The 64435-nt window shown below is 48.0% G+C and overlaps 4 protein-coding genes across 15 annotated transcripts in view; 3 read left to right on the top strand and 1 right to left on the bottom strand.

Moving 5' to 3' along the window:
* Positions 1–5105, top strand: part of PHC1 (polyhomeotic homolog 1) — a 13184-nt gene extending 8079 nt beyond the window's left edge. For 9 of the 12 annotated variants that reach the window (XM_059817131.1, XM_059817132.1, XM_059817133.1 and 6 more), the window contains 7 exons: positions 1051–1198; positions 1308–1516; positions 2108–2222; positions 2796–2904; positions 3583–3733; positions 4359–4590; positions 4902–5105. In XM_059817131.1, the coding sequence (XP_059673114.1) occupies positions 1051–1198; positions 1308–1516; positions 2108–2222; positions 2796–2904; positions 3583–3733; positions 4359–4590; positions 4902–5056 (1119 nt within the window). In that variant the 3' untranslated portion in view covers positions 5057–5105. Of the gene's footprint in view, positions 1–1045; positions 1199–1307; positions 1517–2107; positions 2223–2795; positions 2905–3582; positions 3734–4358; positions 4591–4901 lie in introns of all 12 variants that reach the window. The other 3 variants (XM_059817139.1, XM_059817138.1, XM_059817137.1) reach the window with 1 other exon arrangement.
* Positions 5106–7481: 2376 nt separating this feature from the next.
* On the bottom strand, positions 7482–12999 carry M6PR (mannose-6-phosphate receptor, cation dependent). The gene is made up of 7 exons (XM_059817140.1): positions 12974–12999; positions 11398–11571; positions 11038–11210; positions 10838–10947; positions 10518–10648; positions 9852–9978; positions 7482–9276 (listed from the first exon to the last, which is right to left on the bottom strand). Exons 2-7 carry the CDS (start codon positions 11568–11570, stop codon positions 9154–9156), a joined length of 837 nt encoding a protein of 278 aa, XP_059673123.1. The 5' UTR covers position 11571; positions 12974–12999; the 3' UTR covers positions 7482–9153.
* A 4282-nt stretch (positions 13000–17281) lies between these two features.
* On the top strand, positions 17282–27040 carry LOC104263546 (killer cell lectin-like receptor subfamily G member 1). The gene is made up of 5 exons (XM_009820313.1): positions 17282–17399; positions 22921–23013; positions 23767–23918; positions 25844–25947; positions 26929–27040. Exons 1-5 carry the CDS (start codon positions 17282–17284, stop codon positions 27038–27040), a joined length of 579 nt encoding a protein of 192 aa, XP_009818615.1.
* Positions 27041–32740: 5700 nt separating this feature from the next.
* On the top strand, positions 32741–63957 carry LOC104263469 (alpha-2-macroglobulin). Its single transcript, XM_059817123.1, has 36 exons — positions 32741–32829; positions 34511–34694; positions 35760–35919; positions 36792–36844; positions 37383–37403; positions 37755–37923; positions 39387–39471; positions 40343–40466; positions 41710–41824; positions 42064–42173; positions 42691–42849; positions 44245–44472; positions 44801–44864; positions 45360–45502; positions 47368–47517; positions 48176–48346; positions 48966–49107; positions 50864–50972; positions 51313–51541; positions 51810–51936; positions 52591–52712; positions 54051–54102; positions 54626–54709; positions 55106–55282; positions 55791–55875; positions 57040–57196; positions 57541–57615; positions 57903–58068; positions 59051–59274; positions 59864–60082; positions 60390–60517; positions 60866–60956; positions 61690–61758; positions 62176–62278; positions 62984–63025; positions 63821–63957. Exons 1-36 carry the CDS (start codon positions 32741–32743, stop codon positions 63844–63846), a joined length of 4452 nt encoding a protein of 1483 aa, XP_059673106.1. The 3' UTR covers positions 63847–63957.
* Positions 63958–64435: the final 478 nt, after the last annotated feature.

The raw sequence follows: 64435 nt of genomic DNA, 5'->3' as shown, positions 1-64435 counted from the left end.
CCAGCACCTGGACCTTGGTGTCTGCAGAGCTGTTTCTCTCACATATTCTCAGTCCTCTCTTCTCCGTCTGCCACTGTGCAGTTGTTTGGGGCTTTTTTGCCCTTTCTTATACATGTTGTCGCAGAGGTGCTACCAGTGTCACTGATGGGCTCAGCTTTGGCCAGAGGCAGGTCCATCTTGAGTTGGCTGGAACTGGCTCTGTCGGACTTGGGGGCAGCTTCTGGCGTCTTCTCACAGAATTCACCCCTGCAGCCCCCTGCTACCAAAACTATGCCACATAAACCAAATACAGACAATAACAGGCCTCTTTGTTGTCTTTCTCAAGAGAGAGATGAGATCTGAGTGGGCCATGAAGACTGAACTCCCTTCTCCTTACTAGGTGTGGGTACTTCCAGTTCAGAGACCCCTTGGTGTGTGGTACCAGCCACTGACTCGAGGCCTCAGTGGATCCCCTAGCAATAGGCTATGCAGAGGAAAACATAGATGGCTTATGTTCCACAGGCCTTGTCCATGCTGCTCTGAATTGTCCAGCCAGGGCCTGCCTAACTCCCTGGGACAACAGCACTTTGCCAGCTCAGATAGCCTTAGCCAGTTGCTGAGACTGTTTCTAAACTCTGGCTGCTTCTTCAGAAAGTGTCACAGGATTTGATTGCTAGAGTGGGGGGACAATTCTGCTCTCATCCTACATGTTTCCCTTCCTGTTGTGACTCTCCTTTCTGATCTAGCCAAAAGCCTGTTTGGAAACTGCTGGGTGACTGCCATTCCATTTCTTTCTTTCTGGAATAATCCCTTGAGGTTCACACAGTGTCTTGGTATTATATCAATGGCCCAGTTTATGTTGATACATGAAGTTTTTATGCTCCCTGCTAGGCAAATGCTCCTAAGTAGAGGTGTGTACTGTGAGGGAGCTAGAGGCATTGCCAGGAGAAAGAGCCAGGCTGGAGATGAAGTATGATGGAGCAGGATGCATCTTCCTTTTGCCTTCAGTCTGTCTTGTTCTTTGCTTTGGGGCTCCTCTCTCTGTTTACGTGTTCCTTTTTATTCACACAGGGCAAGTCTCAGACCTTAGCTGTTAAGCGCAAGGCAGAGTCAGAGGAGGAGAAGGAGGAATCACCCAGTGTCACTGCACTCCTGCCTGCCAGGTCCTCTCCTGTGACAGACAGCCCCAAAAACATGGAGGAGAAGAGTGGCCTTGGAGGTGAGGTACAAAGGAGAGCTCTGCTTGTGTGTGCTAATGCTCTGATCTCGTATTCCATTTGACGTAGATGGAGCAAAGGTAACTGACTCTTGTGCTGTTAACTTTCCAGATAAATCTGATCCTGCTGCCATTGCAACCCCAAACACCACCTCAAGTGAAGGAGCATCAGTCACCCCCACCTCTGCTCCCACCCCAAACCTGGCAATGGTGTCACGTCAGATGGGAGACTCCAAACCCCCACAAGCCATCGTCAAGCCCCAGATCCTCACGCACATCATTGAGGGCTTTGTCATCCAGGAAGGAGCAGAGCCCTTTCCAGTAAGGATTCTCTGCTGTGGGGGAAGGAGGTGTAGTGCTCTCTTGGGAGGGTGGTGGGCTTCAATCTTTGAACAGGAGTTTCTTTCCTCGTGTTCCAAGTCAGCATTTTTAGCCTGAGACACACACAGTGAAGAGGAAGGGAAAGGAGGAGGTGTCATGCATGTAGCAAGGCATTAAGTGGTGGCATGAAAGAGAATGGGTTGGAAGGAGTAAAACAAATGTGATGGGAGCTGTCCCCAAAGCAATAATTTATGCAGGAATTGTAAGAAGGTTCTTCTCTCTGATTTTTGGTGAGGGAAAGATGCACTGCATTTTGAACAAGCAGCAAGTAAAGTTAAAGCAAATAAGAGGAAATGCAGTTACATGCAATTGCAGGATATTCAAGGCAGATAGTACTCGGTGATCTTTGAATGAACTGCCAAGCCTGTGAGTCAGGAAGGAGTAATAATTTTGTTCAGCATCTCTCCTTCCCTAGTAGGCAGAGAGATTCTTCTGAGCTGTGATAAGGTATGAGTGGCATATACCTCGCAGAGGCTGGTGGCTACAGAGAATCCTTTACTGATGGGCCCAACTCTTTCTCTTCCTGTCCAGGTGGGTTGTTCTCAGCTGCTGAAAGAATCTGAGAAACCGCTGCAGGGAGAGGCTCCTTCTGGCCAGAGTGAAAACCTGTCCAGCAATTCTCCGGGAGGGGACAGCGCTTCTATGGGTGAGTTTCAGCACCTGGAGGCCTAGCTGGTGTAACTGAACGTTTCTGTTCTCTGATACTTTATTAGTAACTTTATACATTATGGACTTGTATCCCTTCCTGCTAACTCCTTAGAGACTCAAGCTATGGACCTAGGATCTCCTTTTCTTGAGTGCCAGAATACAATATGTTTTTGTTGTTCGTAGTATGATCTAACATGCCCTGTGTCAGTAGTAAGCAGGAGAATCTGAACTGTACCTGTCTGTAATGACTCTGAAGGATGTGTGAACATAGCAGAGTGCAGTGATGGAGATTTCCTCCACAGCCCTGTAGGATATGAAGGATATGCCATTTTTCGCTTGTTCAGCGAAATGGTACTGACAAGGAGAAATAAACTGCTCTGTTCAATATCCTGGGGTCCTCATTAGTGGAGCTTCTGCCTCTTTTTTCCCCAGCTGCTTCCCCAAGCTAACTGCCTAGTAGATTCAGTGCTTGGAATCCATCTGCTCAGAAGAATAGTGGAGTGGGGAATCATTGTGTGTGATCAGCTTCAGTTCAGATCATCAGCTGGTGTGTGTCTCTCTATCTCACTAGAGCTTGATAAGAAGGCAAACTTACTGAAGTGTGAATACTGTGGGAAGTATGCCCCAGCAACCCAGTTCCGTGGCTCCAAGAGGTTTTGTTCCATGACCTGTGCTAAAAGGTAATAGCAAGACATAATCTTCCTGTTTTCTGACTATACATTCTCTATGTAGGGGGCACAGGCACATGCCCCTTCTCCAGGTAGTGTACAACTCTTGAGCACATCTGGTCCTCCCTCCATGGGATGCGCTGACCACAGAGATGCTTTAGGACTCTTAAATGCTTTGTGAATGCTTCTACATCTGGAGAGGTGGATGTGGTGTTGAGTGTAAAGAGGATTTCTGACTTGCTCAGAAAATGAAATGGGAAAGGGGAAGTTCTTGGGCTCCAAAGAACCTCTCTTCAGTCAAATGTACATTTGACTGTACGAATGCATACTCTCAGCTGTCTGCTGCGTTTGTACTAAACAAAAACACAAGGGAGCATTGGGGAAAAAAACTTGGGGAGAAGTTAGACTAGTCATTGCTGCCTCCTATTGATAGCAGAGTGCTTGTTATGGGTCTTTTTTCCCTTAGGGGAATGACTTAATTGACCCTTCAGATGTTAGATCGAGACTCTGGTGTCCAAATATTGCTTGTGTCAGAAGTCTGGACTGGTTCCTTCCAAGGGGAAGTCTTAGGAGGAGGAGGAACAGAACTTGATGGTAAAGAGGAGTTTTATCCCCATCCAGAGCAAGGAGAAGCAGTATGTTTAGATAGTTGCTGTTTCCTAACTGCTGCTCTGCTTCTACTTATTTGAGGTACAACGTCAGCTGCAGCCATCAGTTTCGGCTGCAGAGAAAGAAGATGAAGGAATTCCAGGAAGCTAACTATGCTCGTGTGCGCCGACGGGGACCACGGCGCAGCAGCTCTGAAATTGCTCGAACAAAGATCCAGGGCAAGCGCCACAGGGTAAGGACATAGTCCTGTCTGCCTCTGCAGAGGCAGATCTCGGTGTAGAAGTTGTCACTGCTGGGTGTACCGCTTTCTCGCAGTGGACGTAGTCGTACAGGACGTGCCAAGTGCACATTGACACAGTTGTTACACAAGGCACAGTGAGCTGTTCTAATTGCTCATTGACTGCAAAAAGTGGATTCACATTTGTACTTGCTCTGTTCACTCTGTGTTTGCTCCTGCGTGTGTCTCGGAGGTCTCAGTCGGTGAGATCAGCTGACAGCCTTGGTAGAAAACAATTCACTTTTCCTGTTTGATTAGCATTCTTCCACGTGAATGATTTGAATCAGATTATAGAAGAATCAAATGCGTTTCAGAGCTGACATGAGGAAGAGGAATGGACTGGGAGAGGATGGGGAGAAGGAAGAGGAAGGGAGGCGAGAGTAAAGTCTCCCCTTTCTGGCATCAGGGAGCTCTTGTGTCAGCTGCCCCTGGACCAACAGCCTGAGACAGTTGTCCCAGACTGTTGGGACAACTTGTACTGTTCCCAATGTCTTGTTTTGCACCTAGTAATTGTGAATTTCTTACAAAACACCTTTCTTTTTCTTTTTTTTTTTTTCCTTTCTTTCCTCTGGGCTCATAGGGCCAGGAAGACTCAAGTCGAGGCTCTGATAACTCCAGCTATGATGAAGCTTTGTCCCCTACGTCTCCAGGACCCCTGTCAGTAAGGGCCAGCCATGGAGAGAGGGACCTGGCAAACTCTAGCATGGCCCCACCTACCCCAGATCTACACGGCATCAACCCAGTCTTCCTGTCCACCAATCCCAGTCGCTGGAGTGTGGAGGAAGTGTACGAGTTCATTGCGTCACTGCAAGGTGAAGTTAAGATCCTCTCCTGCAGTCCTGTGATCCAGTAGCACCGGGAGATTTGTTGTCTGTCTTTCTGGAAAGAAAGTGGTGTCAGTGGTGCCTGGTGCTTTTACTGTACATGTTTTATTTGTACATGTTTCTGATTTGGAGTAGGCCATACAGACGGATGAGTTGTACTCCTCGGGCAGCACGTGGAGTAAAGGGGGTTGGTTAGATTCCTAGTTTGCTTCCTGTATCTGCCAGAGGTCCAAAGAGTGGGAACAAGAGGAGTGCCCAGGTCACATCTGTTTCTCAGTGCTCTTTTTTTGGTTTCACAGGGTGCCAGGAGATTGCTGAGGAGTTTCGGTCACAGGAAATTGATGGCCAGGCCCTGTTGCTTCTGAAGGAGGAACACCTCATGAGTGCCATGAACATCAAGCTGGGACCAGCTCTCAAGATCTGTGCCAAGATCAATGTCCTCAAGGAGACCTAACAGCACTGAAGCCGGAGGTCTCACTTTTGCTCTGACCCCGGGGCAGCTGCCAGCTTTGGAGCATCCTGCTGGGGCGGGGAAGAACGGGACAGTCCCCTGCGGTCTTGCATTCAAGAAGAATGAGAAGGAATTTAACTGATTGAAACTGCCATGCGCAAGCCCATGTCTCAGTCTCTTAATGGTGCTACATGGGGGAGGAAAACTCCCACCTGGGGCCTTGAAACATCTTTCCTTCTTCCTGATTTTGAATATGCCTCTCCCGTATACTAAGTAAAGATGGGAAGGGGACCTCTTTCTGTCTTAGCAGACTTCTGAAAGGGAACTGCCCTCACCCCTTTTTGCTACAGCAGGTCTGCTAGGTCTTAGTTTTGAATCTTGCTGTGCCAGAACTTGAGGCATAGGAAGAGCTGGGCCCACACGGACATTGGGAGCAGCTATGCTTGGGGCATTTAGGAAGGGGAACTAGGAAATTCCAAGTGACAGAGGTGGACAAACAAGGATTTGAGCAAAAGGGACTGCTGCTGTTCCACTCTTAAAAAAAAATATATATATACCTAGGCTGTTCATGAACTGGGTTTAATAGCCATTCCAGCATGCATACCAAACTTGAAGGCCCGTGGCAATAGGAGCTGCCTTAGCTTTACTGTCTCCTGTAGAGAGGCAGAGTGAGGACAAAGTGCTGCGGCAGCTATTTGCTCCAGATGCTCCTCTCTGAACCAGAGGAGGATTTAACCTGAGTACTTACGACAAGGTGATGGGAAAATCGAAGGGGAGGGGGATTGTCTTACATTAGGGAACCCTGCAGCACTAGGTTTGTCTCCCCATTGTGCTAGGGCATAATTTACAGATCCAAAGCAGTCTCAAGAAGCGCCAAGGCTCTTCATAAAATGGCCTGGGGTTTTGGTTTTGGGTTTTTTTTGTGTTCTCTTATCAGTTTGTATTATTTTTGTGTCTGTCTTCATTATCCTCAGGAGAGCTTATGGGACAAAGTTTAAGCTGGCAGGATTGTATTGCCTGCCTCAGGCTTTTTTTTTTTTTCTGTTGGTGTTGTAGAACAAACACTTTTCTTTCTCAGTTAAAAAAACAAAACAAAAACACACCCTCCAACCACTGAGTACTAATCCTTCAATGCTATTTCTCCTTTCTAAGGGGTAGAATTATGTTATAGGCTGAGTCTCTCCCTTTCAGCCCTTCCAGAAATTTTTGTTTTTAAGGACCAAAGTGGTATTCTGAAGTTTTGCAACCAGATTGCCAAAGGTGAAAACCTGGGCAGAGTTCTTCTCTTCCAGAAGCACCTCTGTTTCAAACAAACAGGCAAAAAAACCCTGAAAAAATTACACAAAGCATAAAGAGGTAAGTACCCCCTAGAGCCAAATACCTGAAAGCAAGGTGATTTTATAAACCATGTGTCTCAGCTTTTCAGTTTTTGAAAGTTTCATATGAATATATGTGAAACATAAGACTGTTCTGTGTGGAAAGCACCTACTGTTGCAGGAAAGCTGTAGTGGCAAGGGAGGAGGCCTAATAGCATAGGTAGGAAAACATTAGAGATCTTTGGAATGGGCTCTTTGTTGACTCATGTTAGAAAAAGAGAGGAGGGAAAGTGCTTAGAAGATGGATAAGATGTGGCAGCAGCTTCTTAGTCTTAACTGTACTGTTGAATCTCACTTTAATGACATCCTGGTTAATGTGAGAAAAGCATTCTGAGACTTCTTGAATCAAAACAGGCCCAAAGGAAGCTGCCCATGCTTGCACCCTGATAACATTATTCAGTCTGATGTAATCTGGGGGCAGGGAAGAGGGAGGTTAGAATCTCTAACCGCAATCAGCAGAAGGCGGCTGCCCTTAAACCATTTTATCCTTAGAGGCTGGGTGTGATAAAAGTCCTGTTTGGTTTGACCCTTGGCAGGGTAGGCAGGCAGCTAGCCTGCCTGTGTTACTAGCTACTTCTGAGGACCAGATTTTATTTCAGTCACATGGGAAGGCTTCAACTTCTTCATTTCATGTTCAATGTTCTTAATAAAAAATGCTTGTTCAGGCTTTGCAGATGTGGCTGCTTTTTAATCCCCCCCACCTGAACATTAACCTAGTGTTTGAGAAGTACAACCTTCATCAAAAAGTTACTTTACATTTTTCTGCAGCAATAAAAATCAAGAGCATTGGCAACTTTTCCCATCTGTAACTACACAAGCTTTTAAAAAGTTTCAGTTATTAAAGAAGTGTATACCCCTCCCTTTTGAGCCCTAAGGGAACTGGAGTGATACAAGGTGGCAGCGGAAAACCATGTACAAACAAGAAGAGATCCATTCCTGGCAAAAGAAGTTCAGGTACAAGGCACCACCCACTAAGGACCCTTCAGCCTTGGATAAGTAAGATGCTCTTGCACCAAAGAAAGCTCCTGTTACATCAGCACAACACTTCACCAGGTTTTTTGGTCATTTTATTTTTGAAAGTTGTGTTTTGTACAAAAAAAATTACCTTAAACACCACCATGAAAAACAGTAACAACAGACTTAGTGACTTCCTATTTTTCCCATGTTATGAGAAAGATTGAGACTGTAACAAAAAATCAAAGAAAGCAGGAATTGTTCACCCACTCTAAACCCAGCAAGAAAGCAGGGCCACCCCTTTTCCCCTCAATGTCACTGCTCAGACTGCTTTGGTAGTATTAAAAATACAGGAACCTTGTCTGTACTCTGCCATTAGCAGTAGCAGCTTGCTTATTCACAGTCTCTGCCCTCAAGACTGAGGGCAGTTCTCTGCCAGTCTACAACAGGGCAGAATGGGATTGCTCTGAGTCTAGCCCCTTACATAAAAAGCAATTAGGAATCAAGGTGCCAAGTTTCTGAAGGTTCCACTTAAGTCTTACAACTCAGCTGTACCTGCTTTTCACCAGGGCCCCAGGAGAAGGTGTCTGTCACTCCCAGCCAGCAGCAGTATGCAAGTACCATCTGCACAGGGCAAGTATCTTAAGACTGGTCTGCACCATGCTTAAGGGGAGAGCGATTTATGAAAGCTGACCTTGTCAGCATGGGAGTCCCTTACACAGTTTTTAATGTGTTAGCATTCTTCTCCTTGGCTTCTACGATTCCTTTTTTATAAAAAAAAAAAATAAATTCTGGTAGCTTCACAGGAAAACCCCCTGCCAAACAAGGAACTTTTGGAGAGCATGAAATCACACTGCTGACAGTGACTGAGCTGTGTGGGCAGTCACCTCAGGAAGCTTGTAACAGAACTCAAGTGACAGCTACCTGTCTCATTTCACCTTGATGAGAGTTTCAGTTTCAGCAAATGTTCCCTTTACTTAGCAGCACGTCATTTCCTTTTGCTTCTCAATGATGAGAAGACTGAGACAATATTTTGACAGAACTGGAAAGTCAAGAGACTGTATTTAACTCCTATAGTTCTTTAGCATTGCCCCTCTCCAGTCTGAGAGGATGGCATGCATCCCTTTACATCTGTTGAAAGAAACTGGTGTGTACTCTTCAACATATTGCCATGAGGAAAAGAAGACTGCAGCGGTGCTAATGCCTCTTCCACCCTCACGGAGCCTGGCATACAGCACTCTGCAGGTTATGCTGGCAGAAACAGTGCAGAAGCTAGAAAAGCTGAAAATGCATTCAAAGAAAAATAATTCCAGTGTCTAACAGATCCTGTAAACCCTAGGGAGGAAAAAAAAAAAAGACAAAAAGATCCCTCCAACAGTCTCAGCTGTTTTACCCACTGCCTCCTTTCCCTTCCCCTTTTGCACCTATCCATGGCCCTTTTTTCCTCTCAGTGATTCACCTCCTGCTCAGTGCTGAACACTCATATTGCTTTCTTGCCATCTTCTACTCAACTCTCAGCACTTTCCCCCCAGGCCCAGCTCTGCTGCATTTTTAAAAACCTAAAAACTGCATTATATTCATAAAGACATGCCATCAGGGACCAGTGCTGTTCACACCCAGAGGCATCCATGGGACTTGACACACCGGAGACAGCGGAAGCAAACAAGTGTAAAGAAAATCAGAAGTGAGAGAAGGAGAATTGGCTGGGAGGCACCCAGCTAAACAAGCGCTGGGGAGATGGGGAGAAAAGCACTCAGTGTTGAAAGCCTATCACATTGGTAGCAAGTGGTCATCCCGTTCTTCTGACTCCTCACCCAGCTGGTCATCACCCACACCACGGTACGCAGCTGGCGCATTTCGAGGCTTAGATCGGCAGACAAAGTCACAGCCATCCTACAAGCACAGGATATTGCACCGGAATCAGACTGTACACAATGCAAAGCAAAGCAGCTTCTGTGATTTCTCTTTTGCTAAGGGATTATGCCTATCCCTGTGCTATCTGGGACCTAAAACTTGTCTTGACAGGAGAAGCACACACAAATACCCTACTCGGTCTTGAAAGCTCTGGGGTACAATGTGGTACTGATTAACAGTATGCAGCAACACCATGCTGAGACAAGCATGGAGGATAAACAGCACTGCCTATGGTGACTAAGCAGGGGTTTCGGGGAGTTGGACATGAACATTTCACAGTCCCCAGCTTAACACTCCTACCTGGAAAGCGTTAATTACTAACAAGCATGTGTTCTAGTTTGTTACGTAGCAATCACAGGATATCAGCGGGGAATCAGACTCAGCAAGGATTCAAAAATGGAGTACTCAAAAAAAAAACCAAAACCGATACCCTCTTCTTCTGCCTCAACGTACGCTACCCTGCTGGTAGGTCTACCACAAAGATATGGCAGATGCTATTTTCTCCTGTCCTAACATATGGGCCAGGCTGGGAATATACAGGGATTTTCACTCACCGCCACCAAATTGCCCAGATCTTGCCAGAAGGCAAAGTGAGGAAACTGCTCCATGCCCTTCGCTCCCACTACGAGACGCTGGTAGAGGAACCCACCAATGATGTAGACTGCAATCAGTGAAGCAAACCTGGAGGGCAGAATTAAAAATCAGAGCCTGAGGAAATCTTAGACAATCTCTTCTGAGCCAGCTACCCGCCTCAGATTGGTATTGGAGCAAGTAGCTGAGCACCACTCAAGAAGAGAACTATAAACAGAGATCAGACCAGGAAAGGTCCCCAAAATATTGATCTGCTAGTATAAATCTTTCAGCAGTATTATGTGAAGTAGTGCCTCTAAGCACAAACACAGAAAATGAGTCAAGACTCCTGGTCTGAATTCCCAGCTCTGGCAAAGAGCTGTTGTACAATTTTAGGAAGTCACATCTTCCATGTTTCAGTGCACTTGTCTGTAAACTCTGAAGGAGGATGTCTACAGGGAACAGAGCAGCTCTGCAGCATCATGCCTTAAGCAAGAGCTTTTGTCCAAAAAGCTCAGAGGCACAGTAACATCTAACAGCGGCTGTGGATAGGTACACCACAATTATCTAGTCTAGTATAGCATTTGCTATGTTTCTGAGTGGCACTGGAGATTACGGCCCAGACACGAACAGCTCTTCCAATGACTCACGTGATCAGTAGAATGGAGCCAACACTGAGGCGGGAATCCTCAGCTGGACAAGCCACACTGCTGTCCATCTCAAAGAGGTAGAAACACTCCTGCTCCTTTTCCCGCTCTTCCGTAATAATGCTGAATGAACTCTGCAATTTGGGAAAAGTTAAGTCATGTGAAAAATACGCCCAGGAGACAGTTTTATCACTGTTGGTACAGCAAGGCAACAACACTGGAGGACAGAAGAAAACCTTGCTGCCTCCTCAAAGCCCTTCTGCTCATAAGCAACCATCTGTCTGGCAGCCTCCTGCTCCTCTCCCACCTCCTGTGTCACTCACCGCTGCAACTCCCCGCTTGCAAGAAATCATTATCACAGCTCTTCTCTTCTCACCACTGCAGTGACTGCCATATGAATCACCTCCCTTATAAATCAGCATGATCCAGTCACCTGCCAAGAGAGGAAGAACACAGGCTGCCAATCCAGATCAGGAGGCAAAAGGCAGATACCGGGTACGAAAGGTATTGAGTGGAATCTTACTTCCATTGAAGACCTGGGTTTCGTTGATTCTTCCTATCACTGTAGTCTTTCCATTCTGTCTATCTGTTTGCACCAGGCCACCAAAATCGTGCAAGGTGCTGTTGACCTCCCTGCACACCCTGAAATGGTAGACGTAGTTTTCTGTTTTGCCTTTCTCCACAGTCACGTTAAACCTGCAGCAGGGAGAGGACAGAACAGACAGCCCATGGGATTACAAAGAACAGGGCTCAGAGCAGCGGACACTCGAGACCTGGAAGCCAGTCACAGCCCATACTAACGGGGGAGCCCATTCGGCAGTCTGGCCCCAAGTTTTCCCCTCCTTTTGGGCACCACGCAGCCCCGAAGGGCGTTGTACCGTACCTCATTTGGCTCAGGGGCTCTAGTTTCTTCAGCAGGGCTCTTTCCATTTGCGACTCACTGCTCTCATCACCGATCACATCGCAGCTCCTCTCTTTTGGCTGTTCAGCCCCCACACCGACAGCAAGGGCCATAAAGACTACCAGCGCTGCAGAGGTATGGCGAGGTGATGACATCCTGGGCACATACCACAGAGAACACAGAGGATTAATCAGCCCCATGCAAACTAACTTCAGGGTCACAGAGTCAATGATTAGCTGCTTCCTCAGTCCTGACTGCAAAAAGGAGAAGTCAAAATCTAGAAACATCTCGTGGTTCCCGAGAAACACTAAATCTGAATCTCTTGCATAGTCAAAGACAATTGACTGGGCTGATTTGGGATTCTTTTCTGGATTTTGCCTCGGGACCACAAAAAGTTTTGCTGCTGAGCACATTAATTAGCATTGATTCAGCCAGAGCAGAGCCCAGCGGGCTGAAGGCTGGAGTAAATTTCAGGCATAAGCCATTGTTCGTTATTGCATCGCACTGAGAAGCCAGTCAGCAGAAAATTATTTACCAGGCCTCTAATCAATCCTCTTTGCAGCTCTCGTGTGAAGAGCTGGCAGGGAAGAGCCACTGTGATTCGTCAGGCTCTGTTTGTTCAAATGCCTTAATCTTAATAATTGTAATTATGTTATCTTTCTTGTACTACTTTAGCAGAGAATCTGAAAGCGTTTAATAATACTAAGCTGCAACTTCACAGAACAGCTTTCTGTTTACACAGGGGAAGGAGGAAAAGGAGACATCCTATGTAAGATCCCACCGAAGCAGCAGTAATGAAGATAATAACAAAATCTAGAAGAGCTGGCTTTCAGGCTCACGCTAAAAATCACATACGAAGCGTTCAATGACTGCACCAGCCACAGTGGCGCAACAGATTCCCCTCTGCTTCTGCCATCGCAGGTTTCGGTAAAGCTCCAGCTGCTGGCGGAAGGCAACCGACAGACCCACAACTAAAGAAGCGCCCGGCCGCAGCTGGGCAGGGAGCCTGCGAGAGGGCCAGCCCGCTTTGCTGAACCTAAGGGTTACCCCCAACCCCTCCAAGGCCCGTCACGACCGCTTACAACCGCCACGCCAGCTCGCCCATCGCCGCCGAGGTCAGACGCAAACGTGAGGAGGTCGGACAGGCTGAAATGAGGAAGCCCGTGACACAAGAGCTCGTGACTCGTCTCCCCCAGGACCGAAAGCAGAACCCGGCCCTTCGCACTACCCACGGCTTCTCCGGGCCACTTGCTACCAAACGCTTCACTCGCACCCAGGCTGGAGTAGGAAGCGATGGGACGACGCTGTTCCCTTCCCCTTGGCCGGTTACCGCCGCTGCCCGAGCCGCGGCCCAGCGCTGGGAGCGAGCCGCCCCCCCCGGGGCAGGGCGCGGTTTCACCCCCACGGCGGCCCCAGGGGCCTCGGTGCCCCCCTCGCTGCCCGCCCCGCCGCTCTCCACCTCTCCCGCCCCGCCGCCGGAGCGCCACCTCCGCCGCGGCCCCCACCCCGCCGGCCGGAGCCCAACCCGCCCCCGGCGGCCCCGCGCCGCCGCACCCACCTGCTGCCGCACCGGCCCCGCCTGCCGCGCCGCCCGGCCTCCCCCCGCCGCGCACGGGCACAGGCACGGCCGACCCTGCGGAAGAGCGATCCGCCGCTCACGGGCATCCCATGCTGCGCGCTCGGCGGTGACGGGGCGGCCCGGGGGCCGCAGAGCGCGGACGGCACCGGCCTCCTCCGCGGTCCCGGCCGGCTCCCTTCGCCCGCCCCGTGAACCGGAAGCAGGAAGGGCGCGGCGGAACTGGCGCCCTCCACCAATGGGAACCCGGGAGCCGCCGGGATCGCCGCGCCCACTAGCGATTCCTCAGCGAGTGAGGAGCGGCGGTGGAAAGGGGCGGCTTCTAAAGCGCGCCCCAGCCTATGACGAGTGCGGCTCCGGAGCCCGCCTCCTTCCTCTTCTCCCTCCAATGGGCGGTGAAAAAAGGCGTGAAGATCCCGCCTCCCCTCGCTTCTCTTCCAATGAACGATGAGGGCCAGCAGACAGTAGACCCGTAGCGCCCGCCGGCTAACCCCTCCCACCCGAGAGCCACTGCGAAGCGCGGCTCGAGGCGGGAGCCGCTCGCCCAATGGAGAAGCACTCTCCGTCGGGCCGCCCCTCGCCCCGCCCCTCGCCCCGCCCCTCCGATGCCGGGAGCCCTGAGGCGGCGGGAGCCCTGAGGCGGCGGGAGCCCTGAGGCGGCGGGAGCCCTGAGGCGGCGGGAGCCCTGAGGCGGCGGGAGCCCCTAATCCAGGTCCTGCGTAACTGTTCCGCCTTGAGGCCGAACTCTCACCTCCGGCCCTCGTACAGGTGCGGCTCACCTGCAGACAGGTGACCACCTCAGGGAAGGTGAAAGGCTTCCCAGCCTCGGCCAGCCGTTGCCTGCCTTTGCCCTCGCTCCCGCTGTCAAAGGCAGTAGTAGGCCATCACTGTCCTCCGACTTCACCATCCCGCCCCATGTACCTCCAGAGTGACTTCTTGTTAAAAAGCAAGGGAGACCATTCTTCCTAAAACCGGTTTGTGGCCTTGATCCTTCCAATTTTCACAGAATCACTAAGGTTGGAAAAGACCTGTAAGATCATCAAGTCTAACAAAAAAAAAAAAAAAGCAAAAACACAACACCACACAAAAAAAAACCCCCAAAACACACCACACTCCACCATGCCCATCAAGCCACGTCCCACAGTGCCACATCCACACACTCCTTGAATACCTCCAGGGAGGGTGACTCCACCACCTCCCTGGGCAGTCTATTCCATTGTGTTACCACACTCTCAGGAAAGAAATTTTTCCTAATATCCAGTCTGAATCTCCCCTGGCACAACTTGAGGCCATTTCCTCTAGTCCTGTCACTAGTCACTTGGGAGAAGAGACCAGCACCCACCTCCCCACAACCCCCTTTCAGGTAGTTGTAGAGAGCGATAAGGTCTCCCCTCAGCCTCCTCTTCTCCAGACCGACCAACCCCAGTTCCCTCAGCCGCTCCTCATCAGACTTGTGTTCCAGACCCCTCACCAGCTTCGTCGCCCTTCTCTGGACACGCTCCAGCACCTCAACGTCCTTTTTGTAGTGAGGGGCCCAAAACTGAACACAGCATTCGAGGTGCGGCCTCACCAGCGCCGAGTACAGGGGCACCATCACCTCCCTGCTCCTGCTGCCCACACTGTTTCTGATACAGGCCAGGATGCCGTTGGCCTTCTTGGCCGCCTGGGCACACTGCTGCCCGACGCATTGTTTCGTTATACTTTGGAATAAAGCTGTCTCCTCCGGCTCCTGCAAGTTGGGCCACTGCAGAGGGATTCCAGGCCCAGCTGATCGTGCACAAAGTTGGTGGGCTTGAGGATCTTGAGTATGATTAATAAAGCTATAAATGATTTGAGACTGGCATATTTAAAGGACATTTCTCTTCTTAAGTCATGCCCCTGCTGTGACAGAGAGTCCACTTCCCAGGACTTTGTTACTGGCAGGGACGGATGTTCTTTGCCAGAGCTCTGAGGCTTTTGCATCCTTTAGTTAAGAAAGAAATGCTGGATTTAGTGAACTCGTTAACACGCTAGAGAAGCCACTTGTTTGAGAGGAGTGTGGCAGGCTTCCCTACGGTATGCTGCTTCGGTAGTGAGGAACTGGGAAGGAGCATTGTTGGCTCCTGCAAAACTGACCAATTTAGTCCTGCTGTGAGTTGTGTCCTACTGCTGATTCCACTGGGAGTATGGCACAGACATCTCAGCTGTAGAGGTCAGATTTATTTATATTCACACAGCTATTTACTGTGTATTGCCTGCGTACCCTCCTACGGTGCGATTGCATCCTGTCTGTTTCCTGTCCAAACTAAGAACTCAGCTTATTGCTGATATTTGAGAGAAAATAGTAAAACACATCAAAACAAAGCTCTTAATTCTTCCCTGCCAGCCTTTACTTCTCCACTTGTTCACAGATAACACCGTCTTGGTGATCCCACTGTCCCTGCAGGCAGCCTGCAGTGCCTTTGGCCGCAGCCCATTGGTCTGGGCACTTCAGCAGTGTCTGAATCTTGTTCTTTTCTTTCCAGCCATGCAGATTACATTCCTAGCTAAGCTTTCATCATGACTATAGCAAATTCTTCCTCTCTGGGCTCTTCAGCTCTCTTTAGACTTCTCTAATACCTATTCAAAGCGTTCAGGAAAGACTTCCCTCCTCTTGGGTTGCTCTCCTGTCTTCTGCCTTCCCCGTCCTCTCAAGTACAGACTCCCTGTCTTGCTGTCTACAGGCCCTACCCGGGATTGGAAGGGATCTTGTGGGTGCAGTATGCCACCCTTAGAGGCAAGTGTGTGATGGAGGGATTTGCACAAATATCCAATCCACGCCTTCCCAGACAGGTGCATTGTAACAAATTGGCCACAACACTATATCAAACTAAGCATCCTCTCAGACAGTCACTTCTTAAATTTACAGCACGTCACCAGGACGGGGAGCAATAATCCCTGTCCTAGAACTGAAAGGCATAGCAAACTCCTTCATTGAGAATGCCCAGGCATTTCTTCTAAGTGAACTGTACCAGTGAGGAAGATGTATGGCCTGAGTCTGGCAAACACCTCCAACCTGAGTATGAACTGGAAGGGATCAGAATCTGGATCAAAACAAAAATCAGCCAACTGCACAGCTAAGAGGTTTCTCCCCACCATTCTCACCAATGGTTACTCTTCACTACTTCAGAAGGAAACTATCCTTTCCTGTTATTGCTGACCTCAGAGTCACAGAATGGTTGAGGTTGGAAGAGACTGCTAAAGGTCATCTGGTCCAACTCCCCTGCTCAAGCAGGGTCACCTAGAGCTGGTTGCCCAGAACCGTGTCCACACGACTCTCCATGGAGGGAGATGCCACAACATCTCTGGCCAACCTCTGCCAGTGTTCAGTCACCCTCGCAGTAAAAAAGTGTTTCCTGATGTTCAGAGGGAACCTCCTCTATTTCAGTTTGTGCCCATTGCCTCTGGTCCTGTCACTGTGCACCACTGAAAAGAGCCTGGCTTTTCTTTTACCCTCCCTTCAGTTATTTATGCACATTAATAAGATCCTCCCCAAGACGTCTCTTCTCCAGGCTAAACAGTCCCATCTCTCTCAGCCTTTCCTTTTAGGAGAGATACTGCAGTCCTGTCATCATCTTTGCGGCCCTTTGCTGGACTCTCTGCAGTATGTCCATGTCTATCTTGTACTGATGCTGTTGCGATGTTGACTCAGAGGTTCTTGAGGGATGCCAGCTCTCGGTGCCTGCCTGTGTCTCAAGCACATTCACACTGGGTGTTGGGTTTAGAAAGAGTTCCCAGCAGAAGTGTCCAAAGCTCACAAGGCTTCTTTCTCAAAGCCATGCTGTCCACCTCCACCTCCCTTTTGACAGCAGTTGGGCTGCCAGTTTGCGTAGCCATTGCTTGTCCCACTTTTTATCTTGTAGTCTCGCTGTTCACCTTTTTCATCTTGTGGTCTCGCTGTCCACCTGCTTCTGTCCTGACCAGGAGCTCTTCAGAGCAGCACGCATTCTCACAATTACTACGTCAGTGTTATCACAGCCTCTTGCATTGGCAACAATTAGAAAACCCATGAACTTTGTGGTTAATCACCTCTTCCACTAACGGCTGTTCTTAAGACATCCCTCATCAGGTTAAGAAATGGCATTTGTTGCACTTCCACTGCTCTCCATTCTGTTCTAAATTTGGTTAGTTTGAGCGGCTGGAGATAGAGGTTGCAGCTTCACAATTCTAGTCTTCTGAATGTAGCCTCAGGTTTCCTGTTTCACAGCCGTTGAGCCCTGTCGCTCAACAGCCTGATCGAAACATCTTGTCATACGCACTCTTTGCTTTGGCATGGAGGGAAGCAGATCAGAAACTTCTGCAGCTGAAGCAAGCGAGGAAATAATTTATACTTCGGTAAAATTCTTTCAGACTCCTCCGCCAAGGGCCAAAGCTGGACGGGAAAGGAGAGGTAAGGAAGCTGGATGAGGTAGGTCAACAAAAGGTTTTATTTCAAGCGAACGCAAGTTCTAGCAGAAACACTGAGCTGGCCACTGACTTTGCGTACCAGCTCACAGTGCTGTTGCTTTTGTTCTAGAATTACCGTGAGTATTTTACTGTGATAAAAGCTGATCTGTCGGAGACCCAACATTGTTCCCCCCCCTCTCCGTCAGACCCCTTTTGATGTTTACTCCTGGGCATTCAACCCAGGCATCCTTTTCTCCAAAAGAGGTTTGCAGGTTTAAAGTTGTCTGCTTGTCAGCAATAAGAGATTGCCAGCAATAGTTCTTTGAAGGGCAGGAGAGATGCGAGTACAGATAAATTAGAGGCGTATGCTAATCAGAGATCAGAGACAGAGGAGGCATATGAGATCATCCATTCTCTCTCCCATGGGGCTCTGCAGGATTCTTTTGTGATACATTTTTTCCTGTGTTTTCTCTGTTCTAGTTTTACATACCCCCCAGTGAGCAAATTTTCAGCTTTTTGCCTTGAGACAGTTCTGCAGGGCATTTTACTACTAGGAAGATTTTCTTAGTGCTTTCCTTAAATTTTCTCTCCCTTTTTTCCACTCCATTCCCCCTGTTCAGGCCTTGCAAATGTCACACTGAGCAATTTCTCTGTCTGCTTAGTTGAGAAATACCACCTTAGAAGAGTGAGATTTTGCATTGATGATCATTCTTCATAAGCGTCTCCTTCCCATGAGCTGATTGCTTTTTCCTCTAAATGCCCGTGTGCTTTAGACGAGTTGTGTTGCATTGGCTGCAGCACTAATGGTTGACCTTAGCTTTTTTAGAGCTGTTACAGCCAAGGGGGCTCTCACTCTGGGACACAAGATTTCTGTGCCCTGATCAGAATAGCTGCATATATCTGTGGTTGTTACTGCTGCCTGGTCACTTGCTGCGCTATGGAAACAAAGCCAGTACAGAAACCCCCAAGTTCCTATCTGGTAATCACACTCCGTCTGCTTGGAAGGCAGTCTTGCTTTTGCATGTGGTTTCATCAGAAATGATGTTTTCTGTTGCATCACAAAACACGGGGACATCCCTTCATTCCCTGCCATTTGTATTCACTCCCACCCGGTTGGAGGTGGAGATTACCTGATGCCCTCTTGAGATGTTTGCAGTTTTCTGTTTAATATTCCTCTTCTCCAAATTCCTTTATGTACCCTCATCTTTTTGAGCTGAAGTCAGAGGGCCTAAAATAAGGAAGCTGATCTTTGAACAGACTTTCTGTGCATATTATTTGATTATTTCCCAGCTCTCTTCTGTGTGCGAGGAGTCCCTAAGGAGCGCAGTTTAAGTACCTTTCTTTAGAAGATCTTTATTTTCAACTCTGTCCCTGCCTCTATCACTTTTGAGAGATGTGCTCTCAGGTATTTCATCTCTGTTTTCAAATGCACACCCTTGCTACCAGGTCGTCCCTGTGATGCAGTAGGACAGGTATATCACAGGCGTAGAGATCAGCCCTCTGGTCAAACCAACTCTTTTTGGCTCTCACAGACTCCTCGAAAATGAAGAGTTGCCCTGGCTGTCTTCTGTTTGGCTTCCAGAGAGCCTTAGATATGCCACACTACCAAAATATCAGTCCGGCAGTCACTTAAGACAGCGTTAGCCTGTGTGGCACTCTTGTAGTGACAGCAATAACCCAGTCTGTGCCACAGCCACAGACAGGATCCTCGTTTCTCAAATCCTCCTCCCCGGCCCTAGGTAGTCATGCTGCTCCCATACCAACGTAGGCAGGAGCTGAGAGGAGCTATTTGGGACAGCGCAATGACATTCTTCAGATTGTCCTAGAAGACTTGAATTATAAAATGCTAACAGCTTTCAGTTTTTGAACTGAATATGGACTCCCAAACCTAAAAATATTGGGTCACGTTGCTTGCAGATGAACGCAGTGTATCACAGTCATTTCTCCAGAGCACTGACAGACCTAACTGGGTGTTTTGTATACTAGAAAGTTATAACATTGCATATTTATGTTAAACATCCACTGATCCACTTCTCCTTTCCCTTGGGGAGACTCTTCCACAGTTCCTTAGACAACTACATGGCAATATTTCTGGATGCTCCATTCAGATTTCCCTCCTTGGTTTTAAACTCATCCCAGGTACTTCTCCCTTCCTCTTCTACAAGAGCTTCACATATACTCCAGGGGCTGAGGATCAAGCACAAACCCCTGAACCTGTTTTAAAAAGGGGGAACTGCAGGGACTCCCTTTTGCAAGGGGTAAAAGTCCCGATCTATGAAATTTTTTATTCCACTTCCCTCAGTTGATCACTGCAGTTCAAATTCACGTTGAATGCTTCAATATGACTTGCCCTCTTCACTCTCTTTTTTCCTCCCGAAATTATCTAATAGCATACTTTTTAATTTTTAAGAACTGAGGTGAACTCTCCCACTGCTCTGGTTGTGGAGGTGCCCTGGGATTCTTTTGATGCTGAGTCGAGTCAGTTCCTTTTTTCTGCAGTTGGTTTGAAACAAAAGAGGGTGAACTGCTCTATTCATTTCCAGGAGGCACCAGCTGGGATGCCCAGTGCTGACATTTAAGGATTAACTGTTTCACTGACTGTCATCCCAGTCGCCTTGTCCTGGAAGTAGTTTTCCCTAAAATCCGGAACTGTGATCTGGAGGATGCAGGAGATAGCTTCTTTGAGAGACAAGAGAGGAAGGAAAACAGAAGTGCGGATCCTCAGAAACGTGGTCTCAGAACAAAGAATTATGTTTCAACAGATATTTATACCCTTTTACTTAGTTTTCAGTTGCAATCTGCAGAGAAGAAGCTCCACCCTACCCCTTAACCTCGGGCTGACTCCATTCTCTTGAGGCTTACTCTGATGGCAAAACCTACGTCACCAGAGATGCAAAGGTGATGTTACCAGAGGAATAGAGATCAGGCAGAGAGAACAGCTACCCAGTTCAGGTCCTTCAGTTCTCCCATTTTCCTCTTGCGTGAAGCTGAGGAGTAGGTTGTAACCGAAAAGTCTTTCTGTATTTTGTAACTGAAAAGAGATGGGGTTTTGTTCTTTAATAATGATGAAAAGAATAAATAAATCTTGGTATTTTTTAACTACAAGTGGGGCAGCTAGAAGACCCTGCAAGCTTCAGGTAACATGACCAAACCTTTATCTTAGAAAAGATCCTTCTACCAGAAGGATGATGCTTATAACAAAGCTCCCTCACGCTCTCTCTCGTTACCTTAGAAACTTCTTTTAGCCAAAACCGCAGGTCTAAATATATTGCTATAAACCAGAAAATGCTTTTAAAACCAGTGAACCTGCAAATGTCTCTAAGATCGAAACAAATTAATTTTTATTAATTTATTGATCTGGTCTACTTTCTGTATTTGGATAAAGCTTCCAATGCTTAAAGGATGCATTCTTGTTTTTAAGTGAAGTCCCTTCCCCTTCTGTTTTAGGTCTGGCTTTCTTTGTCCTTCCCACAATATTCTTGATACGTGATGTGCATTTGTTTTCAGCCTCCACTGAGAGATCCTAAGAAAAGTCTCCCCTGCTGCTTACAAGTATTTTATTCTTTTAGCCATCCCTTTTAATTTCTCTCTGACAAACTTCCTCATTTTTCTGTAGTTTCCCATTTTGAAATCATTATACCACAGTGCCTTTTGTTGTTGTTGTTGTTGGTTTTTGGCTCTGTTGAACCTCAGTGCATTTCTGTTCACTGTGGCAGAGAAGTTGCTGGATGGAGCCATGGTGAGCCGGGTGGCCTGTGCACAGCTCAGGGCAGTCACGAGCTGCTTCGCTTTCTGTGTTTCCCAGCTTGCCGCTCCACGAGGTGCCTATTGACGGTCTCTAAGCGTTCAGTCTCACCATCACACCCTGACATGGCATTTGCTTAATTTAATACGGTTAATTGATGCTTGTCATTGTCTTCGTGCTTCCCTCATGGTTGCTCTGGTTCTCTTTACCAGTTCACGAGTGCTGTCACCATCCTTGTCTGGCATATAATTCCAACCCAATGCATTTAGTAGTATTTGCCTGGTCTGCGGCGTTGCTGTTACCGTTACCTCTTGGTGCAGTTAGTTATTTAACCTAATTTGACTGTAATTTTACTTGAGCAGAGATCAGCCCCCTCTTTCTTCTTTGTGCAGCCCTTCTACCAAGTTTTCGATGTACTTGCTGTGGTAGTGTCTTTGGTTAAAGCTAGCTTTCCTCCCTCCCTCCGTCTTACTCCTTAGACTCCTAGCCTTTTTAGGGAGTACAGATACGTTTCTTTAGGTCTTGTGACATGACTGAGAGATTTCGTGAGCTCCACCACGAACTTTGCAGCTGGATTTGGTTAGAAGACTCTGGAGCACCACAAGAGCAGGATGCGGTGCATAAGCTCAAGGGAGAAGCACAGGGAAATCCCGGATTCCTCAACATCAGTAACCATTAGCCGCACATTTAGTGCTTCTTAGAAAGTCCTGTTGTCTGTGCGGCTGTTATACTGAGATTAATAAAGCAAGCAAACCAAACCCCACCGGAGCTCATCTGTGGCAGTAAGTGCCATCCTCTCCTCAACCTGGGAGAGAGCAGGTTTTACTGCTGAGATTCCAAATGGCTTATGGAAAGTGAATGCCTCTCAGGTCCAGGAGATGACAACAGGAAAGCAAGGTGCAGCCTGGAGGTTAACGTGTCGTGCTGTACATGAGCAGATCTCTACATGGCAGTCCTGCCCCACACTTTGAAAGGAAGCTGTGCCGGGCTACGGTGCAGGCTGCCCCAAGGACTCACCCTCTGCCACTGGCAGCAAGTGAACAGCAGACGGTGGTGGTGAAAGTGTGGAGGGACATCCTAAAGCCTTCAAGGCTGGCCCTCCCATCCTGCCACCCTGCCACGGCAGAGGCGGATGAGAGCGTAGGACTGACTTGGAGTGTCCTGGGAAGATGTAACACGACCGTGTGTCTAAGCCTGTGAACAGGATGCTGAGGTTAAACCTGTTGCTGCTGCTGAGAGAGCTGGGGGAAAGGCCTTGGGTTTCTTTTTGCATTTAAGCTGGAACATGGTGGCTGTGGCAATGCAGCTCTGTGTTTCCACCCTGAGCTTCAATTCTGAGGCAGGAGCGGGTTTGCTGGGAGGCTCCTGCCAGCACAAGGTGCCACATGGTGCTTCGGGGGTTCTGGCTGACTTGGGGCAGGTGCTTCCTCTCCTGGGGTCAGTCACTGCAGGGGCTGGACCAGCTGGCTCTGTGGCCCCGCCGGGGCAGATCTGTGGCTGACCTGGAGACAGGTACACCTCCTGGGAAGCTCAGGCAGGGACTGATGGCTCCGGGCTGAGCTGAAATGGGGCCCTGGCCCAGTGGGCAGGGGTGTGAGGAGGCCCCTGGAGAGGCTGGGCAGTGACAGTAATGGCAGTGATGTGCCGAGTGTAGACAGACAGGGATGCTCTAAATCGTTCAGTTCGTTATGGAAATGCCTAGGACACAAGCAAACTATGTAAAATCACCATGAGTTTTCATGTGGCTTCTGTTCACTATGGTTTCTTTTCTCTTTTACAGATCCCTGTCTGTGGCCAGCAGTTGTGCCGGGCTTGGCTATAGGGTTTGGGATACTGAGCATCTCCCTAGCGATTACTTTGATTTGGAAGATGAGTAAGTGCACAAAGGAGTGCTGAGGATGAGCAACCAACAGCAAAGGACCAGAGACTCATCTAAGCACAGGAGCTCAGATCCTGAACTCCATTATATGGGGTTAAACCAGAAGCTGTTCTAGGCCTCTACCAGCCTTAAGTGCCCACTGTCTATCCAGAATATTTTGAAGACTATCTTCCTTGTGCAGACCCCAGGCAACCCATTTCAGCTCCTGTGGCAAAGAGCAGTGAAACATATTGAAAGGTTTTTGTAGACTTGTCTGCTGCAATTATAGCGGTAGACTGTAGAACAAATATGCAAGGTCTGTAACACTTTTACATGCATGCATAAGGTGCTAGACCATGTGGGAGAGCCTACTGTTTGCTGCTTTAAAATCCGTTCACGTGATGTGTGACATGATCATACCATACCCACAGAATGATGTCATTTTTTCCCTTACTTTTTGCACACCCGGAGTGTCATCTGCTTTCAGAGAGCCAATTTTGGTTCTCAGGTCTGAGTAGTTCAGAGGAAACCCGGGGCGGGGGTTGCACCAGCATCAGAGCGCATCTGACTCTTGTATGAAGATTCGGAAATTGCACAGAGGATCTGAAGTTCAGTGTTCACGCACTGCTATTTTTAGATGCTTATCCTGACTTGTGTTTTCTGCATTGCAACTATCCAGAAGAGTTGCTTTTCAGCAGGTCCTTGCTGACAAGTGTCTTTCTGTTGGTTAATGGTAAAGAAAAGCTTGTTATTTTGATGCCTTTACAGGTGACTCCCACCCACGCTGCCCTGAGCAGTGGGTAGCCTATAGAGGGAGCTGCTACTCCTTCTCCAAGGAGAAGAAGGACTGGCATTCCAGCCGGGAATCCTGCCGGGCACAGGGAGCTCATCTCCTGGTGATCAGCGATGCCAGCGAAATGGTAATGGTTTTCTTAGAGGATCTTCCATTTCCTTGCAGATACCTCAGTGACTGACATCCAAGCAGTGCTGTCACTCTAGCAATATTTTGACTTTAAAGGAGAGGAAGGATTTACAACTGTGATGTTGCAGTGAACTTCCAGTTTCAGTATGCACCTTAGAAGTTCCCAGCAGGCAAAGCAGCAAAGGGGAGAAGGAAGAGGTGAGGGTCATTGGCAGCTACTCAGAATTATCCTAGGAAGGATGTTAGGAGACAGTCTTCTCCACTGCCCCTCTCCACCTCCCCTCCTAGCCCCAACAAGGCTGATATGAATGATGACAGGAAAAGACTGTGGCACTGCGCAGACTCTGCACTCATTGCCTACAAACCGATACGTCCCACTCTTCAGAAATGCTTCCTTTGCAAAAGTAATGCCTCTCCTCCCTGCAACCCCTCCAGCTCCTCCTGCTCAGTGACCCTTGCCACTCCCTGTGTTCATGCACAGATATTTCTTTCGCAGTCTGTTTTCAATGCTTACTTCCTCTCTCTGCCAAAAAACCTCAGTTGTGTTGATGAAATCAGATACCATCTGTTCCCCTGCTCATTTTCAGCAGGTGCTCGCTGGGGGCAGGAGTGTGTATGACCACTAAAGAAATGGGTAGAGCTGATCACTAGGGAGGTGAGGCACGTCTGCATAAGTAGAGCAGAAGTACTTGATCTGGTTTTGCGCAAGCCAGGGCTTATTAGCTCAGGTCCAATGAACGTGGACAGCTTCCAGTCCCTGGACAGAAGTTGCATTGTATGATGTTCTGTGGGGGCTTACAAAGCTGGGTCTCTGCTCGACTGGCAGTATGTACCAGGCTCTCACACTTTCTTCGGCAAATCCTGTTTCCTTGAGAAATACTCATCTTCCCCAGATTACCCCTTTCTCTGAGTGAATAAAGCCTCCCTGGTCTGGCTGCTTTCTTACTACTGTCTCTGCTACTGGAGAGTTACCCATTTTTCCTGCTCGGAATTCCCCACGTAAGCAAGACTTTCCTAGCTATCCATGCCCTATGCTGCAAGGGCTGTGACTGTTCAACCTCCCTTTGCCAGGGAAGCACAGTCACCTCCAAACCACCAGCAACACTCAAGCGTTCCTCAAGCTACTCCTATTCCCACCACTTTACCAAGCCAGCGTTGTTAATGCTTCTGTGTGAAGGTGTCTGCTCTGAAACTTTATGGCAGGAGGAGATAAGGATGGGGCCCAGCCATACCACTGAAAGGTTGCTGTTGTTGGGTTTCATTGCAAATGTGGACAAGACAAACTTCTCTCTCTTGTCTTTGTCTTTTTTTTTTTTTTCAGGGGGGGTAGAATTTACTTCAGGGCTGAGTTTCTGTCACAGGCTTCACCTTTTAACAGTAAACAGGAGTTAAAGGTTAGGCAAAAGGAAATGAACATTGAAAACACGTAGGAGGAAAGTTTGTATAAAATTTAATGAGCTTTGGTCGTGGACTCTTTACACAGATCTATCGGTGCCTGCACTTCCTGCCCTGACGTGATTTTACCTTTAATTGTTAATACTTTATATTAGCTGTTATGTTAATACTAATACATGTTAATACTAATAGCATACGTTCCTACAAAAAACTCTGTTTAGGAAACTCCAGGAGACTGGAGTGCAGTTCGTCCACATATATTGCCCTGAGAAATGTCCTTTGAAGAATCTGCCCAGAACCCTTGAAAGCACGCTTACTTCCTTGTGACTGTACACACAGCTGTTACTCCAGGCACGATCTGCAGGACTGACCTTCCTGCTTAGAAAGTGTGGAGAAGCAGTGTTGTCAGTCACTTAAGGAACAGTCAGGCAAGGGGATGTGTCTGGCTCTCTGTTCTCTTTACTTATCCTTACCTCCATTTTCAAGCTGGCTGCCATTAGTGACTTTGTAATTCATCACCATTTCTAGGACTTGTTCAAGAGTATTCAAACAGAATGTTTCTGGATTGGACTGAGGAACAGCACAGGCTCTGGCTGGATTTGGGAAGATGGTTCTATATTGGATGGCACCAAGTGAGTTTCATTCTGTTTTAAAAACAACAGTGCTAATTTAGATTGCCTGGTGTTCCACAACACCCAGAGTTCCTGCATCAGATCTCAGGAGCTTTCTTCCTGGCCAGATTTTCTTCTTATTGTCACCTGTATGGCACTGAACTCAGAAGGGTCTAGTTTTTACTGCCCTGCAACTTGTAAAGGCATGCACCTGTGAAAAGCAGGGCTAATGTTAGTATCTCGCTCTCTACTTCGCTCCAGCTGCTCAGACCAAGGATTATTTACCTGCACTGCCCACACAGTTGCTCAGTCAGAAAAGCATATGGTCCATCTTGGCTTTACTGGGCTTAGCCACCTTGCAGCCATTCTACCAAGTGCTGGTGTCACTGGGTGCGAGAACCCAGCCCTTTGCTGCTTCGCTGGTGCCAACCCAAGTCAGAACCTTAATTTTGGCTCAGTATTTACTTGGACAAAACTCAGTGTTCTGCATGAGGGAGAGCATTATGATTTGATCCAGTGACTTTGCCTGTCCCTTTCCTTTTTGTGGCAGTTAGCACAACGAATTAGTCTCTAATACTTCTCCAGCAAGGAAACTCGCCCAAGATCTTGCTGTCAGTAGGTCAGTACTCTAAGCACTTGGCTTAGTTCCTGTCTTAAATCCAGCTTTCTGTTCTTACAGACTCCTTGGAGGTGATCATCTTTCCATGAAATTCTCAGCACTGCCGTTCTCATGGTGGTGGATATCCCTGACACTGCAGGGCGTCGTGTCTATGTTGGTTCTGATTTGGGTTCCACAATGGCAAAATTACTTAGATGTGTAATCTCCAGGTAGATAGGTATTTTGGTGTGCATTTTGTTTTCTAACAGCTGCCCTTTGGAGGTTGGGTTCTTTCACTTCCTCTGAGCTCCACCCTTCAAAATCAGATGTTTTTTCTTTCTTGCCTCCAGGAGACAATCTCAGCATTTTCTCTCAGTCTCACTTTTGTTCCTTGTCTCTTGCAGGGTCCTCTTTAACAGCCGTGTGCAACACTGTGTTGTCCTGATGAAAGATCACTTTCAGGCCTCCAGCTGTAAATTTTCTGCTCCATGGATCTGTGAGAAATCTCTTATATAGATCCCATGTGCATTTTCATCTCATAACCATCTTGTCACTGATACAAGTGGATCGTTTTCCTGCAAACCAAAGCTCTATATGAGACCAAGGACTTGCCCTTTCCACACCCTCACAAAGCTGTTTTGCAGGGACAGGTTTGTTGCCTGTAAGGGTGAGTTATCCTCAGTAGTAGGTCCATTCTCAGTCCACATCTGTTGGATTGCTGCTGTTTGTGACCTGGGACATATTCCCTAGTCTTTCCTTATTTGTCCTATAAAGGCAAACAAAAGTTTTGTCATCAACAGATGCTGGGTCTTCAGATCTCTGAGGGTGAGCTGGCCATTTTCCTCCCTTCCTGAGCATCAGATTTTATTTCCATTCCCTGCATCTCCATTGTCTGGTGCCAGCAGGACCGGGAAAACAAAGCCTGCTGTTCACTGCCAGAAACATATAAACAGTGGCAGCCTCTCCTTTTGCATCCCAGTGCTATGAGTGGGAGAGAAGAGTGTGAAATGAGACTACAACTTCTGTAAATCCAGAAAATAAACCTCCAGTACTTCACTGGACCAAAAGTGTGTACCCATGTCATTACTTCTCTCTGTTGGAAGGAATCAGCTGCATGCCATGTTTTATAGCCCAACTTCAACCAAACCAGTCAAGAGGCTGGACTTCTGGAGTTGAAGGAATACAGCTAATTGTGTGTTATTATTGAGTCAACCAAGAATGTGTTCCCCTCTCCACCTCTGCAGTTTCATATTGCAGAGAGAGGAAGAAGTGGACAAATCCTTACTACAAGGAGCTTTCAGTTCAAATAGAGCAGAGACAGGCTAAGGGTGTGAACAGCATAAAGCCACAGTGAACATTAAGGGTGGGACAGTAGGTTGCATTTCCACACACCTGGAAAACTCTTTTTTCCACTCAGTGATTTTGTTCCAACAAAGGAAAAGAAATTTTATTAATTTCCAGTTTATCCTAATATATTTATGTCATATTCCAATCTACTATTATCAGCAGTGGTAGATGTTCTGAGGTGCATGTTTGTTCTGGGGGAGACAGGCTGGAGAAATGGGCTGACACGAACCTTGTGAAGTTCAACAAGGAGAAGGTCAAAGTCCTGCACCTGGGGAGGAACAACCCCATGCATCAGTACCTGCTGGGGGTCACCCAGAAAAGGGTGCAGAAAAGGACCTGAGGGTCCTGGTAAACACCAAGCTGAACATGAGCTAGCTAACAGTGTGCCCTTGCTGCGAAGGAGGCGAATGGTATCCTGGGCTGCATTAGACAGAGTCCAGGGACGTGATCCTTCCCCTCTGCTCAGCACTGGTGAGGCCACACCTGGTGTGCTGTGTCCATTTCTGGGCTCCCCAGTACAAAAGAGACGTGGACATACTGGGGAGTCCAATGAAGGGCCACAAAGATGATGAAGGACTGGAGCATCTCACATATGAGGAAAGACTGAGACAGCTGGGATGGTTTATCTTAGAGAAGAGAAGGCTGAGGGGAGATCTTGTTAATGTATATATAACATGTATATATAATATATATGAAAGTAAAGAACTAGGCAGCATGGTGCATGGCAGGGAAGGGCTAGGGAGAAACTAATTGATCCAAACACCAGAGATTTCATCTGAAAATGCTAGATTAAGGGTTCACAAGGAGGATTACAAGTAAGTTGAAAGTGATTGTTACTGGGATTGATACTGCTGTGTCACATGTAAATAAATGCTACAAACAACTGTGAAATCACAGAGAAAACAGAAAGAAGATCTTGTTTCCAAAAAGAAAATTGCTGTTTCTCCCCCAGCAATTTTCTTTTCAAATAAGTGAATTTGTCCTTGCATCACCTGGTTGAAAAAAACAACTTAATGCAGTTTTGACCAATCCAGTTGCAACGAAACAGCAAATTCCTCACACTGCCATTTACAGAATGCCTTCAATTGCATATCCCTGGTATGTGAGGCTGGACATTCATAGAGGATATAGCTCATGAAGAAATTGGGGCAGATGAAGGCAAAACTGCAGACCTTAGCATACCCAGATAAGTGGACATCTGCTGAGCCTCATATAGAGTTCACCAAGCTGAGAGGCTTAAGGTGGGATTGTTGCCAGCAAGGGCAGGTCTGCTTTTCAATAACCACGCATCGTGGTTTAACCCCAGCAGGCAGCTAAGCACCGCACCATGCCTGTAACAGTCAGACCTCAACTACAAGAAAACCACAGTATTTTAAGCAGTGGTCTAGGAGCTAAAACCCTTGAGTTTTCATCTCAGGTTGTCTGGGTTACTTTGGGTGACTCATTTTGTCTGTGCCAGAGTCCATTCAATGTCAAAAGAAGATGCTGTCCCTGACTCCCAGAAAGTTGCCCAGCCCTATGCAATAATGCTGGAGATTTTCCCTTCTTTGTCAAAATGGTGGTAGCATCTGGAGAAGAAAACCTAGCAGTTGCTTTACTAGAGAACCCTAGTGAAGAAACAGCTTCTCGTGTTATCATGATGCATGTAGGTGAGGTGAGCACATCTCTGAGCTTGCCTAATTTACCTTGTGAATAGTGCAACAGCTTTGCTTCCCCTAGGATTTTACAGTGCAGTGCATGCCAGACTATTTTACTGATGAGCCCTTCAAACATGGCCTCTCAATCTCATCCCAAAGAGATGCTCAGGAAATGTAAAATAAACAAATACATAAGGTTGCCTCAAAAGTTGACTGTTCTTTGAAGGGAAAGGATTTTCAGCTGCAGATTTTACTCTTAGCAATGCACGTGGCTCCTCTGTGGGTTCAAGTTTTCGCAATCCTAAAGGGATCTGAAGCAAGTATATTCATTTCCACGAAAAGCAGTTGAACAAAAATCTTTGGCAGAGCTTTTAATCTTCTGTCTAGAGCATGTTGATATAGTTGATTGATATATACTAATTTTTTTGGAAGTAAGTTCTTCTTGGATGAACTCTGTAGGCAGCGATGAATGAATACCAGAGGAGCATGGCTAGCAGATCAAGGTAAGCTACAATCCTCATTCTCCATGGCATTTCGGAGGCTGCACTTGGACTGTGTCTGGTCTACTGACCCCCAGTTCAAGAGGAATGTGGAGAAACTGGAGAGGGTCCAATGAAAGACTACCAAACTGGTCAGAATATGGAGCATATGACCCACAGGCTTGTTTAGTCTGACCAAGAAGAGGTTGGAGTGATTAAATAGGTGCCTACAAATACTTGAAAGGCAGTTACAAGGATGTTGGAACATGACCTTTCTTGGTAGGGGCAGAAGATATGACATGGGGCAATGGCTGCAACTGCAGCTTGGGGAGTTCAGATTGGACATGAGAAAAGATGTCTTCACCAGAGATTAGTGCAACACTGGAGCAGATCACTGGAGAAATGGTAGGTTCTTCATCCTTGGAAGTTTTCAAGATTTGACTTGACAAAGTCACAGCTGACCTGATCTAGCATTGGCAGCAGTCCTGCTTTGAGTGCAAGGATGGACTAGGTAGCTTCCAGAGCTCCCTTCCAACCAGCACTTCTGTGATGCTATCAATGAATACAGTGGGATTCTTGGTTCAGATACAGGATACTTAAGGCTCTTTTTGCACAGTTGGGGCACCTGTCCCTTTGAGCTATGCCAGATGACAGAACTTCAGATTCACTGAGAGAAAGCCAGGAAAGATATCCCTAAAACACACTCTTCTCATGGATAGGCCAAAACCTTGCGGGAGTTTTCTTGAGGAGCTTAGAGGTAACCACTTAAAATCTAGTCAACAAACTCCAGAAAGCCTGTTTGCCTTCTCAGTTGTACTCACAGCAGGTGGAAATGGCAGGAGAGAGAGGGAAAACTCATTGCCACTGCCTTGTCTGTGCCACCACCTACAAGCTGAATCACACGGGCCATGCAGAGACCCTTGAAATGGGGCTGCTGGGGCTCAAGTTCCTATTGGGAACGCGATGGAGGCCAAGCAGCTCGAGGGCAGATTTTAGAAGTCAGTTCAGTATCTGTGCATGTTCATTGGTACCTACTGGGATTCTCAAGCCTTTAAAATCTTGCCCCCTTCAATTGACTGAAAACATTTCTCTTCAGTTTTTGGCAACACAGCACATTTTTGACCAAGGTCCTAATGATCGGGAGCTGGCTTGTGAGTGGTGTGAGCTGTTTGGCTATTTGCCAAAAGGGTAGCCCAGGCTTCCTCTGCTGCGTGCAGTTCTGCACCTCTTTCCCGTAAGGTTTGTGTTCAATCAGTCTGGCTCCCGACCCGTTCAAACCAATGTAAAGTGTCATCTTCAAAAAGGCTTTGGCCACCCCATGTACAAATCCTCTTCTCTGCGGGTGAGGCAGATCGTCCTCAGTTACGTGTCTTTTGGGCAGGTAAAGTAATCTTTAGGGATCGGATGGAGAAGGCAGGGCACAAGCCCGGGCTGTGTTTCTCTTGTGCAGTCCCCAAGGAAGTTGGACGTGCACCACTATCCTCTCCTTTCCCATGCAGGTCACTGCAGGGCAGAATGAGGTCTGTAATGAAGGTTTGTTATCTCATTGCACTTGGATTTCTTAACTCCAAAGTTCCTGAGCTCACCAAACTCCTGATGATGATAATAAGAGAGGGGAAGGACAGACAGATAATGATTTTACACTGAAAATTATGCTTTACATCCTCTAACACAGATCTCCATTCTTTGGAATTTGGGTTAGGACTCTAAGACAGACAGATATTCTACTGCCACTTGCAAGGGTAATAATTACCAGAGCTATTGATCCTCCTGCTGCAGACCAAGGTAACTACAGTATGGACAATGGTCAAAAAGAAATTTCGCTCTATGATACAACATCGCCTATTGTGGATTTTCACATCATGAAACCAGGAAGGACTCCAACGAACAGCAATAATTTGATCTAGATGTGCCAATAACTTGACCTGGAACAAGAACCAGCACAGGCAAAGCAAGACCCAGGCCAGGTCTGTTCTGCTGCATGAGGGCAGCTGCTGCTGTGGGGAACTGGTTAATGTGTTACATGCTGTTAATGGGTTGAACTTTTGGCAGCTTCCCATCATGTCACTGTCCCTGTTTCTGTCAGGGTGAAGGTCAGATTATCTTAGACGACTTGATTGTCCAGGCACAATCTGGCCCCTTTTCCTGGCATTAGCCCTGGTGGGACGAGGAATGGAGAGCACAAGAGAGCAGGGTGGGTGGAGGGGGAAGGTTCTGAGCGTCGGCATTCCCTGTTTTCAGATCCTGGCTGTAAGTGGGAGTTAGGCACATCCGCTCTTGTTTACCAAACCCTAACGCAATCTCCTGCTCCCAGTTTGAAGGAAATCAAACTGCTCCTGCTCCTCCAGCAGCCTCGGTGACCAGTGCCGTGGCCAGCTCCATACAGGGACCCCTGGCAGAAATGAAGGCTGTCCCCTCTGCTTTTAGCCCTTCTTTTCTTTGGCTACCACCTTTCCTCCGTTGCCTCCTGCCCTGCCCCAAAAGAGACAGCTCCAGCCTGCCGGCCACCCTCCCCTCCCTCTCCCCGCCAGCGCCTGGCCTTCTGCCCGGACTCAGAGCTGCTGGTTCCAGCTCCTCCTTACCGCCTCTCCCCGTTTCCGGATGGGCCCTGGCCCCCAGCCCTTATCTCCTCCAGCCCCTGGCTGTTTGCAGAGGAGAGTATAAAGGGGTTGACTCGGAGAGCGGAGGGGGTGTACAAGCAGCACCGGAGCAGACTGGGTGTCTGCTTGACTCACCACGTCCTGCTCTGCACCATGGGGAAGGACGGGCTACTCATCAAACCAAACATCTTCCTCCTTCTCCTCTTCTTCCTTCCTGGGGACACTTCGCCCACCACAGAGCCGTAAGCTATGCAGGGGGGTCTCTGGGCAGGCAGGAGACCTGGGTTGTATTCCTGCGTCTGCTGCTTTGTCTCTTATCTTCTGCCTACTTTCTTTTACACAGGAATAAAGACACCAGGGCTGGGTAAAGTGTCTTCTACAAACAGCAACTCTAGTGCTTCAGGGGGACCCAAAACAGTCTGTCAACCTGAGAGATCAGTAAAACTTCAGGGGGAAAAAAAAAAAAAGAAAAAAAAAAGAAAGAAGAGCAAAAGGTCTATGAGAATACCTTTTGCTGCTTCAGAGAATTGACAGCATTTCAACAAAATTTTCTGCACAAAATCGGTTCTTTACTTAAAAGGCAACTTTTTATAACTGTTTACACATTCAGTTTTTCTTAAGAGACAGACTCTTTTGGAAAGACAATGAAAGGTTTCATTTTGGGTTGACTACCCTACTCCCAGGTTGAAATGCCCAGGAGATGGGAGTGGCTTTTTGGTTGATAATGAGGAAAAAAGGAACAAATAACAGATCTGGCATGACCAGAAATGGCTTTATTTTTTAATTCACATTTTTCAGCTCAGCCAGTGGAATGAAAATTCCCTTCTCACCCAGGGTTATGTGGCACTGTAAGGCTATGACTGTTAAGGTCTGTGAGGGTGTTTTATGCCGCATCCCTTCTTCACCCCCTTTTGCCCTGTTTGCATGTGAAGGGAGTGTGTGCTGTGTGCATGTGTGTATGTGTACAGCAGGAGCAGCGCATGAGGGGTCCTGACATCCCGGAGACTTTCTTCTTCGGCTTTTTGGCAATGTCTTTTTCTCCTCAGCAAAGCAAGCGCTTTCATCAAGTGCAGGGTAAGCAGACGGCAGGGTTGGGGTCTGAGGGGACAGAGCTTTCTCCCTGCAGACCAACTGATGGACATAAAGGTGTCAGAGCCTCCCCTACCACCAAAAGCAATGCCCTACCTTACTGCTGAGGTTTCAAGGGCTCTTTTCCCAGATGCTCGCTGTTCTGGGGATGCCCATCAGAGGCCAGTCCTCGCCCACCCAAAAGGGAGCACTGTTGCCATCAGGTGGATCAGGTTTGATTCCCAGATGCGGTGCTGGGACAGAACCAGCACGTTGCTCCGCTGGGAGGGAGGCTGCGTAGGGCTGGGCAGGGATCCCCTGCTCAGGCTGGCCCAGAGGGGCTTGCTTCCCTGAAAAACTGAAATTTGCTCCAGTGGTTTTTGCTTAAGATTTGGCACCACGCTGTGGCAGTTTTGGGTCTCTGAGAGGAATGAGAGTAGTGCTACAGACAGTTTGCAGTGTGTAGTCAATGGCATTTATTCACTAGGTACCAGCACTTGCGTGGCTCCTGAATCCTACTAACAGTGTCTAGCAAAGGTGGCAATCGACTTTTCCCTGCTGGTGTTATTCAGGGTCCCAGGAGGAAGTGCTGCTGTTGTGCCAGAACCTGGAAAAACATATCCCTTCCAGACATTTGCATTGAGGATTTCCTGTGGTGTTTTACTTTTGAGACCAGCCTCTCTGCTCTCCCCTGCTGTTACAGACATGCTGAAAATCTCATTACACTCCTAGAAAATGCATCTCTCTCCCTGTACAGTGAAGGCTGTAGTCACCAGATTGGTTTATTTGCTCTTTCTGTACAGCTCCTGTTACCTGTTCCTGCTCCTCTGACTTGTCCTTCTCCCCTGTTCTTAGGCAGTATATGGTGCTACTGCCCTTTCTGATACACACTGATTCTCCTGATAAAGTCTGTGTTCAGCTGACACACCTGAATGAGTCTGTGACACTGAGTGCCACACTCGAGTATCAAGGAGAAAACAGGAGCTTGATTGATGACGTGGTGTCGGAGAAGGACGTGTTCACCTGCATCCCTTTCTCTGTGAGTATCTCATCCTTGTGGGATGATCCCTTGTGCCAGGGATAAACTGTACGGGCACTGAGTAGTAATGAACAGAGTAACATTGTGTAGTTATTCACTTTCGTCTTGGCCAAAGTTATGCTCATGTCCATCCTCAATGCCCTCTCACTGCTGAGATCTCCTTAGCATGCTACCTGAATGGGAAATGCTGAATCCTGGAAAGCCAGCCCCTCTCTAGGACAGGAGGAGCAGAGGTCAGGAGAAAGAAGAGGTTTTAGTATTGATGCTCCTGATAGCTGTTTGGTGAACAGCTTCTTCAAATGGCTCTCCACATCATCCTTCAACAGCCACAGACTGTCACTTGAGTGCCTTCAAATTGGGGTACAGCTTTTAGACATCAGATACTTTTTGCCTTGTGGATATAGTACACTGAATTAATGTGAGAACATAGAGCTGTGATTGCCTTTGTCTGAAAAAGAGAATGAAGGAGGAAATTCATAGTTTAATGCAATTGATAGCCCTAGGGACTATAACAAGCTGTAGACAACTAGGAAAGTTGGTCATCTGGCTCAGAGCATAGATTACATCTTTGGCCTGAAGGCTGAAGAATTGGCCTTCAGGACAATGAACAGGTTGGCATCCATGTCTGGGTTTGTCAGATATAGGCTGGAGATTAAATTTTGTCACTTGGAGAGAGATGTATAGAGATTTGGCATGTCTGGTTTGGAAAAGGAAATGTTCTGCAAGGACTAGGGACATCATCTGAAAGAGAAGGGAGATTATTCCCCTGCCCCTGTGAATGTCAAAAGGAAAAGGATGGAAAGATTTCAGTCAGGGCAGTAAGAATTTCTTAAAATTGGGTGGCAGAGATGGAAGTTCCTTTGCTGCACTATACTTGCACAATCACTGCACAGCAGTAGGAATATGGGACAAGTAAAGTTCAGTCTTTTGTTCCTGATTAGAGTTTCCCTCACCTCTGTGTTGGGTCCATCAGGATTATATTAGATCTCTTATTTCATGAAGGCCAGTTCAGTTCAGGAAGCCTTTAAAGGTGGTCCGTAACACAGTTGCCTTCTTACTCTACAGCTTCCAAAATCAAATAGCCAGTCACCAGTCACGTTTATCACTGTGACGGTGAAGGGGGCGACACTGCAGTTCAACAGCCGCAAGTCGGTGCTGGTCAAGAATTCTGAGAGCTTGGTCTTCATCCAGACAGACAAACCCATCTACAAGCCCGGACAGACAGGTACCAGGGAAGGGGTGGAGATTTGCGTTGGAAGCAAAAATACATACTCAAACTGTTGGACTGTGCTGGACAGTTGCGGACTGTTTTCAGTGGGGGTCACAACAGCAATCTCATGGCCCAGGCTTATGTTTTTAATGCTCCATGTGGGAACAATTTGGGGAACCTGAAGATACATGCACATATCTGGGGCACCTGCACACACTCCCTCTTTCACTGGGGGCTCTGCTGTTGTGATCCATCTGCATTAAAATCAGAGAAAGACTGGATATTTAGCCTATAGAGAACAGGGCCAAAATTCAGACTATGTCATGAAATAGCTTTCAAAGCGGCAGCTGATTTTGCTCAATGAAGACAGAGAGAACTATATAAGCCATTTATTTCTTCTGGGCCATTGATTTCCTAAATTTGGCCTGGACAGGAACTAATGTCCTAAAAGAGACACTGAATTCTCTATCCATCCAGAGCCAACACAGATTTGCAGCCAAGTGCTGAAGTAATTTGCTTGCATTCATCCTTCCTAAGAAGTCAGTCTAGTTATAACAAAATTAGAAGACCCATGTGAACTCCAATGTAAAAATGTATCCTTGCAAAGTAGACAAAGGCAACTTAAATTTAACTTTGGTGCAGATTAATGAGATTCTGATGCTCATGATCAGTAAGATGTTCACACTGCCATGGATTTGCTCTTAACATCCTCTTATTCATGTAATCTGTTACATGGGTAACTTTCTAGCAGGACTTAGCTTTCTAGTGAATGGAATTGCTTTAGAAGAGAATAGCTCTGTTCTCTGTTGTACCATTTGTTTTTGCAACTGATGTTTTCTGGTTGGTGACTGCACTGTGGAACCTCATTGTCTGCCTTTCTCCATCAGTCCTGTTCAGAATTGTTTCTCTGGATAAAGACTTCCATCCCTTGAACGAGGTGGTAAGTATGATACTTTGTTTTCACTAGTTATTTGGCCTTAAGTCACCTATATGGGGAAAAGGAGGAAAGAAGTGTCTTTCGGGGAGAGCTCTGAGTACACTGAGATAGTTGTGCTGTTCCTGGGTTACCTCAGATCTTGTTAACAGGATCTGTTCTTCAAATTTCTGCATAAGGCTGCCTTCTGCATTCTTGGAAAGGTTTGACAAATTACAAATGAACAGTGCTGGTGTAAATACCTCAGCAGTGAGCAAATCTGCATTATCACAGTGTACACCTGCTCTTATTAGTATTGCACATCATACAGAGTTAGTAATTTCAGCTGACTTTTCTGCCTGAGACAAAGGATCCCCCCCCCCCCCCCCCGCAACGTACCTCAAAATGCTCTGTTGCTCCATAGCAGGGACTTTCTTCCTTATTCCATTGGGTGATCAGCTTGTTCCCTGAAACATAGTCATAGCCCTGGTTCATTTGACTGTGTTGCTTGCACTCTGTCTAAATGTGCATTCTAAATATGCTGTTTCCTTTTTTCTCTTTCTAGTTTCCGCTGGTCTATATTGAGGTATGTACAAACATTCAATTCATGTTCACACCTATCACACCTCAACCTGGGCAGCATAACTACCAGTTGCCTCAAGATGATTCTTCTCTATTTTATTTATTAAGCAGGTCCATAACATTAATTTGAATATACAGAGCTTTAACTCATATGGTGGCAACCATGTACTCTGGGCCCAGGTTACAGCTCCTTCTGTTGTGCAGCTCTGGGCTCCCCACACAACTCTGCTAGTGCCCCTACTCCTACCCTGCAGCCTCCTGAAACACTGGGTCTGGGCCTCCTCTCACTGCTTTTTAGTTCTCGTTGCAGACTCCCACTGTTCTCACAATCTCCTTGTGGTCTCATTATCTGTAGGACCCAAAGAAAAACCGTCTGTACCAGTGGGCAAAGGCAGAGTTAAAGGGAGGGTTAATCCAGCTGTTCTTCAACCTCACCTCTGAACCTATGCAAGGCACCTACACGGTGGTGGCACAGAAGGCATCTGGGAAGACAATTCGGCATCCTTTCTCTGTGGAGGAGTATGGTAACTGTTGCTGCAGATTCAAGTTCCTAGCAGCTAGTCCTGTGGGTCATGAAAGCTTAATTGAACAGGGTGGTAGATCTGACCAGGATGCCCAGCATGGCTGGAAAAATGGCTCTGCGTCCTCTCCCTCCCAAGCATCATCCCTTTCTGAGGAGTGAAGACTGAAGGACTTGAGTGACCTGTCTCCATTCCCCCCTAAGCCCCAGGCCATGCAGTGCAGCTCTTCTGACTGCCCACCACAGCAAGGCTCCCATCAGGAGGAGCAAGTGTGCTTGAAAAAATGTCTTTCCTGAGAGAGTGGTGAAACATTGGAACAGGCTGCCCAGGGAGGTGGTGGTGTCACCATCCCTAGAGGTGTTCAAGGAACATGTGGACATGGCACTGCGGGACATGGTTTAGTGGGCATGGTGGGGTTGGGTTGGTGGTTGGACTTGATGATCTTACAGGTCTTCTCCAACCTTAGTGATCCTGTGATTCTGTGATCAGTCTGTGCTGGCAACTACAAGTCTTACCTCCTTTCAGAGGCGATTTAAGGCCACAGCCTCATCTCCAGCTGGCTACACACCTGTCAAGTGTCATGCTACAAGTCTGGGTCTCCCCTGCCCGAGGCCCAAAGTCCTGACCTTTTGGTGTAGGCTGGGGCCGTCTGTAAATTCAGATCTTGCCTGTCCTCTCCCCCAGTCTAAGCCCGTAGCTCGCATTACGCCTTCGTGCCTTAACCTCCCTCTGGTACTCTCACCCCTAAGACAGTTCCATTTGCTTGGATAGAAAATGGTATCCCAATACACACCCATGCATGGTCGCAACCAACATAGCTTCCCACCCCAGCAAGCCAGCTGCAGCCCTTGTTACGTGGTCTGACATGGTCTGGCTCATGCAGCAGAGATGAGTTCTGGAAGATGAGTCTGGAAGTCCTTTGACCTCTTTCAACTGCAAGACTGTTCCTGAGCCCTGAATCCCTCCTAGTTCCCCCAAGACAGTCACCATCCACTTCCCCTCCTGCAGCTGGGTTTGGATGTGATGTCACCCTGTGCTAAGTCACCAGGGAAGCTATGGGGTCTTCCTATTTTGCAAACTGGAAAGACCTACATGCTTTGGAAACACAGAGACCAGGCTGCAGTCCCAGCTCTGTATGCTTGTGGGAGACCTATGTTGACTTAGCTCTCAATTTTACTGTATCCTACTGCTGTGGGACTGATAATCCATGTGTTATCAAAGAAGCTGCTGTATTTTAATAGCTGGTATCATAATCCTGTCTTCTTACCTGGCACAGTGGTTGGCTGAGTGCCTGTGGTTTTCACTGACTTAAGGGGGATGTGCAGGTGACAGAAGCCTCTAAAATCTGACCATTTAGATGCAAAAGGCTTTCAGGACATTTGTAAGACTAGACTTGAGCAGCCTTCATGTCTCATTCTTATGTTATTCCCCACCTCATAGACTGTTTTCCTTTGGTTCTGCTGCAGTGCTGCCAAAATTCGAAGTAACGGTGAAAATGCCTAAGGTGATCACCATTCTTGATGAGAAGCTGAAGGTGACAGTTTGTGGTCTGTGAGTGTCATTCTTTCAAGTCCTTCTTGGTTTCAGGTTTTTCTTCAGCTGCTGCTAAAAGTCCAGTTGGGAGACTGAGATGTGATACTTCATTATATTTCTCAATCCTTTTGGGGTCCCAGGACCAAACAGACTACACCTACCATTAGACAAAAGGCAACAATTACTGCTTGGGGCACTTTGCCTGTAACATGTAGAAACATGGTTCTTCTGGTTTTTGGGAGGTTTTTTTTTGCATATTTTATGAGTCATAGAGGATTTAAGACCAGCTGCAGTGCTAGGGAAGAGGTCTTCAGTTTAGTTTGCCTGGGAATGGTGTTTTAACTGTGGCTTCTGCTTGCCATTGCTGAGAGGAAACTGTAAGCGATGCAGCTGCCCTCTTTCCTTTGGGCCACCTCATTCGATTCTGCATGGCATGTTCCACGCATCCTGCAGGGAGAGCCACAACTCAGGCTGAAGAACAAGCCAAAAGACCCAGAGCACATGCACAGACAAACCAGTTCTATCAGAATTGGGTGGTGGGGTAGATACCTGCAAGATGTTCTCTGAGGTGAGGGGTACTCTCAACTATATCAGCATTAGGGTAAATTATTTCTGCAGACCTGTGTGTTATTCCCAGGGATGCAATCAGGACTATAAGATTATAAGATATAAGACTATAAGATAAGGGGTCCTGCCCCCGTTGCCAAGCTTGATCCTAAAATGTTACTGAATTTCTTTCTGCTTTTTATTTCCTATGATGACCTTGCTGTATCCTGGAGGTAGCTCTAGGGAAGAGTCCTGGCCCCACTGGGGGTGAGCTAGTAATTTTTCTCCATCCCTCTTATATTCCTAATGGCTCTGTTTTTCTTTCAATCTTCCCTGCTGGTAGATACACATTTGGGAAGCCTGTTCCTGGCCTCGTGAGCTTACGTGTCTGCCGGAATTTTGAACGCGCAGCCACCTCCTGCTATGGTGAAGAGGCTAAGGCAGTGTGCGATGAGTTCTCTGGACAGGTGAGTCACGATTACTCCTGTGGGTAGAGTGATAGGAGAAAGTGTGGTTTATTAAGCATGCCTTGTAGGCACAGGTTTGCTCTGACGGAGTATGTACAAGCATGAGTGTGAAGAAGGGAGAGACTCCACGTATTTTAAGGAAGCCTGAAGAAGGAGAGAAGATTGGGTGCAAGATGAAACGTGAAAGGTAAAAATAGGGGAAGGTCCGTGCAGTAAGAAAGATGTGTGTAAAGGCAAGAAGCTGATGGAGAAGGAAGAGATGAAAGAAACAAACAAAAAAGGTCAGATGGAATGTAGAGAGTATAAGAGAGAGGTGAGATAGAAAAGGCATGAGTGATGAGAGCAGAGCGGGAGTTGGCTTACACTAGAGACAGTGTGTGGGATCAGAACTTGGTGTTAGAAGCAGGAAAGGAGCAGAAACCAGGGGAGGGGTGATGCAGTTTGAGCAAGAAGGAAAGGAGTATGGACTTAACAGCAGTGGTTAAGACACACAGAAAAAAAATACTAGTTTTTTCACTCTTCAGACTGGCAAGTCTACAAGAGCAAAACTGAATGGTGTTTGGAGCGTGGACAGGTGCAACAGTGCTAGCTTAATTGACAGAAGCTCAGGTAATAGCAATTGTGGAAATATGCCAGGACAAGAAAGCAAGCAGAAGACATGCTTATGGTCCTTGGGGTCTGCTACAGTATGATCTCCACAATTGCCTCTGCCACTGCTGTTGTTATCCATGCTAAAAGAAAATGTGAACACTGCGATGCTAACCTCTGTTCCAGGCATCTCTTTCCTTTTCTGTGGAGACCTGCCTTGTACATGAAGATGCTGAAGAGAGGTGGCAAGCTTTGGAAATACTTTTCCAGCTGTCATCTTCTTTCTACACATACACATGCTTTGGTTTATGTATCACTCATACGGCTTGTGCATTTTAAGTCAGCAGCTATACTCTAATGTGCCTGATGCCTGGCAAACAATTCCCATGTGGCATACACTTGGATAATTCCCTATGCTTCTGTATCAAGTGTTTGGAATTTCAAACTTCACACACACATACACAAAAACCTTCTAGTACTTCAAAACGCTCCTTGCCAAGTTATTTATGTGCTTTTCCAGTTTTGATAAAAACAACATCTGTGAGGTTATGGGCTTCTCTTCCAGTTCAGAGCAACGCACAGTGACGGGTTCATTAAGTTGGATAGACATTATCTAAATGAGACTATAATGGTCTTGTTTGTTTTCCTCCAACAGACAGACAACTATGGCTGCATTTCTGAAATGGTGAAGACCAAGTTATTCCAGCTCAAGAGAAGTGGATATGAGAATAAGCTCCGTGTGGAGGCTAAAATTAAAGAGGAGGAGACAGGTATGAATCATCTGGATCGAAGAGCCATGTAATAAGCCCAGGAGAGACCACTGGAAGGGCCTGCCAAGTAGGAATGAAGGAGAAAAGCAGACTCTTGCTTTTCTGGAATCCTAAAGTTTTCCTACCTGGATGACAGAAGCATCAACAAAATTGCTTGTGCAGCAGAGGAGGCTTGGCCTGGAGTAAAAGCAATTCTGGTCAGGCAGAGGCAAATTAATTCTTCGTGCTTCTTCCTGCAGGAGTGGAGTTGACTGGAACAAGCTTCTCCGAGATCACAACAACCATTAGCAAAATCACCTTTGAGCATTCAGGCTCCCTCTACAAACCTGGAATCCCCTTCTTTGGGCAGGTAGGGAAACCATGAGAATGGAATGCCATGAGTTCCAAACGATCATGCTACTGAACCTCCTGAACAGATACATGCCCTGCTCTGCAAAGATGCTGCGCCTCGGTGCCGCTAATCTCTGTGGGCCTCCTCTCCTCTGCAGGCTCTCAAACCAGGGAACAGCAGCTGAGAGCACAGCCCTCATTCTGCTTACCCCTCTGTCTTTGTGCTTTCGCTTCTCCAGTCAAGTAAAATTCCGTTTTTCCAGTCTCCTGTTTAATAGGAGGCCTAAGGGGTGTGAGTGCATGTCAGTCTCCACATCCAGTCCTCTGACCCAGAGGCAGAGATAAGAAAGGGCCAAAGAAATAAGATTCAGAAAGTTTGCAGCTCTCTCTGAAAGAGATAGGTGATGCACACGTAAAGTGCAGTGGAGGCTTCCTTGCCTGACATGAACCCAACAACCTTAGCTTGGTGCTCTATCAGTCTGTTGAGGTGACAGGCATTCCTCTCCTTCTATACTGCGCTGTTTTTGCTCCTCCAGGTGAAACTAGTGGATGGGTCTGGTGCTCCAATCGCCAACGAAATTGTGAGGATTTCTTTACAAGGAGGCCAGGAAACCAACTACACAACAAATGAAGAGGGCAGGGCACGGTTTGCCCTAAACACTTCCATGTTGTCCTTCGATTCTGTTGGAATTAGGGTGAGTCCTGCGGGCAGAGGAGGTGATGAAGTGACCCACAGGGCTGGAAGGGGAGTACCGCCAAAATTTCTACTATATATGCAATAGCACTTAGCTTCTTGTTCCTGGTTGTTTGTGCCAGTCTTGACATCACTGTGGTGGAAAACCAGGTTGCCATGTCACAATTGCACTTAGCTTCTAAGTATTTGACCTCTGCTTGGCAATAGCAATATAGGGTTAGAAGGAACATCAAGAGATCATAATAGCCCATTCTGTTTCACGGGATCACCTAGACAAATCTCTTTCAAGGGTGGGTCTAAACTCACATGGTGGAGAGCTGCTAGTGCTTCCCTGTCTTTTCAATTAAATGGTTTCCCAAATATCTCATCTAAATATCCTTTGTGGTCAGTTAAGGCAATCTGCAGCTCTCAGGGTTTAATTTAGCATTCTGAGTTTATAAGCTGTCCTCCTTATTTTTTTCTTTTTTTTCTTTTTCCTGCCATAAAGAGAAAAAGAGTATGAACCATTCACAGAAATTCTCTCCCTGGTGTGGAATTTGTTTATCTGGGAAAAATAAGTGCTGCTGAGCATCCTTTTGTTAGCGGAAAATGCAATATGTGTGTAATATGCACATTTCGTAATATCTCACTCTGGAATAGGGCAGATTGTCTAGAATTATATTTGCTTTTCTCCCTACAATTCTCTTGTCACAGATTAAAACCATTAAAAATTATCCAGAAGGTACCACTAGGTGCTTGAAGTTTCCAGAATTTTGCAGAGTAAAGAAAAGGCAAGAATTCCCAAGTGTAGTGGGAAAGATACAGAAATAAGGGCATGTGAGGCACATGAAATTCAGAAGTAGCACCCTTCTAATGTGAAATATCTTCCCCTTGCTCTCATTTTTAAGAAGACCTGGACACTCTCAGCTCCTAAACTTCTATTCAATTTACATTTTGAATTCTCAGGTGGAGACTTTTCCTCCTTTACCATAGCATCCTTAGCTTGTTCTTGGCACTAGTAATCTCTGAACTGAACAGCACTATGCCTTCTCCAGCACCAAGAATGAGAAGAAAAATGAAAATCAGCTTCGCTTCTCTTTAAACTAGCAGGATATTAGAGAGGGCAAGGTATTAGGGAAAAGAGCCCTTGAGGTGATACTGATAGTAAACAAACAACTGGTATGATTCAGCTTGTTTGAGACAAACTCCAGCTTCTCTGGGAGTGAAATCATTCCCAATGATTTGCTACGATGCCACCACCCTGTCTTGCATCTTCCAAACTCATGGGATTTTTTTGTAGACTACGTTGTTGCTTAAATACAAAAAATACCAAAACTTTAACACTAGGCCATGAATTATAGCTCCAGTTCAGCCACCTGTGTTTGAGGATCTGTGTGTGTATTTTCTCCTTTTCCAGGCAACTCATAAAATACACCCCTACTGCTATGACCGTTCCTGGGTTGTGCCACATTATGAAGAAGGCTATCTCCAACTAAAGCGCTTTTACTCTCCTAGTAATAGCTTCCTCAAAATTGAGCCCAAGTCCGAGACACTCAGCTGTGGCTCCTCCACAGAGGTCCAGCTGCACTATATCCTTACTCCAGAGGCCATAGGAGAGCAGAAGAAAATGGTCTTCTACTACCTGGTAAGCTTGCGCCTGCCATACAGCGAGGTTGCCATTGGTAATTGTAGCGGGGCTGGAAATGGAAATTGTGGTTTGTGGCAGCAGACTGTAAACACTTCCCCATCACTGTTCATATGTTCTCCTCCCACAAAAAGGAGGGTCTGGCTTAGGAGCAGAAGAGGAAGGATGTCCAGTAAGGACTGGGATTCTGCTACAGGGAGGCACAGAGCAGCTGAGCAGGGTGCAAGCAGCAGACATACAGCTCAGTTGCTCTCCTCTCAGGTTCCCTCTGTTTAAGGTTTGACTTATGCAAAACCTCAATCATGGCAGTCTTTCTCTTTCCATTCAGGTGATGGCCAAGGGAATCATTAAGCAGGCGGGCACCCACATTCTGGATTTGGAGCAGGAAAGTGGTGAGTTCCTCTCCCCTGCCAAATTGTCGCTGTCCTGGGAGGCTAGGCAACTGTGGCAGACATACAGGCTGCTTCCTTATAAATGCAGGGATCCACATTTCCATGTGCTCTAAGATATGGGAAGAGTTTGAGCTTTCTTGTCTCTGCCTTTGCTTAGGCTTTGCACAGATGTGCTCTAATCCCCTGTGCCAGCTGTCTTTCTTCTGACACTGCATTTCTGGGGCTCCAGTGCTCCTAGGAGACACAGACTGATGGTCTGGTTTTAGAAGCTGAACCAAAATTCAGCATGCTTATGGAAAACAGGACTTGAAATAGGCCTTTTCAGTCAGACAGTGAGACTTACGCACCTCTGTGAGCACCAATTCATCCTACTTGGAGGCCTGGAGTTTCATCATGGCTAGGATGAAGTTCAGCATGAAGTGAAACCTAGAATTTTGGCTGCTCCGAGAGCAGGTTTCATGTACCTTAACTTTTTGCTCTTGTTCTGTTTGCTAGCCAACGGGGTCTTCTTGCTACAGCTGCCTGTGCAAGCTGATATTGCTCCAGTGGCCCAAGTACTTGTCTACACCACTGCCCCCAGCGGGGAGGTGATTGCTGATTCAGCCAAGTTTGATGTAGAAAAGTGTTTCAGCAATAAGGTAAGTGTCCACTTCTTGAGGGAGCAGCCATCAGACTGCAGCATGGCCAAGCTCATTTATCTAGATTTAGCCTGGCTAAGCTCATTTGTTTAGATTTACTAACACTGGACAAGCCACTTATCAATTGTTATAGGAAGCTTCACTGCTTACTGGTTTGTGCTAGCTTGGAGGATATCAACTGTTGGAAAAAAGGTGCTAGCAGGGACTACATTGATAAAACCCCTCTTAGCAACTACTCGCAGCCACTGATCTCACAGATTGTCCTGGGTAAGAATAAGGCCACATGTCTTACGTTGTACTGCAACCCATGTATTTCACTCCATTTCCCACAAACTCATGCCAGCAATGAGGTGGCTGCTTGTGTGGTCACAGAGGAAAAAAAACCCACACGCAACCCCAGTCCACTGGGCGAAGCTAATACTTGTCAGAACTTTCAACTCCCGTACATATTATCCTGTCATTTTAATTTCTGTTGTATGCAAATGGAGATAAACCTTGCCTGAACCTGCTGAGCAATGCACAGTGGTGCTTCAATAGCAATGGTGAGCCTGAAAGAGTGCAGAAAAACAAAGCCTTCTTTCTGTGAGCATGTGGACCATTGTTCTCTTACAGCCCCACATGTTCCTTATGCAGAAGAGCAGACTGATGTACGAGCAGCCCTAAGAAAAGAACCTCAAAAATTCCCATCGGGACTTCAGAATAGTAGACAGGACACTGCTAAAGGCAGTCCCTTGCCCTGCTAAAACCCAAGCTAAATGAGTTCTTGAGACTGGTGTCACTGTAGGAGCTTGGTCACCTGAATTTTGTTCATATATTAAAGGCCATACTATGCACTGCATTAAGGTCTGAGTGCAAGTCAAGTGCCAAGCGATTTACATGCTTAGATACTGCTTTCAGAGAGGAAAGCATCCTGAACTCTATGCTGCTGTCAGATCAGCTAGGAGAGACCTTGGGCTCTCTCTATGCTAGACAGGTTTTCTAGTAGCAAGCTTGCTACATCCCTTGTTCTGCCATTTCCTGAAGAATATTGTTTTTGCAGTCTCAAGATTATTAGTCCACCCTGGGAGAAGTGGGGGTTGTCAGCAGAAGGCGTGCTGTGGTCTGGCTGGGACGTGAGGGAGACTGGCAGCTGATGCTGCTTTGTCAGGCAACATGTTTACTCTGAGGATGCTTTGATCATTGCATGTTAGGGGTGGGTGGTACTGCTGACGAGAGGGAAGATTTATGCAGGTCAGCCATCTTATTACAAAATCATGTGAGATGGTGCTGACAACAACTTCTGCTAGCAAGAACTTGCAGGGCAGAGGTTGGTAGGGGGTCGTTAGAGTTGTGAGTTAGGTTTTGGAGAAGGCACAGAAATCTGGCAGGCCTCAACCAACGGGCCAGTTCTTCAGAATCATTACCGGCCAGTAGATATTGCAATATTGCTCCAGGGTATCACTGCTTCTCATGTTACCAAAGATTCTGCTAAGCAAGGTCTTTGCAAGCCTGCTTTCTCTCCACATACAGTATCTGGGTGCAGTACAGAGGCTGGACCTGGTTCAAGACCATGCCCAGCTGCCTGAACAGACCTAGCCACTATGTGGGATTATCTAATCACATTCACAGTGGCCATAAAACCCAAAACTGCCTGAAAAGTTTTATGAGCAATTGTGATGCTGGAAGTTGCCAAGAACTGTTAGTGCTGATTCCTCTGGCACTGCAGGAAGGAAACCCAGCTCTGCAGTAGCACAGAGGGAGTGCATGGGGTGGGTGTGTGCGCATGTGTATGTGGGCTTTGTAAGGTTGGAACTGATGCACTCAACTGAAGGGAAAAGTCCTGCAAGGGTAGGGCATCTGTGACATAACTTTTCCTGTGGCTACAGGTGGACTTGAGCTTCTCTTCTTCTGAAGGCCTGCCTTCTTCTGATGCTCACTTGCTGTTCAGAGCCTCCCCGAACTCCCTTTGTGCTGTCCGTGCTGTGGACAAGAGCGTTCTCCTCATGAAGCCAGAAGCTGACCTGTCACCCAGCTCTGTAAGTGCTTAGTCTGCGGAGCAACTCGGAGCCTGGTCAGAGCAAGTGCAGCACAGTGCTGGGGTGGAAACAGTGGACAGTCCCTCTTGTCAGTGCTGACACAGAACAGCTGCTCTATGCTGTTTCTCATCTTCTTTTAGTGGGTAAAACGATGAGAACTGGGCAGCAGCTGTTTCTTAGGGGTTTTGTGCTACTGTAAGGATGGCAGTTAGGAAGCTCTTTTAAGGTGACTGCTTCTCTTGGCCAGAGCCAAACACTGTTGTGAGTTTGATGATGATTTCTCAGTTATTCCCTCCAGCCATGGATTAATTTTCTCGGAGTAGTGTCTGGAAGTGTCAGAGAGTTTATTTATGCCAAGCAGCAAATGATAATCCCTGAGTAGGGACAAAGGAATGTAGATGAGTTCGCCAGTGTAATTTTTTTATATATTTGAGCCATAATAACCAGAGTAGCACACTGTCCATGACAAAAGAGGCAGTATCTCCAAATTTGGATCTCTTTTTTGACTCCCAGATTCCCATTGCTCCACCACAGGGAGGACCATGGCATGTATGTGCGGGTGATGTGACTGTTAATGGTGCTTGCATCCAACTCTCTCAGCTCTGTTTTGTGACAGTGGACACTGAAAATGCCAAATACCCTGGCTTTTTCTGCCTAGGTGTATAGCTTGCTGCCAGTGAAGGAATTGCATGACTATCACTATGGTTCAGACACACTCTCGGAGGAGCCCCTGGAGAACTGCATCCCCTTGAAGAAGATAGTTCTGAACGGGATCACCTATTCTCCAGTAGTGGAGACGCAAGAAGAGGACACTTACAGCATCCTAAAGGTATAGCCCTTTTGCATGGTTAGGGAGTGGAGTGGGAGAAAGGCTGAGAATGCTTAAGCCTTCTGTGGCACGATGCAACATAACAAGGGAAGGGTTTGTGAATCTGAATGATCTGACACCAATTTTTACCCAGAGGCAAGTTCAGTGAGAGTCATAAGCTTCACTTGTCTTGCCAGCTTTGCTCCTGACTTGGTGGAAAAAGGAATCAGTCGCAAAGTTTTCTTCTTACAGGACAAGCTTTGAGGTTGACTTGAAATGAGGTTCTAACAGGAGGTAAATAATCCTGTGCCATTACAGTTACCCCAAATAAAGTCCTTGAGCTGCATCATAGCCACAGACATTTCCTTCCAGAGAAAAAACTCTGTATCTACTCCCCGGCTCATCCTGATCCCTAGGCTGGAATTGGACTGGAACCAGTGCCCCAGGGACAGAGGAGATCTATACTTTGGTCTCTTTGAGCCACCCAGGCACCCAGACCCAGACTTGGGGGGTTGATCTCAAGGTCCAATCCACAGACAGTAACAGCTTCTCCTTTTGAGACCTGACCAAAGTCAGGTCTGCTGTGTAGATCTCAACAGGACTCAGTAACAAAAAACATGTTTGTGTTTCCCTCCCATAGGAAATGGGTTTAAAGGTTTTCACAAATACCAAGGTGAGGAAACCTTGGTATTGCAGCACTGAGAATTACATGCCTGCAGGAGTCCGCCTTGCACCACCTTCACTCATGTCTGGAGCACCTATGCATGCAATGAGGACAAGCGGTAAAGAAACTGGGTCTTGTTATCACCTCTGTTCTGAACAGAGATCCTGTTTGTATTTTGGGGTGAAAACTCCAACAAGAGCTGGGGTTGTGGATTGAACCCTTGGAAGTAGTACTGAGGTAGTAGGTTCACAGATGTCAGCTTCTGCATGAGTGTGGGGTATATCTCTGTTGGGTTGTGGTCCACAGACAAGCTTTGATAAGTCCCCATTAGAAGTTAGCAGAACCAGGTAGTTTTTAAAGACTCTGGCAGAGCAGAGGATATTATTCTGCTGCTGAATTCTCTGTTCACTAGGCTTTTGCACTAGACTTCTTTTCCCAGATATTACTTAAGGGGTCTCCAATACCATCGTCAGTCTGCCCTCATTGACTCATCCAGGTTTATGTATGGTCAAAACCAGATGAAGTGGATGAGAAAATTTTCAGTGACAAGTTGGTAGACTTTGGAGGCTTAGAATGGTAAGGTGTGAGTGGCAGAAGTCCAATCTGAAATGGACCCATCCTATTTCTAAGGACTATCTATCTCAACTCTTACACTGTAGCTGTTTAGGAGACAGTATTGGCCATATCATCATCCAGAGTCTCATATTAAGGGAAATATCCTGGAAAATCTAGGTTATTCTAGCTGGATAACTGATTCAGAGAGTTTTCCCTTGGCACAAGAACCTGTGCTTTTGTACATACCCAGTTTTAAGACAATTTCAACTTCCGACACAGGTTGCTAAGATGCAGGATAGGTGTTTTTTAATTATTTTAAACTGAAATAGGCAGCAGTACGAAGACTGAAATACCGTGATAGACAATACAGGCACTGTCACTCTTGCTAGGAGCTATGTGATACAGCTCTGATAGCATCTTTCATTCCTGCCCTGAGACCTTCTCAGACTTTGGAGGTGCCTGTTGCACAGGTAGTATGGATACTTGCTAGCTACACAATTTTTATCTAAAGGTAGAAATTAATTTAGCCAAAGTAAAGATGACCAAAACTAAAATTTAGTTAAGAACTTTTCTTCTTTATCTGTTTGGGTGGATTTCTCTTTCCTTTTGTCAAAGCCAAGCAAACTAATTGTCCCATCCTGCCCCCTCCCCTTTCTTTGTTTCCCAGCTGTTCAAAACCAAAGTCAAACAAAGGCTTATTTTTTACCAAATTTCATCCCAAACTCAGAATATTTTCTTGGGAATAATTTTTACATGTGAAAGTTTTGTTTCAGTCAAAAAGTCTATTTTTACCTCTCCCAAATTCCGACTGCATGTTTTCAGTTTGAGCATCTCCAGCCTAGTTCTTTAGAGGGCCATAGACTTGGCAGGAAGGTGGTTTTCTGAGTCATAATGACCCTACAAAAAACACTGCAACAGCGGGATGTACCATTGCTAGCTGCCCTGATAGGATAGAGAAGGACGTCATGTTAAGACTGTGCCTGAAAGGGAAAAGGCTGCTTGCACAGAAGGTCATAAATAGCTCTTTGTTCTAACATCCTTGTTTTAACCTTGTAAACTGTTGCCCCACATACTTTGAGGTTCACTGGAGATGAGCGGGAAATACTGGAAGGCTAGCTCTTGCTAATAAGCCCTGACTCTGAAACTTCACTGCTGTTGGTACCAGTGCTGACTACAGCCACAGCAAACATCTGCTGCCAGCAAAGCTTCTGCTTGTCACGTAGATTTCCGCTTTCTCAGACCAAAGCACGATGCTGATGTAGATCTTGCTTGTTTGGAATGATCAGTAGTTGATACCTTTTCCATCTCATCACATTCAGGCCTTCAAGCAGATAGACTTTATGCCACGTTAAGCACTCCCGAAGAGCTGACAGAGACAGTCCGAAAGTATTTCCCAGAAACTTGGATTTGGAGTTTAGTATCTATAAGGTGAGCACCTTGGGCTAGGTCCTTCCTTTTTAATAGAACTGGTTTTATAAGGTGAAAACACGAATCCCCACATGTTTGCCAAGCCTTTTCAATGCCAAAAAGTCCTTCATTGTCTGCAGAGATCACTTGGCAATCCTCCTGAGATAGAATTACCTTCAGCCGTGGTTAGGTTTGTCCAAGGAGTGGTCATGGGTCTGGAAGAAGATGTGGGGTGGCCCTACAGTAACAAACATATTGTGTCCCATCATTCACACAGGCAGTACTATTGAAAGGGGTACAGATAGTCACCAAAATGCCATAAAAAATCACCCCTCTGTCCTTGCTCTCTGTGCTTCACCAGCTCTGAGGGAAATGCTGACCTAGATGTGACCATCCCTGACACCATCACCGAGTGGAAAGCCAATGCGTTCTGCACTTCGGTAGACTCGGGCTTTGGCCTGTCCCCGACAGTGTCCCTCAGGGCCTTCCAGCCCTTCTTCGTAGAGCTCACCATGCCCTACTCTGTGGTGCGTGGTGAGTCCTTCACGCTGAAAGCCACCGTTTTCAACTACCTGTCCGCCTGCATCAGGGTAAGGAAAGTTTAAATCCTTCTCTGTACTTGTGTACCTTCTTGTACACCTCTTACCTTCACCTAGCCTTCTTATCTTATCTCTGAGTAGCCCTAGACCCTGCGCCCCTGAAATTCTTACATTATTCCTCCTATATACTCCAAACGCAGAACCCACAACTCCAGCTCCCTGCTCCTTTGCTACTGAAGAAATAGCTATTGCTATGGCTTCCTAGCTCCCTGTCTCTCATGATCACTCTTCCTTGATTGCACCTCTCTACAACTGGCAGGTCAGTGTGACTCTGGCTCAGTCTGCTCATTTCCTGGCTGCTCCAGTGGAAAAGGAGGAAGAATCTCATTGTCTCTGCGAGAATGGGAGGAAAACTGTGGCTTGGCTGGTGACTCCCAAGTCTCTAGGTAAAGGTTTCAGGGTACTGAAAACTGCAGGGAGGGTTTCTCTGTGCTGTTCTCTCTGTTCAGTATCGGGCGTTAGAGCAACACAGTTTCCTGGGAAGCACTGCAGCTGAGTGGCTCTCTCATCTGGGGTTATTTGGGAGGTAAAGGCTGGCGGACTCATAGTGTCCAAGGCTCTGTCTGGCACCACACGCAGCACCATCAAGCCTTACAGCCCTTGGACAACATCTTCTGAAGCCAGAGATATTGCTGGCCAGCAGGGATGCTCTGTCAGCTCCATCCCTCCCAGAGATTAGACGACTGCCCCATGGGATCTTCATACTTCGTGTTCACTGTTGTTGTTACGTGCTGTGGTAGCAGCTGTGGTGTGCATGCGGGGTGCTGAACAGCAGTGGGGCTGGTGAGTCCCACCACTGTTGTGTCCTAGTTTCTGGAAAAGAGTCACCAAAATAGAGGCACCTTTCAATGGCAGTGCAGCTCGTCTGCTCCAGGATGGATTCTGATATAGATAGCTATGTTCTTGTGAGAAAGAAGCAAGGCCCAGGTGTGATGGGAAATCCCCACCCATGAGCCTGCAGGTTGAAACTCCTGGAAGTAGCAGTGACTTCCATTGCCTGGCTCTGCTTGGCAGGGCTGGCTGACCCCTGTTTCCTCCAGGGCAGGTGGAGTTCTCGGTGAGCACTGAAGCCCTGCAGAACCAGCAGCCCTGTGGGAACGCCATCGTGGAGACCCCTGAGAAAGGGCGGAAGGACACGGTCATCAGACAGCTGCTGGTGGAGGTATGTGGGCTGTGGGAAGGGGAGGACTGAGCTTTCCCACAGGTTAGTGCGTACGCTGTGATGCAGTTGGAGAGGATGCTAGATAATCTCATCTAGGGTCCCTTTCCCATGAAAGGTTGGAACAGGTGATCTTTTGAGGTCCCTTCTAACCTAGGCTGGTCTATGATTCTATGAGATCACTATGCAGCATGGCAATATGATGATCTTACGTCATCTTTGTACTTTGGCAGGGCTGCATAAAGACTGCAGCTTAATAATGCTATGCAATATATCTCCCAGTACTCTCAATTTTCCTTATCCCCTACTGTAGCAGGACTCCTACTGCAATCCATCCTTCCCTTTACCTCCTACCTGTCATGTCCTATTTCAATACACCCTCTTTACAGCCTCTCTCCTTTTGAGACACCCCCCTGTAAGTTTGCCAGTCAGCACATGCTGCCTCTCTGCTAGTTGAGCAGCCAAACGAACTGCCTCTTAAGCCGAGTGTTACGCAGTTCTGGTTTGCTGCCATAGTCTGGCACCAGGATGAAAGTGGGGGATTCACAAACACCTACGGGAATTTGATGCCAGTAGAGAAGTTCCCTCAAATCTCCAGATATTATAAAAGTCCATGAAAATGTATTAAAATTTTACAGCTTATCCATTTTCTGTGGCAAGAAAAGTCACTGATACAGTGTGGTGCAGAAGGAAATATTATGTGGCAGTATTGCATATCCTCTATAGGAAAATGCTAGTTTATTATACTGGGTGTGGAAATCTGGCAGGTAGATTCTATGTTCTTAGCTTTTCTCTGTATCATAAAAACTGCTAATGTTTGCCTACTGTGTCGTATGGTATCAGCAGTGTCACCAGTGTACAACATCTTCCCTTTCTATTATCCACAGACACAATTTTTTTTCTCTAAAGCATCTGCAGCATTATGATAAATAGCACTGCAGACATCTCTTCAGGACAGCCCTCTAGAGCAACTGTGAGCTTTTGCTAACAAAAGCAGTTGCTGTAATGCAGCATTCCTCTTGTAACAAGGATGTTGAGTGTCTCTCGCTGCCTACAATAATTGCAGGTCATCCAGGTGGTAGTCCTGAAGTGTGTTCCTTTCCTTTTCCTGTCCTGCCTCCATGTACAACACCAAACCCTTAGGATCATGTTTCTTTTACTTGCTTAAATTATTACTTCAGAGCTCTGTATTTCAGGGAGTGTTTGTGACTGCCTCTGCTTCTCCAGTTCACTCACTTTTCTTTTCATGTATCCCTCTGTCCTTTTTGAGGATTTCTCTGTCTGTCTGTACTTTGTCTCACTAACTTCTCACCTCTCTTGTTTTCTTTCATCCCACCCAAGCCTGAAGGAGTTGAGAAGGAAACAGCCCAGAACTCTGTGCTCTGTGTAAAAGGTAAAGCCCTCTCTTCCCCACCGTCTCCATTTGTTCCTGTGTGGTTTGATGGGTGGACATGCGTAGAGGAGGAAGATAGTGCTGCCTCTATCATATTCCAGATAGGCTGATATTTTTAGGTAATCAAAACATGCCCCATCAGTTGGGAGCCTGAGATGTAAGACAGAAGAAAGCCCTAGAGAATGGACCATCCTGCCTAAGCATCAGGGTATGAGCTAGGGCAGAGTTTGTGTGACTGTTTGCATCCCTGTTCTCTTGTGTGCCAACATTGGAGTTACAAGCGCTCTCTCCTGCTTTCTAGCACACCCAGGAAAAAGCTGTAGAGATGTGGTCTACAAGGCCTAACAGTGGCTGGGGGTGGTTTCATGTAGAGTTTGCCTTATAACCAGGGAAAAATGAAGTGACTGAAGTCAGGGCATTTCTAATAGCAAGTGTTCCTGTTGTTTCACTGAGGCCCCCTCCCCTTCCATTAGCCATTTCTTGGGACTGCACTGAAGCTGTTTGGGTCTTGTTTCTCTCTCAGGAGTGCCTGTGAAAGAGAATTTTTCCCTGTTGCTACCCTCAAATGTGGTACAAGACTCAGGCAGAGCATATTTCTCAGTGCTGGGTGAGTGAGCAGCCTGTGAGAAGAACCATGTGCTGTTTCTGCCCCTCCATGTTGGCCTCCTACCTCACAGCTTTTTCTCCTGATTTCCAGCACAACTCACTCCTATCTTTCATCCCTTCTGTCTCGAGCACTTTCCCTTCCAGTTGTGCTCTTCCTTTTCTTCTTTCTGCATGTCCTTTTTTTTTCAGGGTTCTCTGCCAGTGCTCTAACGTTTCTCTCATTTCCCTATTTTCCTTTTCTCTGCTGTTCTGTGTTTCATTCCAGGATCTTTATCAATCCAGATTTTCTTTTGTTCTTCTCTGTCAACTCCTGCTTCTCTCATTCAGTAGCTCCCTCTGATTCTGATAGCCAGCCCTGAGTGTTGTTAATATGCCTCTGGTATCTCCTGCTCCCCAGGTGACATCATGGGCACTGCCATGCAGAACCTGCACCAGCTCCTCCAGATGCCGTTTGGCTGTGGGGAGCAGAACATGGTCCTGTTTGCACCCAACATCTACGTCCTGGACTATCTGAACAAGACAGGGCAGCTGAGTGAGGAGGTCAAATCCAAGGCCATTGGATACTTAGTGAGCGGTGAGCTGGGACACGGCTTTTGCTTCTGCTTTGGCTTTTTTCCAGATCCTCCTGGAGTGGTTCTGTCAGATGTTGGACAGATGTGGAAAGAGAGCTTCTCTCATGCACAGATGGTCTCTGCTGTATGCCTGAGAAGGCCCTTTGCTGCTTTTTCCTTTATTATTTTCTGTTGCTTAAGCATTAGGGTATCTGATCACTGCACCCACTTTTCTGTGCTCCCTAATTGGGCTGCAATGCAGTGCAGAGTTGTCAGGTAACCTGCTGCGGTGACTTGTCCGTTGTCATTAATGTGTCCTGCCTTCCTTCCGAAGAAAGGCAGATGTTGCTTCTCCTCACGCAGTACAAGCAGTGTGTGGAGGTGGGGATGTACCAGTACTTGCTATTGGCTAGAATAGGACTGACCTACTCCTCTCTCCTTTGCCTTTGCTGATATTGCTGGTTTTCTGTTCCCCCATCCCTCAGCAGACTTTCTCTGGCATCTGAATCTTGCTTTAACTCTCCATTGCAGGTTATCAGAGGCAGCTGAACTACAAGCACCCAGATGGCTCTTACAGTACCTTTGGACCACGTTATGGCCAACAGGGGAACACCTGGTGAGATTTCAATGTTACCTATGCCTCCCCTATATGCTCCTCTTTCTCACCTACACATATGTAATAAATGCTGCATGACAATAAATACGAAATGCTGTTGCAGACCAGCAGGCTTTCCAGAGCTGGTGTGGTCCCTGTGCTGCCTCCTACTTAATGTAATAGGCTGCATCAGCCAGCTATGTAGCTGAAGCACATCCTCCCACCAGCAGCTCTGAGGACCATGACAGACAAGAAGGAAATGGAGATAAACTGGGGAAGAAGGGAGCAGGGATGTCACATCCTGACTGAAGAAGGCTGAAGAGTTGCAGTGGCAGCTCTTCTAGACTAGCATCTGCTGAGAAGGCTGCTGGGAAAGGTGTTTCCATATAAGTAGAAAGGATGATAATCCAAGAGCAGTGCTGTATGGGTTTTTTTCAAGAGTGTTTGTGTGTTACTAAGCAAAGACAGCCTGGAGGAGTGTGTGTGTTGCCAGTGTGACTTAGTGCAAAGTTTCAAGTTGCTCCAGCATATCATTGCTATGCATTTTCAACTTTAGGTAAGGGTAAGAATGAATGATTTCATCACCTTCGGTTTGCTTTTAGTATCTGAAACAGTACTTGGCTCTTGACAGCATGTTGGCTTCTCACCACATGCCTGCTTCTTCTCCATAACTGCTTGTAACAACCCTAGCAAAAACTCTTTTAACATGTTCTTCTTTACTTTAAAACTCCGGGGAATTCTGGGAAACCCATAAGGCATGGATTTCTAGTGCAAGAGTTGGGCCAGCAAACCATGAGCTAGCAGGGATTTAATTATTCTTCCCTGTCATTTTTAGTATTACTGTCATGCAGATGTTGAGCTAATTGGCATGCAATTCCCTACCTTTTCCAAAGAGGTTTTTTTTAGATACAGATCAATAATCAGTGTCCTTCAAACTGTAGCCTCAACACAAAGGGATCACAGGGTTTTATGAGCCAAGGGAGGGACAAGAAATCAAGGTGGGAAGCAGTTTTTTGACTGATTTTTTGAGGTGAAGATATAATATACATGCGGTCTGACTAATTGGCCCACAGTTCCCCAGGCCTTCTTGCCTTTCTCCAGAAAGATGATGTGCACATGGGCCCTGTCACCTGAGATGGACGAGAGGTATGCTCAGGCTCTTTCACTGCTCTTTCTCCCTTTCAGGCTCACAGCCTTTGTCCTCAAGTCCTTTGCCCAGGCCCGGCCTCACATCTTCATAGATGAGAAGCACATCCAGGATGCTTTGGTCTGGCTGTCCTACAAACAGAAAGAAAATGGCTGTTTCCGCAGTTCTGGGACACTCCTGAACAATGCTATGAAGGTGACATGTCTGCCTGGTTGTTTTTTTTGTGAGGCTAGAACTTGACCATAAGTCAGATGGGTCCAGTTGAGCTTCTTGAGCATACAGGCAGATAGGAAATTCCCATGGTAATGGCAGGAACTAGGGAGCCAGAGACCATTCTGTGTGATCGCCACAATAGGAAGGAGAATGAAGGTTAAATGCACTTTATAAGTGGTACGGAGACCTCCATATCAGCTGCAAGGGGGAGGAGGCAAGCTAAGTGTCTACAATGCAGAATAAAGTATTCCCACTGGAGTATGGGAGAAAAGACTGAAGATAAGAAGCTAGGTGGACTCAGCATCGACCTTTGTGTTTCCCTGCAGGGTGGAGTGGACAACGAGGTCTCGCTGACAGCCTACATCACTGTCGCATTGCTGGAGATTCCTCTGCCTGTAACCGTATGTGGCTGCACCCTAACTTGAGTCAGTTATGTTGTCTCAGTCTATGATAATACAGTACTGCCCAGAATTTGCTCCAGATTGGAAAAAGGACTTGGTTGTTAAGCCCTGTGATATAAGAATTATGTGCTATCAATTTTGGCCTTCCTGGAACATATTGTACCCTACTTGTTCCTAGACCTCATTCTGGCAGACCCCTCCTCAAAGTTCAGTGGAATGATGTGTCATCAGTAAGGCCAAAACGTAATTTCTCCCAAGCCTTCTAATCACTGGTTATGTCTCCCCAGCACTCAGTGGTGCGTAACGCTCTGTTCTGCCTGGAAACAGCAACAGATGAGAAAGAAAACCATGTATACACCAAGGCACTGATGGCATACGCCTTCGCCCTGGCAGGGAAGGAGGAGAAGAGGAAGGCATTGCTTGGCTCACTTGAAAAGGAAGCCGTGAAAAAGGGTGAGTGCTCCTGGTGAGACACATCTCTCTCTTCCAACCCACTGGCCTTACATCTTCCCTTGAAAAAATGGCTTTTATTGGTGGGGCAATGGCTGCAGGAAATGGCTTCTGTGGGTGGGGAAAGGTTGAGAGACAGGAAAAACTTGTGCAAAGGGGTTGCATTTTTGAGAACTCCCTCTAAGTGCCCAGGGAGTTCATCAGGAATCACCAGGCACCATCTGCATCAGTGCTGAACTAAAGGGTAGCTCTGCAAGCGTCTCTCCTCAGTCCGCTCCTCTTGCCACACCAGCCACTGCTTAGCAAAGACTTAGTGATGTTTACGGCCACTCCTTCCTTCCAGTGCATGTGCTCAACATAGAACAAAGCTGACCTTGCACAGCACAAGGGACGATAAATCCGAGAAGAGCTGCACGTGCTGAGAGAGAAAACAAACACACAGGTCGTTTTGGAGGCCATAGCATAAGCTCTGAGTCTTCCAGGAAATCATGGAATGCCTCAGAAGCATTCTGGTAAGGTCAGGCCGGACAGTGGGTTTGCCCAAGCGTTGGGTAGCAGGGTCGTGAAGGAAACAGCCCCAGCACCTTTTGCCTTTTCCACCTGCAGGCGACTATCAAGCCCTGCTCACAGTCCTTGGGTCGTTTTGCCTCACAGAGCTTGTCACTGCCCAAGCCCGGCACGTCTACTCAACAAGGGAAGTAGCGCCAGCCTGGTGCTCTGCTGCTGCTCAAGCCCATAAATGCCTCCATGAATCTGGAGTCCAGGACAAAGCGGTATCCAGGCCTGAGGACTAAGCCTCAGCAGTCTCAGACTAGTTGCAGCAAGCGAGGAGTTGTCTAACCCTTCCCATTTCATCCTACAGGACAGACGCATCCTGGAGGCTCTTGCCCTCCCAGCTGGATCAGCAGCAGGTCGAGCACTGCCTTTCCGTAACTACTAATAATTGCTTGTTGTCTTGTCTCCACGCTCCCTGCCTCCTGTGAAGACGGGTCTGTTCATTGGCAGCGGCCTGGGAAAGAGCCAGAGGTTGATCTCCCGTACTATCGCTACCGCGCTCCCTCTGCTGAAGTGGAGATGACGGCCTACGTGCTCCTTGCTCACCTCACCACGCAGCCGGCACCTTCCCAGGAGGAGCTGTCATTTGCATCTCTTATTGCAAAGTGGATCAGCGGTCAGCAGAATCCCAATGGAGGCTTCTCCTCCACCCAGGTGAGCTGCTTCCCTCCTGCGACCGCACACATCAACGTCAGAAGATGGGAAGTGTCAGAGACCCAGGTGGGAGCACAGTAGGGTTCACCAGGGCAGGGACTGGGCCCTGCAGTATATCCCTGCAGTATCTGCCATAGCTGCCAAGTTCCCAAGAGGCCAGAGGCTAACATGTCAGGGAGTGCCTCTGGGAAGAATGACTGATAGTTTGGTTAATGACCTGGTTTACTCAACACAGTGGGGCAGGACGGTAGGGATGCAAGGGACGTGTGTCTGTGCCATTGGAGAGGGCTTCCACTGCAATTTGTTTGTGCGTCTGAAGTTGCTGCTTCATCCCGTGGTGAGCGAGGGAAGGCTGCGCAGAGCTCCATGCCAGGGAGCTTGGGGGATATGCAACTGCTGTGCAGAGGACACAGGAAGGGAACGGAAACATGCAGAAGCTGCTCTTTCCCTCTCTCCTTTGTACTTCAAACTGGAGAAAGTGGGGAACGGAGGGGAGGATGCCTGCCAACAGCAAAGGGCAGGCTGTGGGAGGACAGGCTGTGGAAAGGCTGACTGTATTCCCCTGGGTGCCGGCACCCATCGCTTTCAGGACACAGTGGTGGCTCTCCAAGCGCTGTCCCTGTACGGAGCTGTGACCTATGCCAAGAGCGGAGCAGCTTCCAAAGTGACCCTGCGATCTGGAGAGGACTTCCAGCAAGACTTCCAAGTGGATTCCACAAACCGGCTGCTGCTCCAGCGCGTGCCCCTGCCCCAGGTGCCAGGGGAGTACAGCACGGAGGTGTCTGGTGAAGGATGCGTCTACGTGCAGGTGAGGGTGACGGAGGCAGGTGGCATCCCGGGAGGAGAGCCCCTTGGCAGGCAGGAGCCAGGGAGAGGGCAGAAGGGACAGGGGAGAGGGGAGGAGTGGGAGGGAAGGCTCTGGGAGAGGGAAGAGGAGAGGAAGAGTAGAGGGGTGTGGAGGAGAATGAGCGCGAGAGAAGCAGGGAAGGATCCGCAGTGTGGAGGAGCTGAGAGAATGGCAGAAGTGGGGAGGCAGGACGGGGAGAGGATGGGCTCTCTCACGCGCTCAGCATGCACACACACAGGCTCACACAGAGCCGCTGGCTCTCCCCTAGACGAGCCTGAGGTACAACGTGCAGCCCACGCAGGAGGACGCACCCTTCACGCTCCACGTGTACACCATCCCAGAGACGTGTGAGGACTCCAAGGCTCACAAGGTCTTTGACATAGGCGTAAATGTCAGGTGAGTCTGCGTTTGGGTCTGAGCCTTCCTGAGAAGCCATGAGAGCTGGACAAGGTCTGCTGGTTCAGGGTGAGCCAGTCTGGAAGCCCTGGAGGGGCAGTGTATCCCTGGAAAAGTGGGCAGGAAGCAGCTGTGGACAAAGGACATGTCCTGCAGTGGTGGAGCTGTGTGGGCAGCCCAGGGCTGGGCTAGTGTGAGGCTGCATAGGTGACGAGGAGACCCTGGCGTAGCTGGAGAAGGTGGTGCTGGACTGCCAGGACGTGGTGGGGTGCAAGTGTTATGGAAAAGGTGGAAGTGCCCCCAGCTTCGACTTGAGGTGCACTGAATCGTTGTTGCTTGGTTCCTTAGTTACACTGGAGAGCGCAATGGCTCCAACATGGTGATTGTTGATGTGAAGATGCTGTCAGGATTCATCCCCGTGAAGTCCTCTGTGAAGAAGGTAGGAGATTGTTTGTCAAACAAGAAACGTCCAACTTCATATCTTCAAGACACCTTCGAAGTATCTGTAGCAAGCTACAGGGCTTCAGGGTTGGAATCAGCTTCATCTTTCCATTGTCGTCTGCACATTTGCCATGTACAGTGTTCTCTTTTCATACCTGGCACAAGGCCATCAGAAGGGGAGACAACGTGATGAATCTAGGAAAAACAGACTACGTAATTTTTTATTTAGACTGGTGATGGGCACCTTTATTATCACTGTGTCTTGATAGCTCCCTAAAAGCTTTGTCTGTGCATAGGACATTCAAAAGTAGTGCTGTTTCCTTTTTCCCTCTGCTGATCTGACACCACCTTACAGCATTGTAACTGTTTAGGTCTTGGGTCACTGTTTGAGACGCTGAGCAGGTGCATGGTCTGGAAAATAAAGGCAATCATAAGATCCTGCAGAACTAGCAAGCCAGAAGGAATGTATTTTCATTGAATTGTTCCATCACTGTGCTTGAAACAGTGCTCAGTCTGTGCTGGAAGCAGGCTGTAGTTCATCAGCCAGGCTGGCAAAGGGAAGGCCCGGGGACCATGATACCTAGTGTCACACTGAGGAGGCAGTTCCATGCTGCAGATTTAGTTCCCTGAGTACCCCAGTGTTTCATCCACTGCATCCCATCCATAGAGCTGTGTCAGGGGCACAGGGAGACCATCCTCAACACAGTAACATCTTGGACTTCTTTCTTCAGCTGGAAGGCCGCCCGGTTATTGAGCGCACAGAGTTGAGTACCAACCACGTCCTGGTGTATCTGGAAAAGGTGAGTAGCCATCTGGGGCGACGGTGAGTCAGAAACACAGGCATTGGGACATTTGGCTACATGGGACAAAAGATCTGGGACTGAAAACTACCATGGCTCTGACAAGAATAGGACTGAACCCCATACTGACTTATGCTGACCTTCCAGACCATACAGACCTACAACCTCAGACATCTCCGTCCCAGCCCTCAGCACCCTTCCCCTCCGCCCCACGCACCGATCAGGCCCCCACCTCCCCACCACGGGCTCCCCCAGCGTGGGGAAAGGCCCCAGGGTGTCCCCTTGCCCTCAGCCAGGCCTGCAGCCCGCGCACCCCCCGGGCCCGCGCCCGGGTCGCAGGGGAGAGCGAGGGCGCAGCGCGGGGCAGCCCCCGGCAGCGCGGAGCCGCCCCCGAGCCTCCACCGCTTCCCTCCGCAGCTGAGCAGCGAGACCCTCAGCTTCTCCTTCGCGGTGGAGCGGGACGTCCCCGTGCAGGGCCTGAGGCCAGCCCAGGTGAAGGTCTATGACTACTACGAGACAGGTGAGCGCGGGGCCGGGGCGCCCGCGGCGCCGAGGGCGGGCAGCGGGACGCGCGGAGCGGCGCGGGGGCCGCGGGGACCCGCAGCTGCCCCGGGCCCGGGCCCTTCCCGCCCCCGCGCTGCCCGCGCTCTCCCAGGGCGGAGGGGCCCGGAGCGCCGGCGGCCGCCACCCCGCCCTCCTCCCGCCTGCTCCGGCCCGGGCGGGCCCCGGAGGACGGCGCGGGGCAGGCCCGGGCGGCGGGGACGCTGCGGGCGTCGCTGCGGGGCCGCCCCTCACGCCGCCGGCTGCTGCGCAGCCGCCCTCCCCTGAGGGAGCGGGCGGAGGGGGCCTTCCCCCGCCCTCCCACCGGCGGCCCGCAAGGCCGGTCCTGCCTCCCCGCGGAGAGGAGCCGGCCCGCGGGGCAGCGCCAGGGGCATCCCCCCGCCCCAGCGCGCTGGCGGAAGGGGCCTGCGCGGCCCCCGGGCGCAGCGCGGGGGAGACGGGCTGGGGCTGCCCGGGCGGGGCGGCTCCGCCGTGCTGCTGCGGCCGCTGCTCGGGGCCGGGACCGGGGCTCCCTGCCAGCGGCCGGGCTCTCTGGCGGGAAGTCGGGATGGGGGCAGTGGCCGGCTGTGGGGCCTGGCAGGAGCGTCTCTCTGGCCCCCGTCCCTCTGCCGGGAGTGTGAGGGGCGCTGACAGCCCCCTCTCCCCCTTCCCTTCTGTCTTCCAGATGAGTTTGCCACGCAGGAGTACAGCGCTCCCTGCACCACAGGTAAGGTGCACAGGAACAACTGAGTTCTCCCAGCATGGGCTAGTGCAGGTTGTCTTGAATAAGAGTCTTTGCAGACCCGGATTTCCCCAGCCTGGGTGTACTCTCAGCATTTATCTTCACCGTGCCTACTGCAGTCTCTGGGCATGCCTCAGTCCAGAGAGGAAAGGCAATGCTGCCACCCCATGTCCTGTGCAAGATCAGATACAGCTTTCATTTTGGTTCACTGAGAACGGCAATCCCAGTGTTACTGCCTTCATTCGCACAGACACATTTGTTTTTTCCTGCGTGTGTGTGTCACATTGTACAAGTAAGATTGAAATCTCCCTTGGGACTGAACGCCACACTCAGCCTTTGTGTCTCTGCCCTTTTCACGGCCACATTGCCATGCTGCAGACACAGAAGGGTAACTGAGGAATTGTCTCCAAAACATCTTGGTGAAATATTGATGTTATTCACATGTCTTTGGTGGGGACCTTTCAGACTCTGCCCTGGGTTATTTTTTCCCTTCCTTTGGGAAATCCCGGTGCTGAGAGAGAACGTGTACCGGGATAGCTCATGTATCTCCAGGATTTCCCTGCCTCCCCTGTGCTCTCTGTAGCATGGATATCTTGAATGTGTCCAGCCATTCCCATTCTGTTATCTGTCTGCAACTGGGCATTTTTAGGTGAAGCAGTTTCCCAGATTTTAACAGGGCTTGAACTCACATAGCCACCAGAACACAGAGAAGATGTCCAGGGCTCTGGACACTGCTTCACCAGGATACTTAATCTCACTCTGTCCTTTTCCTACCTTCAGCCAAGGCTGAACAGGGAAATGCCTGAAGAGCACATCTTGTCTGAGCCTTGCTGGATCAACTCGTGTGTCTCTGCCCCTCGAAGATCATCTTGTTGAGGGGGCCTATTGAAATGTTAGCGGAGGACACCTCAACACTGAAAAAGAAGTAACACTATAAATAAATTAATTCTTGACTCTCATCAGATGCCTCTGACCTTATTTTTTGTTACTGCAGCTTGTCTCTCTTCTCATCCATAGCTCAGACTGTTTAATGGCCCAAGATTTAAATCCAGAGCCATCCACAGCCAGGCAGTGTTTGGCAACTCCTCAGGAATACCACGAGGCAGACTGCTTTTGGCAGTGGGGAGGTTCATCTCTGTACCTGCCAGTCCTCCAGGAGGAGAGGAAATACTACATGATCCATTATGCACTGGAAGCTTGGCTCCCTGCCTCTGGAAGTGGGTGTTTTCTGCAAGATAATCCTTGGACATAAACCTGTGATCACATATTGCCTTTGATCGCACTGTGAAATCACTGCTATGAGGTGGAAGGACAGTGTGAACCTGTCTAGTCTGATCTTTCACAGCAGGCCAGATAGAAGTGGAGGGAAAACCTGTGGACTTCCCCATTCTGGCA

The sequence above is a fragment of the Gavia stellata genome, chromosome 4 (genome assembly GCF_030936135.1).
Source record: "Gavia stellata isolate bGavSte3 chromosome 4, bGavSte3.hap2, whole genome shotgun sequence".
In the NCBI taxonomy this organism is placed as follows: domain Eukaryota; kingdom Metazoa; phylum Chordata; class Aves; order Gaviiformes; family Gaviidae; genus Gavia; species Gavia stellata.
The sequence above is the reverse complement of the archived record's forward strand: the minus strand, read 5'-3'. Positions and strand labels throughout refer to the sequence as shown.

Coding starts and splice junctions, on each gene's coding strand:
- M6PR (XM_059817140.1), bottom strand. CDS start 11,570: ATGTCATCACCTCGCCATACCTCTGCAGCGCTGGTAGTCTTTATGGCC. Junction 10,649..10,837: donor GCAAGCGGGGAGTTGCAGCG/GTGAGTGACACA, acceptor CCCAAATTGCAG/AGTTCATTCAGCATTATTAC. Junction 9,979..10,517: donor GGCTCCATTCTACTGATCAC/GTGAGTCATTGG, acceptor TCTGCCCTCCAG/GTTTGCTTCACTGATTGCAG.
- LOC104263546 (XM_009820313.1), top strand. CDS start 17,282: ATGGAGGGAAGCAGATCAGAAACTTCTGCAGCTGAAGCAAGCGAGGAA. Junction 23,919..25,843: donor TCAGCGATGCCAGCGAAATG/GTAATGGTTTTC, acceptor CACCATTTCTAG/GACTTGTTCAAGAGTATTCA. Junction 25,948..26,928: donor TCTATATTGGATGGCACCAA/GTGAGTTTCATT, acceptor TGTCTCTTGCAG/GGTCCTCTTTAACAGCCGTG.
- LOC104263469 (XM_059817123.1), top strand. CDS start 32,741: ATGGGGAAGGACGGGCTACTCATCAAACCAAACATCTTCCTCCTTCTC. Junction 52,713..54,050: donor TCAGACAGCTGCTGGTGGAG/GTATGTGGGCTG, acceptor ATCCCACCCAAG/CCTGAAGGAGTTGAGAAGGA. Junction 63,026..63,820: donor CAGCGCTCCCTGCACCACAG/GTAAGGTGCACA, acceptor TCCTACCTTCAG/CCAAGGCTGAACAGGGAAAT.